The 60,948-nt window shown below is 38.4% G+C and overlaps 3 protein-coding genes across 4 annotated transcripts; 1 reads left to right on the plus strand and 2 right to left on the minus strand.

Annotated features, from left to right (window-relative positions):
• Positions 1-21,064: 21,064 nt before the first annotated feature.
• Positions 21,065-23,123, minus strand: LOC107804724 (uncharacterized). 2 transcript variants are annotated; one of them, XM_075242214.1, is made up of 3 exons: positions 22,806-23,123; positions 22,600-22,706; positions 21,065-21,617 (listed from the first exon to the last, which is right to left on the minus strand). In XM_075242214.1, exons 1-3 carry the CDS (start codon positions 23,110-23,112, stop codon positions 21,387-21,389), a joined length of 645 nt encoding a protein of 214 aa, XP_075098315.1. In that variant the 5' UTR covers positions 23,113-23,123; the 3' UTR covers positions 21,065-21,386. The 2 variants fall into 2 exon arrangements, with proteins under 2 accessions (XP_075098315.1, XP_016484140.1); XM_016628654.2 differs by lacking the exon at positions 22,600-22,706 and having other exon boundaries at positions 21,082-21,617.
• Positions 23,124-32,435: 9,312 nt separating this feature from the next.
• LOC107804726 (uncharacterized) lies at positions 32,436-37,562 on the minus strand. Its single transcript, XM_016628656.2, has 2 exons — positions 37,197-37,562; positions 32,436-32,934 (listed from the first exon to the last, which is right to left on the minus strand). The coding sequence occupies exons 1-2, from the start codon at positions 37,386-37,388 to the stop codon at positions 32,575-32,577; spliced, it is 552 nt and encodes a 183-aa protein (XP_016484142.1). The 5' UTR covers positions 37,389-37,562; the 3' UTR covers positions 32,436-32,574.
• A 546-nt stretch (positions 37,563-38,108) lies between these two features.
• Positions 38,109-50,341, plus strand: LOC107761670 (pyruvate kinase isozyme A, chloroplastic-like). Its single transcript, XM_075241523.1, has 6 exons — positions 38,109-38,808; positions 46,320-46,410; positions 46,946-47,139; positions 48,360-48,481; positions 48,604-49,082; positions 49,770-50,341. The coding sequence occupies exons 1-6, from the start codon at positions 38,272-38,274 to the stop codon at positions 50,069-50,071; spliced, it is 1,725 nt and encodes a 574-aa protein (XP_075097624.1). The 5' UTR covers positions 38,109-38,271; the 3' UTR covers positions 50,072-50,341.
• The last annotated feature ends 10,607 nt before the right edge of the window (positions 50,342-60,948 follow it).

The following is a 60,948-nucleotide window of genomic DNA, read 5'->3' on the forward strand; positions in this document are numbered from 1 at the left end:
AGTGCCAGATACATGGAGATTTGATTCATTCTCCGCCAACAGAGTTACATACGATGTCAGCACCCTGGCCGTTTGTGGCATGGGGCATGGATGTCATTGGGCCCATCGAGCCAGCAGCGTCCAACGGTCATAGGTTCATCCTAGTGACCATTGATTACTTCACCAAATGGGTTGAGGCTAAAACCTTCAAATCAGTAACTAAGAAGGCAGTGGTGGACTTTGTTCACTCCCATATCATCTGCAGATTTGGGATCCCAAAAGTGATCATCACGAATAACGGTGCGAATCTTAATAGCAGCCTGATGAAAGAGGTATGCCAACAATTCAAGATTACACACCGCAATTCCACCCCATATCGTCCCAAGGCGAATGGAGCAGTCGAAGCAGCCAATAAGAATATCAAGAAGATACTGCGAAAAATGGTGGAAGGGTCCAGACAATGGCACGAGAAATTACCCTTTGCCTTGTTGGGGTACCGCACTACCGTCCGGACTTCCATAGGCACAACTCCTTATTTGTTGGTGTATGGAACTGAGGCCGTGATACCAGTGGAGGTCGAAATTCCGTCCCTCCGAATTGTCGCTGAAGCCGGGATTGATGATGATGAATGGGTCAAAGCTCGATTGGAACAGTTGAGCCTGATAGATGAGAAAAGATTGGCAGCAGTGTGCCATGGTCAGCTGTACCAGAAGAGAATGGCAAGAGCGTATAATAAGAAGGTGCGCCCCAGGAAGTTTGAAGTAGGGCAGCTGGTATTGAAGAAGATCCTCCCACATCAGGTCGAGGCAAAAGGCAAATTCGCCCCAAATTGGCAAGGGCCTTATATCGTGACCAGAGTATTGTCCAATGGTGCTTTGTGTTTGACAGATGTCGAAGGTAGATGTGTCGACATGGCTATCAATTCAGATGCAGTCAAGAGATATTATGCGTAACTTCTTTAATTATGGCAATTTTTGGTTTATTTGTTTGTATTTGGCATTTGTTGAATAATGAGATGACGGAGGCAATTCTTTCTTCTATCCAAACACGTTTAACCCTTGCTTCCCCCTTTGAGCCTTAAGTTATTCTTTCATACCCCTCTTTTGGAATCACTAATGGGAAAGATATATAAAAAAAAAAGAAGATAAAGTCACAAGAAATACAAAACCGTGGGAACTACATTTGACCTGATTCCTCAAAGAGGATACGCAGGCGCCTCACGGCTCGGTCATAGTATGCATCATAGCAAATATAGGATGCATAATGTACATAGTTTGCATAATAGGCACAATGTGCGTAACGCACATAGCTCAACATAAGCGTAAAAAAATAAATTCCCCAAGCAAGAAAACTGGGGCAGAGGTTATGTTTTAAGTTCCAACAAAGGTTTAATTCCAAAAGTTGTAGCACATCACCCTTAAAATTGTTTTCATTTTTATAGCCTTTCTTCAATCCCACACCAAAACCAACATCAACGTCCCAAAGACCTCCCGATCAATGTTCAAGAGATGTCGAGTCAGGCAAATAAGACCGAGAATAATACACCGATCCCCAGCAAAGAAGAGGATCGTAAGACTGGAAATGAATTGATAGTAAAAGGAATCTCCAGAGGAGAGGGTCGTATCTACAACGCCACGATTCCTCGAAAGAAATAAAATGAGAGAGTCTCATCGGTGAAAACCTTCGCAGGCACCGAGAGGCGATGTAAGATGAGGGATATGAAATGAGAGAGTCTTATTGGTGAAAACCTTCACAGGCACCATAAGGCGCCGGGAGATGAGAGAAAAGAGAGAGTCTCATTAGTGAAAACCCCTCGAAGGGCACTATGGGGCGACAAGACGAATCAGCAAAAGCTACCACATTTGCAACAGAATGGACAGTCATTTATCATCCCCAGCAAGTCAGACCATCCGGCAAATAGATTGATACAAATAGACTGGGTCGGGAATCTATGGTGCACGTCATGATCACGGGGACCAGTCATGTCCTCCAGATAAGTTCTTTTGAGTTTCTTTTCCCCACCAAATATGGGTTCAGAAAGATTTTCTTCTTCTATCTTTTATCTTTTCTTCCTAAAATTTGTCTTGAAAAGAATTTTTCAAAGCTTACTACCAGAAACCGGAGGGGAATTCACCCAATGCAAGGATCGTGCCCGGCAATTTTGGAAGAAGTGAGCTCCTAAAGGGAGTGGTTTCGGGAGTTAAAAGCAGACTCCCACAGAATATGCTTAAAGAGAAAGCAGAAAAGGGGGATTAATTGAGAGCCAATCCCCAGCAGGCTAGAGGCCCCCAACAGGCAACTTTGCCTACTAATCGAGTGGGACACGGAGCAAGAAAAGAGAAGAAAAGAAAATCATCCGCCAGAAAGGCACCCTCTACCACCACGATAAAAACTAATTAAATCCCTTTGTCTGCTGCAGGAAAACAAAGGATTGATGATGGCAGCGAGAGGCAACGCCAGGGAAGTCACCAAAAACCGGGGCAGAAAATTTTCTGCCGATTGTCGAAAATTTTCTCGGAAGAACGGGGAAGCAATTTTAATACTTTTAAGTTCTAGGTCGCCCACCAGTATAATGCGGGAATACATTTCAGTTCTAGGTCGCCCACCAGTATAATGCGGGAATACATTTAAGTTCTAGGTCGCCCACCAGTATAATGCGGGAATACTTTTAAGTTCTAGGTCGCCCACCAGTATAATGCGGGAATACATTTAAGTTCTAGGTCGCCCACCAGTATAATGCGGGAATACATTTTAAGTTCTAGGTCGCCCACCAGTATAATGCGGGAATACATTTAAGTTCTAGGTCGCCCACCAGTATAATGCGGGAATACATTTAAGTTCTAGGTCGCCCACCAGTATAATGCGGGAATACTTTTAAGTTCTAGGTCGCCCACCAGTATAATGCGGGAATATTTTTAAGTTCTAGGTCGCCCACCAGTATAATGCGGGAATACTTTTAAGTTCTAGGTCGCCCACCAGTATAATGCGGGAATATTTTTAAGTTCTAGGTCGCCCACCAGTATAATGCGGGAATACTTTTAAGTTCTAGGTCGCCCACCAGTATAATGCGGGAATACTTTTAAGTTCTAGGTCGCCCACCAGTATAATGCGGGAATACTTTTAAGTTCTAGGTCGCCCACCAGTATAATGCGGGAATATTTTTAAGTTCTAGGTCGCCCACCAGTATAATGCGGGAATACTTTTAAGTTCTAGGTCGCCCACCAGTATAATGCGGGAATACTTTTAAGTTCTAGGTCGCCCACCAGTATAATGCGGGAATACATTTCAGTTCTAGGTCGCCCACCAGTATAATGCGGGAATACATTTAAGTTCTAGGTCGCCCACCAGTATAATGCGGGAATACTTTTAAGTTCTAGGTCGCCCACCAGTATAATGCGGGAATACTTTTAAGTTCTAGGTCGCCCACCAGTATAATGCGGGAATACTTTTAAGTTCTAGGTCGCCCACCAGTATAATGCGGGAATATTTTTAAGTTCTAGGTCGCCCACCAGTATAATGCGGGAATACTTTTAAGTTCTAGGTCGCCCACCAGTATAATGCGGGAATATTTTTAAGTTCTAGGTCGCCCACCAGTATAATGCGGGAATACTTTTAAGTTCTAGGTCGCCCACCAGTATAATGCGGGAATACTTTTAAGTTCTAGGTCGCCCACCAGTATAATGCGGGAATATTTTTAAGTTCTAGGTCGCCCACCAGTATAATGCGGGAATACTTTTAAGTTCTAGGTCGCCCACCAGTATAATGCGGGAATATTTTTAAGTTCTAGGTCGCCCACCAGTATAATGCGGGAATACATTTCAGTTCTAGGTCGCCCACCAGTATAATGCGGGAATACATTTAAGTTCTAGGTCGCCCACCAGTATAATGCGGGAATACTTTTAAGTTCTAGGTCGCCCACCAGTATAATGCGGGAATACTTTTAAGTTCTAGGTCGTCCACCAGTATAATGCGGGAATACTTTTAAGTTCTAGGTCGCCCACCAGTATAATGCGGGAATATTTTTAAGTTCTAGGTCGCCCACCAGTATAATGCGGGAATACTTTTAAGTTCTAGGTCGCCCACCAGTATAATGCGGGAATACTTTTAAGTTCTAGGTCGCCCACCAGTATAATGCGGGAATACTTTTAAGTTCTAGGTCGCCCACCAGTATAATGCGGGAATACTTTTAAGTTCTAGGTCGCCCACCAGTATAATGCGGGAATACTTTTAAGTTCTAGGTCGCCCACCAGTATAATGCGGGAATACATTTAAGTTCTAGGTCGCCCACCAGTATAATGCGGGAATACCTTTAGCTCTAGAGTTTGGAATCAGTAGCCCCACCTGAAGACGGAAGGTTGCAACAGAGATCCCAAAGCAGGAAATAATAAAATCCCCAGCGCCGAGAAGCAGAAGTCTGCCGAAGCAAGCGCACATTTCAAAAGGAAAGGGAACGCGTCTCAAAAGAAGCAGTTTGGGAACTTTATAGCGTGCCCAACATAACAATTTTGATAAAAGCCATACCACCAAAGAGACAATGGAAAGGCTTGAAGAAGAGGGCATTTTCCCAGCGGATCAAGCAAAGTAATGAAAACTGGAATTCAAATGTCAGCGAAGGACCAGCATCCTCTCCCAAAGTCACAAGATAAAGGCATCGGAGGAAAGCGTTAGCCGACAAGAAAGCAAGGCAACAAGAACAAGTGGAAGATGGATAAGATCTCATGATCCTCAGTCTAGCTTAGCTTCTTGTTTTCCTTTTAGAGCAATGTAACAGGGAGATCGGTTGAGCAGTAGCATCCTACAGCAGCATACAACAGCGCACAACAACAGCAGCAAGCACTACAGTCACATGGTAGTCCCAGCTACCAAAATTTCCCGAACTACATTGACCTGATTCCTGTTCAGCCCAGGATATGTAGGAAACCTCTGAAGCAAAGGTTCGGTCAAATCTTTTTCAAAAATGCTTCACACGGAGTATTCGGACGGGCAAAAATCGCTCGCTTTATCTTTGCGCGAAAACCCTTCGTGTCTTCGTGCAAAGAGGGGCAGCTGTAAGCACGTGATTTTTGCTTCACGGACAATCGCTCCAAAAGAAAATAAAAATAGTGGCAAATGGCTTCGCTGTACAATTTTTCGATCTTTCCGTGACATGTGTTGTTAGTCGTTTGTGAGTCTGTCCATTTTGCATCTAGTCATTATCAAACAAAAATACAAAAAAATATATGTGTCGTTAAAAGAAAATTCAAAAATATAAATATATGTGCGTCGTTCGTTCTAGGTTGTGATTTAACTTACTTAAATATTTTCGTGGTAATTGTGTGGGAATGTTACATTATTGTTGATGTTAATTTCATTATTTTATTTTTGTTTAAAAGAAAAAAAAAGCAAAAGAGTGAGGGATTAAAATCGATTTGGGCCCAGAAATTGAAACAAAAAAAGGCCCAAAAACGGCACTCAGACCCAGTCCAAATCCAGCCTGCCCAAGCAAGGACTCAAACGACGTCGTATCGGCGTCCCCATTTGAAGCCATTGATCTAATTCAAAGGAACGGTCCAGATCAGGCTGTTCAACTCACCTCAACGATGCCGTTTCAAGCGAAATGATCTGAGACGTCTGAGCCTCTTGATCCAACGGTCCACACACGCACCTGTGACCCAACCCCTCACTTAAACCAAATGACCCCGTTTAACTACCAAACGACCCCGTCTCATTTCCCACCCTCAGATCCAAGCCGTTGAGATCATCTGATCTAACGGCTCAGATCCAATCAGCCTCCCCATATATAAACTCGACCCTTACCCCCACGCCCCAAGCCGCACCCCCCCTTCAGCCACTGTTCACCATCTTCCCCAGGACCCCTTTCCTCTCAAACCCTTAGCAGCCTAGGTTTTCCCCCGTGAGCCCGGTAACCACAGTTCCGATGACCACCAAAATAACATCCCCGATTCACCCAACCACCCTGAACACAAATCCGTTAACCGTCCACCTCGAATCAACCCGTAGCTTCTCGAATCTTCGAACGAAGATTCGAGCAAAAACTAGATCTACACCGATTGACCCCAAACTCACACCACAACCCCTCCTGACCTCCCTCACCCCCTGAGTGGCTTTGGTTCCGTTCGAATCTGACTGGAATTAAATGGTTCCCAAATCGAACCCCAAGAGCCCTAGGATTCAGATCTATGGGTTTGTCGGAATCAGTGGCAGGATCAGGGCCTAGCAGACTTTTACCGAAGTGTTCTCAGTTGAGAACGCTCCGGTTAAAGTCCATTAGACCCCAAAATCACCTGGCCCGAGTTCGAGCTTGAATCAATCTTAGTTTCATTTTCCTGAGGTATTATTCCTTTTTCTTTTGTCCTCCTAAAATCTATCTGTCGTTCATATTCTGGTTTGTTTTGTTTCGTGACTCGTCTGTCCATGTGTGTACGTTTTAAGTTAATAATGAGTTTGTTGTTGGTTTTATTGGTTGTTTGATGTATATTATAGCTTGTGTAGTCATCTAAATAAGTGTCGTCAACTGAATTCACTTGAAAGATATTATAGCTTGTGTAGTCATCTAAATGAGTCCACATTTCAGTATTGATTACTATGCCTGTTTCTTGTTGGTATTACTTGTATCGGCATGACCAACTTGTACCCTTTAATTGGCACCCTTGTTGCTTAGAGTTTGAATCATTGCCTGAACTTAGGCAGAAAATTGGCAATTAGCTCTAGAAATCTAACAAATCAGCCTGAAAGCAGTTTGAGTTTAATTAGCTAGTAGTCAGGTATTGGCTGAAATTAGAGAGGTTTATATACTAACTATTAAGAGTTAGGGTAATACAGTAATATGCAAGGTATAAGGGTGATCTTGGCATAAGACAGGGTCTGATTAGGGGATAATTTCAGAATATGTCAAGTGGTAATTAAAATGGGATTAAACTAATACCAATGGGGAACAAGACACAAGAGTATGGGACTTTAAAATGAATAATAAAATGAGCCCATAACTCTTGATTAAACAAAACCAGGCATGGGGAACAAATGGCTGGCATCAAGAGATGCTCAAGCATGGGTTTAACAGAGTATGGGCAGGCTGCAAGTTGCAGCATGAGGGCAGCTTAGCTGCACTTGGACATTTGGCTTATAAATAGGCCATTCGAGAACTAAAACAGGGCTGGACTTTTAGTCTTCAGAAAAAGAGAAAACAAAGTGGAAATTTTTTAGTCTTAAGGCTGGAGTTTTAATCTGAAGAGAGGTCTAGTGAGTCCAAAGAAAAACTGAAAAACATAAGGTAGCTTCCAGTAAACATTGCAATCAAACACTGTCTGAAAATCGTATAAGTGTGCATTTTGGTCAAGCTGTCTTGGCCAAGTTCTGTTGCTTGCATTGACTGAGCTGTTTATGGTTGTTGAATTGTTGGTGTTGCTGCATTGAACACTCTGTTAGGGCTGTGGTTTCTCTACTCTTTCCTGGGATTACTCGACTATCTGTTAGTTCTCCCGTTCTGGGAAATATTGCTGGTTGTCTGTGGGCTGTGGAAAACACTTGGATTTTTGATTTGTTGCTGTGTTGTTGCTGTGTATCTGCTGTTGCTGTATTCGTTGCATACTACTCAACTGATCACTCTCCTTCTTCCTTTCCTTTCCTTACCAGGTACACAACTGATACCACCAATGTAACTGAGAGTTTGAGCATGAATGCAAAAGAGAGGACCTGCAAATTGTTTTTATATATACATGGACTGTTGTATTAAATGTCATGTAGTATATAATAGTTACATTTTCGTTTGGATAATAGAAGTAGCCTACATGCTTAGTATATCAATGTAGGTAAGTGAATGCTAGTCATATATGTATGCTGTTAGGTGAAAATATTCCCATTGCAATAAGTTGTATTTTAAACTTAGTCTGATGATGTAGTATATTCTCTAACGTAGGTCAAATAGGAAAACTATCCACTTTAGTTAAAGTTCTTTCCCTTTTTGCCAGATTGTCACATATAAATTGATAAACTCATTTCACATAACAAAGAATCAGTTCTAGGCCTCAACCTCATGAAGGCCGAGCCCAAATCGAAACAAATTAGTTAGGCTCGTACCGGAAAATAGGGGCCCAAGTCTGGCCATCTCGCATGAGCTAGGTTTGGGCCCATAATTTTCGACTAGTTGTCCATAAGTGTAGTCACGTTTTATTATTCTGCAAAAGCATTTTGAATCCTGTTATAATTAAGCTCGCAAGCATGTAATCGACTAGGGCTATTTACTGTTTTCAATTAGTAGAGACAAACGCGATAAGAAACGTAATTGTTATAGGATATCCTTTCAAAATAAAAGACAAGATGAGCCTCGACAAACAAAAACGCATAAGATGCGGGGCCCTTGTTAGATGTATATTTTCGAAGCATTCAGTTTCCAGGACGGGTTGTTTAGCAAATCTCACAACCCTCCTAAAATAACAATACGTTAGACTCTTTAGGATGCGCCTTAATAAATCTTACCTTCTTAAACTCGGGTGCACATTTATGTGACCCAAATCCAATTCTCAACGGAGTCGAAATGTGTTTCTAATCACGGGTACATTGATTGTGACGTGGTTCGAGATGCGGGTCCATGACGTTGCAAATTCATTTTAAAAAAAAAATAAGAATGAGACGAGCCTCGCCAAATAAAATACAAATTGCGGGGCCCTCAGTAAATATTTGTTTTAAAAATTATTTGGACTTCGGGATGGACCGTTTAGTAAAATTTCACGGTCTTACCCAAAATAAATACGTTAGTCATTTTAGGCGCGCCTTTAATAATTTAATTTCCTTAAACTCGGGTGCACATTGATGTGACCCAAATCCAAATCTCAACGGAGTCAAAGTGTGTCGACGACCACGGGTACATTGATTGTAACGCGGTTCGAGATACATTTTCACAACGTTGCAATTCTTGATAAAAACAGTAAATGATAAAAGCGGTTAAAAGTTAAATTTTGCACATAAGTTCACACTTGTATAAAATCAGATAATCAAGCCGAATATAATAGTTGAGCGACCGTGCTAGAACCACGGAACTCGGGAATGCCTAACACCTTCTCCCGGGTTAACAGAATTCCTTATCCGGATTTCTGGTACGCGGACTGTAATATAGAGTCATTATTTTCCTCGATTCGGGATTAAAATTGGTGACTTGGGACACCCTAAATCTCCCAAGTGGCGACTCTGAATTAAATAAACAAATCCCGTTTCGATCGTCCTTTAATTGGAAAAACTCCCCTGTTCCCTCTCTGGGCGCGGAAAAAGGAGGTGTGACAATATTCACCCCTTTGGAGATGCTCCATGAGCCAGAGCTGGAGTAGCAAGTTGCAGCCTTCGAAGTGTGGGGCTCCTTGTTGACACTTTTCCAAGGCTCAGTACATTTCTGCAATGATCATGGGCACTATGATAAAGGGTTGCCCACCAATTCCCTCCATTAAGGTTTTAGTGACCATAGCTAGCCTGGTGTGAATCCTTGCTTTCTTCATAGGAAACACTATCATCCCCAAGAAGCAGAACATAAAGACAAAGACCCTTTTATGGATATGCCCCAATGAGGTCAGGGCAAATTCATCTGGGTAAGTGCGGTAGGACTTACTATGGTCGTACCTTTCGTATAGATAGTCGAAAGGAATGTAGGAATCCTTCAAACAGGTCAAGTTTGTGTTTTTCTTTAGTCCCATCATTTTGAGAAAACCCCTACCCTTGCAATTTTCTGGCATAAGTAAACCCGGAGTCTCCCACGGAATACCAGCTAATCCTCCTATTTCCTCGAGTAGGGGTGTCATCTCAATCTCCCCGAAGCGAAACACAGACCTATCACAGTCCCAGAACAGAGTAGCAGCTTCTGTGATTTTGTTGTTGGGTTGGACCTCCAGGAGAGAAGGCAAATTTCCTAGGTATTTCCGGACAAGAGCCTGATCACTGGAGTGAAGATCCTCCCATCAACTTAGCAATCTTGGGTGGATGTTGGTGACCATGCCAAATCTGGAGACTTCGTGCCTCATTTCTGCAAAACAAAGTGTGAGACCCTTACCCCGCCGGACTTGACTATTTAAACCAATAATTATCATAAGCAGCATTTAGTTCTCCAAATAAATGCACAAAATATGGTAACGTCCGTTTGGGTTCCTAGGGAACCCAGTGGACTTTGGACAAGGCTATCTTAAAGAGTCATTATGTGGACAACATAACTGACTCAGCTAGGATTTGACAGTGATGCATGCACAATTGAACAGAGTAGGGTTTCTATAAGGTATTAGACTAGTACCCTTGAGCGGACAACTCAAGAGGAAAAGGCACGGAACCATCGACTACACCGTTGATCGACTAGTTTTACCGCAAATACGCCTTTCCCAAATTTAGGGGGTAATGATATCGGAAGGGCGCAACCACTCATTATAAGCAATGATATGGTATTTTGTTTGGAACGAGTGGAATATGATGTTAAATATGTAGTTACAAGTTGTCATGTATTCACACGTTCATAAAGTAATGATTACAATAATTGCTCATAATTACAACAATATTGAAAGAAAGCGGTAAAAGAAAGCATTAGAGAAAAGAAACAAAGAGCCAAGTCAGTTTTGTAATAGAAGAGAAACAAAGACATTAAATAGGCAATAAAGAAGCAGCAAAGTCACAAATAACATGAGATGGTAAAAGCCTAAAAGAAGTATCCCCAGCAGAGTCGCCACGCTGTCGCGCCCCCTTTTTCTCGCGAAATCGGGCTTGTGACATTTGGGAGGACAACTCGTTCCCTTTTGGGAGTTGTGTTTTGGAATTGAAGAGTCGCCACCTAATGATTAAGTGCATTAGGACACTAATAAGAGTTTGAGTTTGAGAAACTAGAGTTTGGGTAAGGGCTAGAAATTATCTCGAGGGGAAGGTGTTAGGCACCCCTCAAGATCCACTAGTGTGGTTCCCGGCCATGTTACAATTATGACTTCACATAATCAAGTAAGCAATTAAGGGCTCAAATAGAGGGGCTTGCATATAATATGGCAAATAAATTGAAGACTTTTGAGGAACAGTAAAGAGGGCAGAAATTTATGAAAGATTTAAGCAATTCTAAAGAAAACAGATAAGGACAGGCAAAGGGAAGGAGGTCCTAGGTTTATGATTAATATGGATCACGTCAATGCAATACCCGGTAATCACTCCTCAAAAGAGGGGTTACGCGTGGTATTAGCGCACTGGTCATCATATCCATATCTACCCTTCCCATTCCGTTAAGGTATTAAAGCGCAGAATGGTATCGGTACTTATTGCATGCTAGTACCCGCCCCAATCCTATCAGCCTCGGAGGCATTGAGACTACTAGTCCTAAAGGGAAGGGAGATTTGGCTTTTATGGTTTAAAGGACAAAATCTAGTGCGACAAATAAAACACATAGAGCAGATATGGGAAAACACATAACATTTAAAGGCTCAAACAGGCCTCCTTATTTAAAGAAACAAATTGTTTAGCATGACTTGCATGTACTGGTTATGGTCTGAATTAAATTAAAGCGTAGGATAGGCTGATTCATCACATATTTCTCATATGAGGAGTCCGAATTAGCCTTCCCTGGTTGTAATTTATCAAAGACTGATGCAGTTAATTAATTATCTAATGGTTTGCCTAAGTGAGACCTATAGGCATTATATCTAATAGTGCTTACTCCGATTTTAAAGAAGACTTACTGATTGTAGAAAACACATAAGTTCTGCAGATGTTAAACGACATTACCACTGATTTTAGACTTGTAGATGAAATAAACGAATCAGATTCAATTGGTTACTCCTATAGGCTTGATTTCTAGGCATTGTTTATTTTAAGACGATTATGAAAGTGCAGGAGTCCTATAGACATGGTATCTAGAATGAAACTTATTATTACTTAACCTATAACTGTTTGCCTAATGATAGATGTAAAATGCAGAAGTACCGAAGACCTATAGTCATGATTTCTATATGCAGAAGTGAAGAAACTTATAGGCAGGATTTCTACATGATGTCCATAAGTGAAAAATAGACATGATCTCTACATATGCAGAGGTGCAGAAAAACCTACAGACAGAATTTCTATATAATATGCTGAAGTGCAGAAACTTATGGGCAGGATTTTTATATGACATGCATGAGTGCAGAAAACTTATAGGCAGGATTTCTATATGACATGCGAAAGTGCATATAACCTATGGACATGATCTCTATATATGCAGAGGTGCAGAAAAACCTACAGACAGGATTTCTATATGATATGTAGAAGTGCAGAACTTGTGAATAATAACGCCTATGAGTATGATATCTACCCTTTGCATACATAAGTGACCCTTCCCTTTTCACTAGAACCCCATAAGTTATTACAACATATTACAGACCAGAATGAATTAAGAAAAGTAAAATTACATCAGAAATTAAGCTACAACCAATGAGCCTAATTCAGACTCAAGGTCCAACAATATGAGGTGAACCAACTTCCAGGATCAGGTTTGCAAAGCCTTTCTCATATTTGGGATGTATCACAGTTCCCAAAAGTCTCAAAGGGCTCCGGGCAATGCTTACAACCCAAATATATTGCAGAATTAAGATAGTGCAGTGTGGAAGAGCCAGCCCTCAAATGTCCAAGTTCAGAGGGAACTCAAGGTCCCAAAGCAAGGCTCATAAGAGAGGGGCAGGACTTAGAATCTACGAGTAAGTGTAAGTGCACACGGGGGGAATCAGGGAAAGTCATGGCAGGCTAGTGGTCATGCCCAGCAATCAGGAGTGTTGGCACACACCTGACTAGCCTATTAGCCACATTTTGAGAGTTGGGATCCATTGAGGATCAGGTTCAGACCTAAGCAGCAATTTGGATGTTGTCAGGCCATGAACCTTAACTCAAACACATAGAAGGGAGTGGGGGTATAGGGAGTTCATAACAAACAGCAGATGCAAAAAGAGAGTAGCATATTCAATACAGAACATGAATAGCAAAGTAGACAGGAGTGTAGAAACTATAAAATAAACACATAGGGATGGTGCTAAAATCGAAATTAAGGCATACCAGTTTCAGGGAAACAAATAAGTGAAAGCTGAAGTCTCGTAAACCAAGTTGCAAGCAAACAGTTCAGAAGAGAGTTGAGTATTGAAATTGAGAGGTGTGTATGTAAAGTATTGAATTCGAAGTGTTGAACTGAAGGTTCAAGGTGTCTAAGTGCAGAAGGGTTGTGCCCCTTTTATAGTGCAGAAGACAAGTAAGAAAAGGTAAGGGAATAGTTTGCAATCAATCACACAGAATCTCCCTTAAGTTAAGGGATTCTGATTTCAAATGGGTAGAAGATAATTAAGAAAAGAATTGGATTAAAATCTTTTTCAAAGTAGTATAAGAAGGGTAAATACATAGAAACTATTTAAGGAAAGAGTTTGATAGCAACACGATTTGTGCAAATAAGGAAAGACAATCAATCATCAGCCAGTAAAAATCAGAAATTGAGTGTGAATCTAACCAGAAAAGGTGAAGAAAGGTTTAACTAAAGAAAATCAGTAACAATCAATCGAACCTTATTAAAAGGAATTCTGAATCAATCACAAATTGGCAAAATCTCTTTTGAAGGAAGAATTCCTCATATATAAAGCATACAGACATGTCAAACAAGAAAGAACTGTCATGCTAATTAGAAAGAATCAAGCATAGAAAAGTTCAGAGTCACAAGCAAAGAGGCTCAAATTCAGTACATAGACTCAGACTTACTTCGAGAGAATCCAGGGTTCCACAATAGAACCCTAGTCCAAACATAAGATCAAACTCGCCAAAAACCCCAAATCCTATGGTTTTCAACTCGAATCAGATGCAGAGACGAGAAGACAAATAACTGAAACATGCTTAGAGGTCTCTTTCAGAGGCTCATAAGAAAACAAACAGGTAAAATAGCAGGTTTGAAACAAACATAGTGAAAAAGCTGATTTGAAGCATAAAGAACATGTTTTAAGAAAAGCTTGGAACTTAAACAAGTTCAGAAGACAAAGAGGTAGCATAAACTTAAGAAAACAGTAGATGAAACATGTTTAGAAAGAACTCAAAAAAGTCCAGAAGAAGGCAAATAAGAACTAAGAGCTTAGTAGAAATTACAATAAAGGAACACAGGGTTAAACGAACACATAAGATAAATGTGTGAAAGCATGATATAGAAACCCGTTGAAGAAAGAACAGAGCACAGTAGAAGAATATGCATAATAAGGCAAACCTAAGAACACAGGAGAAGGACATGCGAGGTAGAAAAGAGAACATAAAACATAACATAGACAGATTCACACAAAGAAAAGAAGAAGAGGAGTCAGAAACATTTTAAAACTTTTTCAGAAACCCTAAATCGAAAATCGAAGAGAAACAAATTTTGAAAGAGAAGATTGGGGAAAATGTTTTAAAATTCCAGTAGAACACAGATATATCATAGATCTAAGAAAACAACCAGAGAAAACCTCGAATAGCTTAGGGTTTCAGTGAAACCCTAGAAACGAGAAAGGCTTGGAAGAAAATCCAATCCTGAGTCGAAAAGACTCATATTGCTTGAACACGCCAGAATAATGACCGGGGAAGCCATAAATCTACAGATCTGAGAAGGATCCGAAGAGAGACATCGGAGTCGGGCCTCGAAGCTTCGAACAACCATGGTTTGATGGTGGAGGGGGGTGAGTACCAACCATCCATGGCCTGAGAAGCCACGGATTCCGGTGGAAACATGGTAGAATAAGGTGGGAGATGGCTAGGGTTTCAGGGAGCTTGAGAGTGTTTTGAGAGATGAAGGGTTTCAAGGCGGTGGGTCAGGTGAGAATGAGGGAGATTAGGTAGTTGTTTAGGTTTAACTATGGAAGGGCGAGTCTTGGTCGTTGATCTTGAGTGATCAACGGTCCAGATTTAAGTGGTAGGTAGGGAACAGGTTGGGTCATTTGAAACTGGGTCGTGGGTTGGATCCAAATTGAAACTGGGTTGGTTTTAATTTGGGCAAAATTGGGGTCAAATTGAGGTTAAAATTGAAAAGAATGAGGCTGTAATTGAAATAGAAATAGGTTAAAAGTTAAATAGCCAATTTTCCTCTTTTATTTTATGAAAATAGTGAAAAAGACTTTAAAAACAAATTAAAATTACTGACCCAACTAATAACGCATAAATATTGAATTAAAAATATTAAAGCCAATTTTACAATTATAGAAATGCTATTAATCTTAAAATAGGCTATAATTGCAATAATATGCAATTTAGTCTTTTAAATACCAAATGAATTTGTAACAATATACAAAAATTATCTTAACTATATTTTGGTATAAATATGGGAATAAAATAAATTATTCACCAAAATTGACAATTTTGGGAATAATTACGGATTTTGTACTGCTAAAATGGATAGTAAATTAATTTAAAAACTCTTCAAAAGATTGGAAAAATACTAAAACACTTGGGTATGCTTATGTATGCATATATAGGCTATTTTGAAAGTATTTTGTATATAAAAATACATAGGAAAAAATTGGGTATCAACACAGGTCTGAAGGGCGGGTAGAATGACCAGTAGTCCCTCTACACTCTAAACGAGGCATACCCGGTAAAGCTAAAGTCACAGTATTGGCATGACTGTCCAAGATAGCATGGTAAGGTGATAACCAGTCCATCCCTAATATGACATCAAAATCAACCATGTCTAAAAGTAACAAATCTACACGAGTCTCAAGACCCCCAATCACCATAACACAGGAACGATGGACTCGATCTACCACAATAGAATCACCCACCAGGGTAGACACATAAACAGGAACACTCAATGAATCACTAGGCATGACCAGATACGGTGCAAAATAAGATGACACATACGAGTACGTAGACCTTGGATCAAATAACATTGAAGCATCTCTATCACAAACCAGAAACGTACCTGTAATAACTGCATCTGAAGCCTCAGCCTCGGGCCTGACTGGGAGAGCGTAACATCAGGGCTGGGCCCCACCACCCTGAACTACATCTCTGGGATGGCCTACAGTTGACTGGCCTCCACCTCTAGCACCTCTACCTCCACCTCTAACACCTCTTCCCCCACCTCTAGCTGGCTGGGCGGTCTGTGGGACACCTGGTGCTTGAACCATAGCACGGGAACCTTGATGCGGAGAACTGCTCGAAGCTCGAGGGCAATACCTAGCAATGTACCTCGTGTCACCACAAGTAAAACAAGCCCTCGGCTACTGGGGCTGACGACCTTGGAAGCTCTAAAGCAGTGGTGCACTGATAGGTGCTGGTGGTGCACTGTAGGACTGCTGATCAGAATATTGCATCTGAGGAACACGGCTACCTGACGCACCGTGAGAAACCTGGAGTGCTGACTGGAAAGTCCTAGGGGGATAGCCTCTACCATATGAATCTCTACCTCCAGATGAGGTACCACTGAATCTGCCTGAATGACGGGACCTCTTATCCGACCCATGACCACCTCCCTGTGACAGAACCATCTCCACTCTCCTGGCCACATTGGCCGCCTCCTGGAAAGATATCTCACTCCCAGTATCTCTAGCCATCTGAAGATGAATCGGCTGAATAAGACCATCGATAAACCTCCTCACCCTCTCTCTCTCTCAGTAGGAAGTATGACAAGAGCATGGCGAGCTAAGTCGATGAACCTTGTCTCATACTGGGTAACAGTCATGGAACCCTGCTGAAGGTGCTCAAACTGCCTCCGATAGGCCTCTTTCTGAGTAATGGGGAGAAACTTCTCCAGAAATAGCTGTGTGAAATGCTCCAAGGTAAAAGCTGGCGATTTGGCTGACCTAGCTAAGCAATAATCCCTCCACCAAGTCTTGGCAGATCCAGACAAGCGAAATGTAGCAAAATCGACCCCATTGGTCTCAACAATACCCATATTCCTGAGAACCTCGTGGTCAACTGTCTAGATAATCCTGGGGATCCTTAGTAGATGCACCGCTGAAAGTAGATGTGAAGAGCTTGGTGAACCTATCCAGCCTCCACAAAGCATCGGCAGACATAACTGCTCCATCGCCGGTCTGAGCTACCACACCCGGCTAAACTGCTCCAACTGGCTGAACCGCTGGAGTTTGAATCTAGGGAGCTACCTGCTCCGGAGTGCGAGTAGTAGGAGTCTGAGCCCCTCCTCTAGCCTAAGAGATGGCTGGTGCTACATGAAGCAAGCCTACTCGGGTGACGTCCTGAAGACCACTAATCGGACCAGAGCGTCTTGAAGAACTGGGGTAGCAATAAACCCCTCTGGTACCTGAGCTGGGCCCACCGAAACTCCTGGGGATGGAACCTCCTCATCAAAATCAACCTGAGGCTCCGTCACTGGTGTTGCTGCTCGGGGTTGAGCTCTGCCCCTACCTCGGCCTCTAGCACGGCCTCGCCCTCGCCCTCTGCCCCTCGTGGGAGCTGCTGTTGGGGGCTTGGGCTGGTGAGCGGTGGATGAGGAAGCACGTGCTCTCGCCATCTGCGGATGAATAGAGTAGGAGTTCAATTATCATTGAGAAACAGAATCGCACGATAAGAAGGAACAAATGTGAAGTTTTTACCAACTCTGTAGCCTCTGGGGATAAATAAAGACGTCTTTGTACCGATCCCTCAGACTCTACTGAGCTTGTCCACGAATTGTGAGACCTATGCAACCTAGAGCTCTGATACCAACTTATCACGACCCAGATTTCCCCACCCTCGGGAGTCGTGATGGCGCCTACTCGTAGAAGCTAGGCAAGTCACGAAATTAGAAATTCTTAACTCTTTTGTTCTCATCCTTTTTATAACATACATTAATAAGCGATAAACATTTAAATAATAGTGAAATATGAGACTAAGCGGAAGACTTAGATAAAATGAACCAAAATAATAAGAAACTCCACATATGCCTCTACCCAGAAACTGGTGTCACAACATTCACGGACTACTAAGATTACTACACACAACTGTTTGAAAGAAAGTAATATTGTCTGTCTCGAATACAAGAGATATCAGAATATAATAAGGAATAGAGGAGACGTCGGGCCTGCGGACGACTGCAAGGCTACCTCGGTGTCTCGGTAGACTGAAGGCTTAACCGACCCCATATGCTAGTAAGTGTCTGGCCTAACCCCGGCGAGGTAGCGACGAGGCTAGGACCATACCCCACATAAACCTGTGCAGTTACATACATATATGCAACGGAGAAATAATTTGAAACAAACAGTTAAAACTGGGAAGGGGAAACATGCTTCGGGGGAATAACAGATAAGGCAGAATCTCAAAAGAATTATAAGGAAACCAAAATTCAACTTCTAACAAGGATAAGGAAAACAAAGGTAGATTTCACTTTCGGTTCACATCTTGTTGCAGGCGTGCAACTCGATCCTATTTCATCATATGTGGTAGGCATACCAACCAGCTCCCATTTCATTATATCTCGTGGTAGGCGTACCACCCGCTCCCATTTCATTATATCTCCCAGTTACATTCCAACAATAATCACAAGAAATTCCGGCAAGGGAACAAGAGCAATATAACAACTTCCCGGCAAGGGAAACAATGGTATCAAACAAACATCTTGTCAAGGGAACAAGTACTATCAAAACAAACATCCCGGCAAGGGATTATTAATATCAAACAAACATCCTGGCAAGGGAATAATGATGATAATTACATATGAAGCGCAGTAAACCACAAAGGAGTCATAACAGTTACAATACAAGAGTCACGGGCATGGTTGACACCAACGTATAGATACTCGTCACCATGCCTATACGTCGTACTCCACAATTAGCACGTAGCAAATAAGACACAACTCCTAATCCCTCAAGCTAAAGTTAGACCAGACACTTACCTCGATGCCTCGAACACAACTTAAGTTTCAATTATAGCTTTACCCCTTGATTCCTCCGCCAATTCACTCGTATCTAGCCACAAGTTACTTAATTACATCAATAAACGCTAAATGAATCAATTTGAATGCATGAAAATGAGTTTTCCAAAGTTTTACCCAAAAAGTCAAAATCGCCCTCGGTCCCACATGGTCAAAACCCGAGGTTCGGACCAAAACCCGATCACCCATTCTCCCACGAGCTTAAATATGTAATTTGTTTTTGAAATCGGACCTCAAATCGAGGTCCAAATCCCAATTTTTGAAAAACCTAGGTTCTACCCAAAACACCCAATTTTCCCCATGAAAATCATTGATTTGAAGTTGAAATCATGTTAAAAGATGTTAATAATTGAACAAAACTAGTTAAAAATGACTTACAATTGATTTGGAGAAGAAAAGTTGTTCGAAAAATCGCCTCTTATGTTTTTTTGGGGGGTTTTGAAAAATGAAAAATAACTGAAAATCTCGTCTATTTATACCCCTCTCAGACTCCCTGTGCGGACCGCACGAAATGGACTGCGGCCGCACAGTCCTTCCTGGGATACTGCAGATAAGCGCAGGGCTCCTAAGCCGATCCCTCGAGGCTCCTAACCAAACATACGTACTAACTTAGTGACATCATACGAATTTATCCGTGCGATCAAATCGCCAAAATAATCTCAATAACAACGAATTAAAGCTCAAAATCCAAGAATTTTTCTCAAACTTCGTAAAACATCAACTTTTGCAAATTTAAGTCCGAATCACATCAATGACATCCGTTTTTCACCAAATTTTACCGAAATGTCTTAATTCATATACAAGACCTGTACCAGACGCCGGAACTAAAATATGGGCCCGATACCATCGTGTTCTAATCAAATTTCATTTCAAATTTCTTTAAACAATTCTAGAAATAATTTTCTTTAAAAAATCGTTTCTCGAGCTTGGGACCTCGGAATCCGATTCCGGGCATACGCCCAAGTCCCATATTTTCCTACGGACCCTCCAGGACCGTCAAATCACGGGTTCGGATCCGTTTACCCAAAACGTTGACCGAAGTCAAATTTATTCATTTTACAGTCAAAACTTATCATTTTTCACAGATTTTCACATTTAAGCTTTCCGGTTATGCGTCGGGACTGCGCAGGCAAATCGAGGTGACGCTAAATGAGACTTTCAAGGCCTCATGATACAAAATTTCATTTTTAAACAAGTAATGACCTCCTTTCAGGTCATCACAATATGTCCTTTATAATAATATCAGAGTAAAGAAGCCAAAAAATATTTCAACAAAAAGACTGTTCTTGCGAAATTTGACCGTCTTTCCGCATTAGAAAATTTGTGTTATTCATTTGTAAGAAAGTCGACACATTAGTTTGTCTCCCTTAAATATTAAAACGTATATGATGTGAAAATGCATGTGTTATCCTCAAAATTCCAGATGAAAGAAGATTTCTGGTTCGTATTAGAAAGCACTTAACGGGTGCTTTAAAATAAGGATTAAGCTATTTTCGTCTCATCTATGAGTTACGGGTTTCAATTAAAAAATTTAAAGTTTACTTTATTCAATTAAGAAATTTAAAATTTACTTTACAATATGTTTAAAGGGTTGTTACATGTTATATTGTATCATATTATTATTTTAAATACAAAATTTATTTTAAAATTTTATTGTTTTGTATCGCTAAATCTATCGTTATATAACAACAACAAAAAAGTCACTTTAATCACGTCGTTACCTTATCTTTTTCTCCCATCTCGCCCTTCACTATTATTAAATAATTTTATTTTATCATTTACCTTATCTTTTTATATAATAATTTTACCCCATATCATTATAAATTTTATAATAATTTCTGTTTATTCATTTAAATCGAATTATTCACGCGGCCTTTCTATATTTTTATATATACAAAATAGTTCTCATTATTTCTCTTTTTATATGAGATTAAAAAGAGAAGTATGAATATATAAGGCAATTGACCAAATTTCAACAAATATTAAAAATTAACGCAAAAATAAACATAAGTTTAGCAATTTAGTATTTTAATAGTAGAATTATCGAATTAATTCTAATTCCCCCATGTTTCATTAAGATCACAGTGAGGGACCATAAATAAATAGAATTAAAAGATAACTGTTCTAAAGCGGAAACATGCAAATAACCATTTTTAACAAAATAAATCAACAAATTACGGGAACCTGCATTTCCATTTATCCTTTAAACATTACTACTCAGATCTGATATTAGATGATCTAGAGCCCGTTTGGCTTAACTGATTTAGAGTACCTGATAAACATTATGTGCTGAAAAACACTTTTAAGTGCTGAAGCTGATTTAAAAAATAAGCAGTTACGTGTTTGGATAAAAGTGCTGAAATTAATAATAAGCAGCTGAAGAATTAAGCGTACGGAGAGTTTTGTTTTAAAAAGAAGTATTTTAGGGATAGAATAGTAAATATTTTGGTCAAACCTAAAGTGCTTATGAGACCAACTTATGACTTTTGACTTATTTTGACATATAAGCACTTTTAATTTTAACAAACGCGTAGATAAACAAAAAAGTGTTTATAAACCAGTTTGACTAGCTTATAGGCTTAGCCAAACACCCTCCTAATTTGCTCTCCAGGTTCGGGAGGTTTCGGAGGTCTGACATCCGGAGCGTGTGGTGGAAACGCTTCCGGCTGTCCAGGCGGTGATGTCGGTGGCCGTGGTGCTTCATGGCTAGGCGGCGAAGTGTTCGGCGGTTCAGAAAATTCTGGACTGTCAATTCGTGGTGCAGTTGGCGACGGCGACGGCGTTGGAGGGTCTTCACCTGCAGAGACAGACGTAGTGTTAATGTTATTGGTTCATAAATTAACTCATACTTATTTAGACAGACGTAGTCTTGATTTAATTTTTATACATATATTCAATATAATTCTTAATATAAATCAGATGTGGAATCCTTTTTATTTACTGGGTTCTATTTAAATAGATTATTATCGATGGCGGAAAAATTCTGAACCGCTGATATATGTACCCCTCAATTAATTTTTCCAAAGCTATTGAATTCTACGTAACCCGCCACTATAAAATTGGGTCGGGCCCAAATACAAATATGGAGGTCAAATATGGAGGTTAAAGTAGAGTTACTTAATTCAACGAATTCGTAGCTAACCTTTCTAGTTGTTACTCCCTCCGGTTCAGGTTCACAATAAGTGAACAATTTACTTTTTATTTTGATTCAAAATAAGCGTCCAATTATGTAATTAAGAAAGAATTCAATTTATTTTTACAAAATAACCCTTATGTACATACCCTAAAAAGTTTTTTTACTCCTCACATAAATGTTTAATTAGGGGTAGTTTAGTCATAGTAGGTATTTTTTTTATAAAATTTAGTATTTTCTTAATGGGCGTGCTAAAAGCAAATTTATCACTTATTGTGAACCAGAGGGAGTAACCTTCTAGCTGCCTTGCTAGACGTAGAGCAAGCATTTCAACTTTATGGGTTCTAGATTTTAGAAGAACGGTTTTAAAAGCTACTCCCTCCGGTCCAAAATAAGTAATTTTTTGGTTGTTTTCAAACATATTAAGAAATTCACCTTTTAACATTAACTAGCAGTGAAATTGACCATATTAACCTTTATTGTCTCTTCACATAAATACTCCTTACACATACTCAAACATTAATTACTCCAAGGGCAATGTAGGAAAAAAATAATTAATTCATTCTTGAAATCTGGAAAAATTACTTATTTTCGACCACAATAAAAGAGCCAAAAAATCACTTATTTGGACAGGAGGGAGTACTACCTGGGTTCTAAATTTTAACTCAAGTATACTATTTGAGTAAAAATTAGTGGGTTCAGCCGAACCCGCACTTAGGCTTCTGAGTCCTCCCCTTGTGTCTTGCTCATATACTATATATACATGTTAAAACATCCACTACAAAAAAATTAGCCATAAAAAAGTCCGAACTTAATTAAAACTTAAATTCTGAATCAACATCTAATTATCACCTTGTCTTATGGGTGGAATAGCATCAAAATCAGGTACAAAAGGTGAATCCTCCACCGCCGGCGGCGCGTCGGTAGGCGTGGTGATATTTGGTGGCGTTGTGGTAGTAGGAAAATCAGATGGAAGTTTTTCATGTTGGCCTGGCATATTTAGTGTCTTTGGCTCTGCCTCATGGCTCATTTTTCTTAGCCAAAATAGTGAATTATTCAAAGTTTGAACAAGGGATAATGAGGATTTTGCGTTTTTGGCCACTGGAATGGTTCTTTTCATTAACGAGTACTTGGGCCAAATTGTTGAAACTCTCAGCATTCTTAGTTATTCTAACCTGTTTGAGGAGATTGAGACTCAATATAAGTTTTATATATAAGAAAGTGTATTGAATAGTCAGTTTAGGAGACACGTGGAGGTCATGCAACTTCGACATCTGTCCTTCTCCTCGATTGTTTGGATGGTTGTTACCTGTTGTATCGTATCGTATTGTTATTTTAAATATAATGTTTGTTTTGATTGTTACTTAAATTTTATTGTATCGTATCGTTAAATTCGTCATTACATAGCGATAAAATGTGCCATTTTATGTAATGATCGATTTGGTATGATCGTGTTGTTTTCTTGGATTTTTCTCTCAATTTCACCCTTCATTAGTATTAAATAATTTTATTTTATCATTTACCCTACCTTTTTATATACTGTATCATAATTTTTCTTTATAATACTGCAAGTTTATTCATCATATTACTGGTGCATGATACCATGAAACGACGATAAAATGACACAATCTATCCAAACATTATATTCATCAAACGATACAATACAATACAATACGATACATGAAACGATACGTAGCAACCATCCAAACAAGCTGTAAAGGGGGTGTACTCTCTGTAAGTGGAAATTTATAGGTGGAAATTTATAGGTGGAAATTTTGATTAAATATTAGATGAATCAATTATATAAAAAATATAACAAGTTAAATGTTTTCAAATTTACTTTTATTATGTCTCGGTTTGCTTTTGCCGCGTCAATTGGCTTTTTGGCTCTTTACAAACCTATTTTTAATTTTATGATCATACCTCTTTTTTTTACACATGAGATATTTACTTTTACACGTAAGAAATCTATCTTTTACACATAAAAAATAAAAAAAAAATTATTTTTTTAAATTTACAATTATAAAAGGGCATGATGTACAAATAGTACGCTGTCTCGGTTTGCTTTTGCCGGGTCAATTAATTTTTTGGCTCTTTATAAATTTGTTTTGAATTTTATGACCCTATCTCTTTTTTTTACACATGAAATATTTATTTTTACATGTAAAAAATCTATCTTTTACACATAAAAAATTTAAAAAAATTATTTTTTTAAATTCACAATTATAAAAGAACATAATGTACAAATAGCATGCTTTTACAACTGGTCCAGTCCATTATCTAAAAACGCAAGAGTCTTCTAAAACCTTAGGTATAAGTTAAAATAACATAGTTATGGTATAGGTTCAAAACCTATTGATTATTGAATGCAATTTGTTTTCATATATTTTTGTATATCATTTTTAACTATGACGTGTTTTAAAATCATAACCTCCCAAAATTTTCTTTCTTGCTTATCCGTGGATTTAATTGTACTTGATCATTTTACTTTTTTTAATTTCTTTACTACAGTCATTAATCTTTTTGGTGTTCCAGCATGAACTCTCCCGTACGTTAATTGTAACCCATTTTCGAATGATTTATTATTAATACAAAATAAAAAATAAAATAAAAAAGTAATCAAGAACCTATACAAAGTCTGAAGGATCTTGAAGTTAAAATGTGTAGAAATTCCCAGTGAAACAAACACTATACTTGCCAAAAGAACATAAAAACGTCTTCATAAACGGAAAATTTTATTTTGTGTCTCGTACAATTGAGACTAGTTGTATGAGTCAACTTTTTTGTCTTACAATTTTGTGGACCCAGATTTCTGTGGACCCAGAAATATAAGATTGAGGTCTACAAATTTGTGAGACAAACAGAGATTAGTTGTATGAGGCAACTTTTTTATCTCATAATTTTGTGGACCCAGATTTCTATGGACCCAGAATGATAAGATTGGACCAAACATACACAAAATAAAACTTGTCAACCTACACTAACATCAAAATCTTTCACCTGCCCTAAAAGCAACCGGCCCAAAAGTGATAATGGGCGGCAGAATATCCGGCAGCGACGGGTGTGGCGGCCCAGGTTCCGGCAGCTTTGGAGGTATAACATCCGGTCCACCAGGCGGAACAATCTCCGGCGGTCCCGGCGGTATAACATCCGGCCCACCCGGAGGAACAATTTCCGGGATAGCCGGAGGTATAACGACCGGGCCACCAGGCGGAGAAATCTCCGGCGGTGGCTCAGGCATATCTGGTCCTGATGGGTCATGACCAGGTGGTAAGGGATTTGGTAGGCCGGGAAAACCAGGGCCCGGGCTCGGAGGCGACAACGGTGGCTTTTCAGCTGGCTTTTCCGGTGGGATTGGATCAAATTCTGGAACATTAGGCGTTTGGGGCATCTCAGGAGGCACAGAAGGTTGCTGTCTGGCTCTCATCTGAGCTGAAACTGATGTGAGATTTGGGCCATTTATTTTGAAGGTTTCAACCATTAATGGAGCTGTAAATAAGGTTGAGTGGTTTAATGGAATTGTCTTCTTGAGAAAACTCTGTGAAATGGCCAATACATAAGACATTTGTTCTCGTTCGTTCCTACTGTAATTTTCGTAATTGCAAAAAACTTTTTCAGATAAAGATTATTGTTTAGTTTATCGCTTGTCTAACTTATAACTCATCTTGTCCAAAATAATAAAGAGTGAGGGAAAAGATCAACTAGAAAATAAAAAAAATAAAAAAAATTATTTTTGCATGAGGGATTATCATGAGGATATGACACTTGTGCATGGACAAGACACTCAAAGCCATGCAGCAACTAGCAACCACGTTGGAGCGCCATCAAACTCCGGACCTCTTCTTTCTTTCTTTATTTTATGGTATTTTATGTTATTTTATTATGAGTCTATTAATAGTACTAATATAATGTCTCTTATTGCTTTTTTAAGCCGAGGGTCTCCTGGTAACAGTTTCTCTGCCCCTCGGGGTAGAGATAAGCAGAGGCAGATTTAGGGGGGTGTAAGGGGGTTCACCCGAACTCCGTTCGCCGAAAAAATACACTGTATATATAAGGCAAAATCTGTTTTTTACCTCTATATATTAAGTTTTGAACCCCCTTAACACAATTCAAAAGTGTAGTTTAGGGGTCAAGGGGGGTTCAAAATCTACATAAGGTCATGAGTTCAATTCCCACTAGATACAAAATTTTTTTTGAACCCCCTTCGTGGAGATCCTGCCTCCGCCACTGGAGGTAAGGTCTGCATACATATTACCCTCCCCAGACCCCACTTGTGAGATTATACTGGGTTGTTGTTGTATTTTTCAAACAATACTCCGTATTTATTAATTACAGTATTTCACTAGTTTTAATTTATATGATATAGTTTAGCTCGATATAAATTTAATAAATAAAAAATATTTTGACATTGGTGATTTTAGAAGTTTAAAGGATAAAATTTATTATATGAATATAATATTTATGTGGTTATAAAAGCTTTACATGAATAATAAAATAAAGAATAATTTTAAATTAAATTATTTTCATATATTAAAATTTATCTTTTTTTTAACGAATTTATCTATCTATACTATATTAAAAGCACGAATGTCTTTGGAGAAATGTCGTTTGCCTTTTTTACCCTTTTAAAATAGAATTCATATTGGACAAAATAGTCATTTAATTATTCTTCTAATATTTTGGAATAGTCATTTATTTAATTTTCTAATATTTAGGAATAGTTATTTAATTTTTTCCCTAAAATTTAGGACTTTAAATCAACTCGAATTCTCCTATTAGATTTTTCCTTATTTGAATTAGAATTATTTTTTTTAAATTATGTTTGAACTCCTTTTGTGTATGGACTACATGCAACATCAGCATTAACTATTAAGACTAGCATCAACTAAAATTTTATAGTACTATTTATACATGTGCACAAAGAATAATTTGAGGTAGCTTATAATTTTTTTTATTTATGTCTGTAAATAGTTTGATCATTAACAAGGGATAGAGAAATTAAAGGGAAAAAGAATTAGGGAATTTCAGATAAATCTTCTAAGCCTAGCCTATGAGATAAATTTGTATAAATCTTCTATTTTACATGCACAATAGTTGATTTTAAAATACTAAATATAAAAAAACTAACATGAAAATTGTTATAATTATGTTATATAATTCAAATAAATAAATAATTTATATAAGTAAAATTTTATATGAAATGTGAGTCCTTTTTTAAACTGTGTACGTAAACTAAAATTTCAACTAGAATGATTTTTAAATCATTTAGATGGTCAACTAAAATTCTAGAATGGTATTTATTTGAGGTGTGCATTTAGTTAATCATGATATTTAGAACTTTAAAGTCAATTAAAGGATCGGACATGGAGGATATTAATCCAAAATCTTAGTGCTTGAACTTTTAACTCGTGAATCTTCGCAGTAGGTCAACAACAACAACAACCCAGTATAATCTCACAAGTGGGGTCTGGGGAGGGTAATATGTACGCAGACCTTACCCCTACCCCGAAGGGTAGAGAGGCTGTTTCCAGGAGACCCTCGGCTCAAAAAAGTTCATTTTGATTCAGTATGTTCAAGAAGTGAAATCTAAAATGTAGTAAAAAGTTTCAAAATTCTCTCATGTTCTTTACTTTTGTCTGCTAAATAACTCTTTTTGATCATAAAATTTAATGTTTCTTTTAATTTAGTAGAACTAAGTTGTAATTTAATTTATAGGGTAATACGTTACTCTCATGGCTCATATGTCATTCTTTTTCTTCAAAATCTGAAGTGCAAGACAACATTAACTGTTATACTTATCATTCTTCTTGCTGAAAATTTAAAGGTGTGAGATATATATATATATAGATATAATTTTATTCATGGTCATTGAACTTTGTGTTTGTTACCTAAAAGTCATTTTTCTTTTTTTTGTTATGTAAAAGTCATTCAACTTTGTGTTCATTACACAAAAGTCACTTTTCTTTCTTTTGTTACACAAAAATCATTTTACTTTGCTCTAGTTATCACAAAAGTTACATTTTTACTTGAAAAGTCTATTATGCCCTTGATATTATATAAATCTCCATATTTATGTAATACCTTCTATATTATATACTATATAATATATTTTTAACTATGTATTTTATTTAAAAATAAAATAACTTAATATTATTTTATTTATTATTTTTATAATATATTCGTTAATTTAATTTTTTTCTTAACGTTAATTTTCAAAACATATTAGTAGCGTTATTAAGTTTGTCAGTAACTTTAATATATATTAGTAGAGAAATAAATTGGCAAGTACATTTCCATGAGAAAATTCGCAGGTAAACAAACAAAGAAAATGAAGAAAAATCATATGTTAATCTGAAGAAAAATCCCTAGGTACTATATGCGAATTTAGCTAGCGATTTTTTTTGGGGATTTACCTGGGCAATTGTTATTTGGGAAATTACATTACTAGAAATTCGGGAAAAATTGTCCAAAAAAATCGACCAAAGTTGGTCGGTAATGGCCGATAATCATCCAAAATGCGTCCATTAACGTGTGGTCGGTGTTTTGAAGGTCGTAAGGGAATACCGACCAACTTTGGTTGGTCAATTAAATTTTAAAAAAAAAAGTTATACTAATATATCTTGAAAATTAAAGTTAAGAAAAAAATTAAATATACGAATATATTATAAAAATAATAAATAAAATAATATTAAGTTATTTTATTTATAAATAAAATACATAGTTAAAAATATATTATATAGTATATAATATAGAAGGTATTACATAAATATGAAGGTTTATATAATATCAAGGGCATAATAGACTTTTCAAGTAAAAATGTGACTTTTGTGATAACTAGAGCAAAGTAAAATGATTTTTGTGTAACAAAAGAAAAAAAAATGACTTTTGTGTAATGAACATAAAATTTATATATATATATATATATATATATATATATATATATATATATATATATATATATATATATATATATATATATATATATATATATATATATATATATATATATATATATATATATATATATATATATATATATATATATATATATATATATATATATATATATATATATATATATATATATATATATATATATCATGTATGGAGTATTATATATTGCTATTACAATCAGTTTCTAACCACGTAAATCACCCACAAAACAAAGTTAAAAAGTTTTAAAATATATATTATTCATTAGTTTTATCATTATGATAGGATACAGAAATACATATAAAAATTAAAATAAAATTGACTGATGTCAAATTAAAGATTAAGAACATAGGAATAGTATTTTCAAAGCCATAAGATGCTTGGTTGCAACAATACAACGTACATAAAAATTAATCTCAATAGTTATGTCATCTTTTCATCAAATTTTTACAACACAGTAAACAAGGGCGGATTTAGAGTAAAGGATACGGGTTCCCGTAAATCCAGTAACTTTTGCATATATCCTGTATTTGTACTAAAAAATTCATTAAAAGTATAAGAATATTTAGCTTGGAACTCAGTTTGTTGGTCCAGTTATCATGTAGATTAATTTGAGATTGTTATAGGAACTCATAAGCTTAAAATTCTGGATCCGCCTCTGACAGTAAATATATAATTCTTACTTTTAGCTAATAGATTATTTTCAATTTAGAAAGAAGAATATGCTATTTATCATTAATTGGTATTTAGTGTGGTATTTGGTCGTCTATTGATGCAGGGCTTTACCTGCTAGTTTTACTATACCGGCCATCTATTTCATATTTCGTATTTCGTATTCTGTATTTCATATCTCTTATATTGCTGTTATTTTATTATGCATTTTTATGGTACTAATATATCGGCTCCTGTTGCTTTTTTTGAGCCGAGGGTCTCCTGGAAACAGCCTCTCTACCCTTCGGGGTAGGGGTAAGGTCTGCGTACATATTACCCTCCCCAGACCCCACTTGTGGGATTATACTGGGTCGTTGTTGTTGTTGTTGTTGGCGGAAGACTTGATTTTGGTGTTCATATATTCATGAGATGCATACAAATTTGAGTTCTTTTAATTGCAAAGGAGTTATACGGAGTTGTAAAAGTTAATGAAATGAAAATTAAACATGAAGTTATAGAAGCGAACAACAATAACAATGAAGACCCATAAATTATTTTTAAAAAAATATTAAAATAGAAACGAACTAATGGAATAACATTCTCTAATTAGTATAAGCTTTAATTATTCTTGTCCAAGTGCAATTTTTTTTTTTAAAATAAAGAGCAACTTATGATGACACATCATTTAATATTTATTTTATAATTTTCACTTGATCTATGTTTTTACCTCAAATACTATTTTAATTTCTTTTAAACAAATATTAACCGATAATAATTATCTACTAGCCATATTTTTATTCTATAATAATGTTGTAGCATAGGATTTCAGGAATTTATTTATATGATAAAAAAATATAATTTATTCATAAATTTCTATTATTAACGTTATAAACATGTGTAACACACGTACATTAAAGCTAGTTAATAATAAAAATATGTCAAAGGAAGGAGTATATGGTAAATGATTATGTCGGCGTCGTAAATATGTGCCAGAATTACAAAAGACTTTAAGCCAAATAAATCAAAATTATTGTGTCGGCATCGATATTAATCGGTGCGATTATTGAAAATAAAAAATATCGAAGCGAAATCAAAAGGAACACTATATTATAAACTGTAAATTGATGTGTGAAAATTACTCCCCTTTTTATATGATGGCTTTTGATTAACTACAACATTTAAAGAAAAAAAAAACTACGCATACAAAAAATATTATTAGAACTTATGATGTTTAAATTCATCATAGTATTTTTATGTTTATAAAAGTATATTAGACCGAAGGGATTCTTGGAGCAACGGTAAAATTGTCTATGTGATATTTATAGGTTACGGGTTCGAGTCGTGAAAGCAACCACTAATGCTTGCATTATTAGCAAAATAATTGGATGAAATAATCTGGCTTTGATAGTGTAATTACTATTCTTAAGAAATTTAAGCTTTCCACTTTATTGCTGCAAGGATAATAGCAAAATTCCTCCAGGATTTTATAAAGCCTTTGCAATTCGAGTTTCAGCAGCTAACTCGAATTTTCCACAAGAACAGAATCTTTGTGAGTTGTAGAAAATAAGTAGAAGAGAAAGATATGGAAAATTTCAGATGATTTCGTTTTGGAGATGATATGGGTATTTATAATATCTCTAGTAGTCTGTTGGAATTAACAGACTCGTCTTTTCATAATAGACACTTTTTTAAACTAATAATCACCTTTTTGAATACAAAAGAAAACTATTAAAAACGTTTTCTGAAATTTAATTTTAAAAACGTTTTAAATTAATTACTAGGTGACTAAAAATTAATTCCGGACTACTTAATAGGCCCAAAAGCCCAATTGGGCCCAAGTGCCCAATCTTGACTATTAATAATTTTCAATTTTCCTCCAAAATATCCTTTTAAATACTCAAACTATACAAGACAAAGAAGTGCTTTTAAACACTTCTTCCTTTCTTTCTTTTTCCAATGAGGGACAAAACAACCTCTTCTCAAATACTTCCATCAAACACTAACTAATCTAACATGCATAACGTAGGTTGTTTACATCACACCCCTGGGAGTGCGGCCCTTCCTCAGACCCCGCATGAACGCTAATACTTTGTGCACTAGACTGCCCTTTTATTCTGATAATAGATTGATACTGCTCATAAGTTACGCAAACTCACTTACAAGCTCACATTATGATAATACTGATACTGCTTATGTAAAATCCTGCGTATGTCACTGCCGAAAACACATTTAATTCATACATACTCAATGAGCTAAGCAGCAGCAATGTAGAGCTGTAACAGAAATCCCTATACTCCCTCTTCTCCTCTATGCTATTCCATCTTCTAAACTCTGTTTTCTCTTCTATTTCTGACCATCAATATTCATGGCTGACAAAATGTGAAGAGGTTTAAGCTCAGTCCAGTGATGGTCTTTACTCTTTACTTTAATGTTGATAATAGTCAGGGGCGGAGCTAGAGTGTAGCTACTGGGTTCGGCCGAACCCAGTAGCTTTGGTTCGAATTCTGTATTTGTCTTAAAAAATCCATTGAATATGTATAAATTATAAATTTAGAACCCAATAGATTAAAAAGATTAGAATTACGAACCCATAAGCTTGAAATACTGGCTCCGCCTATGATAATAGTGGAGATTAATAGTCCAATGTGTTAATCTGAGCTAAATCACCTACTTATTCATTTTGCCAGCTCTATTTCCAGTTGATATAAACGTTGCTGTAGTTCTCACTGCCCAAATAAAGGCCAGAATTTTAAAGTAAGAATCTTCAAATATTGTATTCCTTCATCCTTGAAGGAGTAAGTAATTCATCACCGCTATAAGAAAGGCTCAGATGTACCGCTCGAAGAGACTCGGACACCCGGTGCAAATCAAAAAAAAAAAAAAAAAAAGGCTCAGATGTACCAAAACCAGTAGGTCTTCAAGGAAATGCAATATGACAGTATCAAATACATGACATAAAAACTTACATCATGGGCATGGAGTTTGATATTAATCTCGTGAAAACATAAAAAAGACATATTCCTTCGTCTAACGACGTCTAGGTTGGTGATTTACCAGGAACTCGCTGTGCAATCCACCCTAAACCATCGTATAAACCGTCACCAGTCAAGGCACTGCAGGCTTGAATATGCCAATCATGGTTCTTGATGCTATGAAGGGAAAGCGCATCGGTTATCTCTGCAGGGGTCATGGCATCTTTAAGGTCCTGTTTGTTCGCAAAGACTAGTAGAACCGCACTTTGCAGATCCTCGTGTGGGAGCAACCTGAACAACTCGTCCTTCATAATGGAAATCCGGGCTCTGTCAGTACTATCGATAACTACGATAACAGCATGAGTTCCGCGATAGTAAGTTGCCCATGATGTCCTCAGTCTTTCTTGCCCACCTAGATCCCAGACCTGAAAAAATAGCAGAAAATAGAAAGAAAGGAGTAAGATAAACAGTACACCAAAATAAACAGAATTGTTCTCATCCATTTCCCCAGATATAAAAGAAGGCAAAAAACAGCATGGAAATTAACTTGCTGTCTTTCGTCAATACACTCAGCCAATGGAGAAAACACAAGGAAAAAGTAGGAGGATAATAGTAACTTTTATTATGAGTACATATCAGAGCACAAATAAGCAGATAATGCCAACGATGGTTTAAAACATTCTTGTGCTAGTTGAAAGGGAAAAGAAACACGATCAAGGGACGAACTCGGATGGTATCACAAATTTTCTCATTCCACCACCAAGATTCTTGAGGACAAGGTCCTACACCTTTAGACATACCTAACACTTTGCTACTCTTTTAATGCAACCTGACATTTCATTCCATAGGATGTTTCCGTCCCCTTCTATGTCCCACACTCCCTCCTCCCCTAGTTTTTCTTGAAAATTTTTCTCTTCAAATGAGTGTGTTTTCACAACGTCAGCTAGATACTTCAATTTGTTCATAAAAGAATTCCCTGCCTTCAAGAGGATGAAAGTGTTTTTTTTTTTAAAACTCACCCTCAGAACAATTATTTCTCATCATTGTCCACTGATAGCCAAGATACAATCGATCATAAGAATTCCTAGCCAAGTGCACAACAAAGGAAAATACTCCTTATTGTCTGGTCGGAGTATAGCGCACAATTGGAGCTGACTAGAGCAAGACTTCAAATTACTCAATGCAACAAATTACTCAATGCAACAAACCCATGTGCACTAGATATAAACCTATCTCAAGCGTCAGGTAGAAGCAAAAGCGTGTCATGCATCCTAAAATCAATCAGAGATTTCTCGCTTCAAGCAAACAAATATCCTCTGTTATTCTGGTTATTCAGAGGTTCAACAGAAGTATTTTCTTGGCTCTAGCATTACTAGTTCTGAGCAAAAAAAAACAGTTTTATTCAATGATGGGGCTGCAACACGGTATATCATGTTGAAGTACAATGGTACTGGTCCAATATGATACCTATTTTGTGACCTTCAAAGGTTGCCAGAGATGCTCAAGTTAATAGCTGATAAGGTTGAGAGATACACATGTACCTAGAACATCTTCGCAACTCCTCCTTTGATTATAGTTGTCAAGTCAACATAAGATATTCAATTAGGCAAAAGAAGTAATTTGGTCAGAAAATAAGTTAGTAGGTTTTGGGCTGTTGGGGTTTTATTTTCACAATTATTAAAAGTCAACATAATTATTTCATAGAGAGTTACAAATTCCAGTACTCCATGCCCAAAAGCTACCCTTACCTACTCTTAGAAAGAGAACTTTTTTTTTATTACGTGCCCTTCTTTGACAATAAGTTCCTTTAATTGTTTAAGCAAAAGAGTGATTCCACAATTAGAGGTTATGGATCAACAAATCTAACCCTTTTGACTAAAAGATACAAGAGTGACAACAAGTACGATGGGATGAACTTCCACAAAGAGTTGGGGAAAGGAAATAAAGCACTGTGCACAAAGCTGGAAAAAATGGGAGCTATAATTGGTACCACATTAATAATCCAAACTGCAATTGAGAATCTTATCACGTAAAACCACACTGTCGAGGTGTCAATTGGTTTAAGGAGAACATCATTGTGAGGAAAAAGAATAACTAAGATGATTCCACGCGTTTTCATCATGAATATGAAATTGCACATTAGAAGCCTACTCCATCTGTTTATTTCATATACTGTGTCGGACAGCAAAATGATTACATAGCAAGACAGGGGAGCAGGAGGACCACAAGTCACAGAAGATTGAATTACCCAATCTAAGATTTTTAATACAGACAGTTCCTTAGACTCATCCAATCACCGAAATAACTGATGTCAAAGGATGGTGACAATATTATACTCTATGCAGATTGACGCGGGTCCCTTTTCGATTTTAACTGTTGCTCCATTACACGATTACGTAAAGGTATAATATATAGTGTGGAACATGTTTGGAACTGAATGGGTGATGCCACAAGTCATCACACAGATGGCCGCTAGAATGGAAGTTGAGAAGGAGGAGGTAGAACTTAGAAGGAGAGCATGAGAATTTACGGGATGAAGAGAAATAGAGGAGTATTTATGGTGTGTTTGGTATGACCAAAATCATTTTTTAGAATAATGTTTTCCACATGAGGAAGTCATTTTTGGTATTTGGACCATCACGAGAGGGAAATAACTACCCTCAATTATGCAGAATTTCATTCTGCTTACGAATATCTTAACTTTAAACTACTTATTACTTGCTCCAAGTAGCACGTATCTACCATTATTAATCTTTAATACTCAAAAATTCATCAAAACACTCTCTGATTTACAAATATTTTTTATTTTTATTTTTATTTTCACCGGGTGTCCGAGTCTCTTCGAGCCCCGACTAATCTCGGGGGTGCACAAGCCCTCGGCAAGGAGTTTCCCGCAAGTCTGATGGCCCTCGGAAATTGTTTGCACCCAGTGGGTTTCGAACTTGAGACCTTGAAAGGGAGCCTCTCTGATTTACTAATATTATTATTAACGTGCCTTGGTGCTGATGATATATGTACCAATTATATACATATATTTGCCAAAAAAATATTTCCTACTCACCATCCAAGACTAGAAAAAACATTTTTCTACGGACAACATTTTCCATGGAAAGCTACTTCCGGCATATCAAACACTTTAAAGGAATTGAAAACACTCATGTACATAAAGATGGAACTTTTCAATTTTTTGGAGCACTCACAATTTTCCAGTCAGCATAGATTATCAGACTCTTCGTAATCATGTATTTCTTGTGGTGTTCCCTATTTTCTTATACATATCATATGTGGCTTTATCCCCCATCGCATCAATGAATCCTCTTCAGTTAAGATTAACCCTTTTGAGTTTGACCATATAATCTACTTCCGTCCTCACCCTTCTTCTATTCCTGCTTCTTCTCCCTCCTCCACCTAGATTCTACTAAATTTTAACCCACAACTTTCTCCATCATTTCATCAATCAGTTAGACTTTGACATGTAATACTTTTCCTCACGATTTCAGCCGGAACCTGCCTCAAATTTCTAATCTACACGTACTAAATTTTGAGTTGGTTAACCTCTATATTACCTACATCTTTCCTCTCCTCCACCATTTAATGAGGTTAAGTAATATCTCAATTTATAGGGGGGATAAAAGGAAGAATAGGTGCCTCTTGACTTCCCCTCTCATAACCCCCCCCCCCCCAAACCCAAAAAAATCGCCCCCACTCCATTTTTAAAGAAAAAAATCTCAGTGGAGCTCACCCGTCCCACAATAGCCTCCTCAAAAATACAAACTTCAATTGTTATTCTCTGTATACCGACTTGTACAGAATCATATCCTCACTCAAAGTATAATTTCAAATATAAGAACAACATCAACCAATGTTAGACAGATGGAAAACATCAAACCAATCATTAGGTACCAGATCAAATTGCGCCCAGGCTGGACACCACTGTCATAAAAATGATTCCTTATCTTTTTAACATATGTTAGGATTAGAACCCTAGTTTTCCATGGGCTTCAATCCAACTATATTGAACCACGAGATCACACCAGCACATCAAAACAATTATCCAATGAAATAATCAAGGCTCGTGCAAGCTAACCGGGACACCACCCTTAAACAAAAATAATGATTCTCCACAAATACTCTCCCTTCCCATTTTATGTGATAGTTTTGATTGCGCACGTTGTTTAAGAAAAAAGATAGAATTTTGAAACTTTCCATCTAAAACACGTCATAAACATTAGTATGGCCATAAATTATCTAGACTAAAATGAGAAGTTTAAAGTAAATTATTTCAAATTTTTTAAGACATACACACACAGAGAGAGATTAGAACAATTTCAAACTATAACTTCACGCCTAATCTTAATTCAAAAATATTAAATAATCCAATTCACGGTATAAATCTATCTCAGTTAAGGGTGAAATAAGAAGAACATATAGAAAGGTATCTCTTTTATGGACAGACTAAAGGGCAGCCTGGTGCACTAAGCTCCGGCAGTCGGGGAAGGCCCGGACCACAAGGGTCTATTCTGGACAGACTAAAAAGGAAAATATGTCATATAAATTAGGATAGAGGGATTAGAACAATTTCATACTAAACTTTCACGCCTAAGCTTGATACAAAATGGTTCAAACAATCCAACTACAACCAAGAAAAAATCAAGTAAATTAAGTGTTTCAGATGTAGAATTTGTACCTCAAATCGTATGTTCTTATAAACAAGCTCCTCAACATTACTACCAACAGTAGGATTTGTAGTAACCACCTCTCCTAAATGCAACTTGTAAAGCGTCGTCGTTTTACCAGCGTTATCCAATCCAACTACAACGATCTTATACTCTTTTGCTGGAAACATCATGAACCAGAATCTCGATATGAAACCTCCCATAATTTATAGATCTGATCCAAAAAATGGATTAAAAATCCAGATCCTGATTATCAGAATTAGAGTCGAAGATCAGTAATTTGATCGGTGAGGAAATAAAGTTGAATAATTGATTTTTGATCCGAGAACTGCCTTTTTGACGAAGGAATGGGAATTTTAGAGATAAAAATATATTCAAAGGAAAGAAAGGAGAAGGAGATGAGACTGGACGATTATTTTATATCTAAATATATTTCTTTTAAATATATTTAACTAGCCAATATAATAATTATTGGTAAATAATGAAGCTCTATCAATGTATTAGATCTAATCTTTAAGGGGTTGTTTGGCATGGTGTATAAAAATAGTACCGAATAAAGTATATTAATAATGATGAAATTAGTTACGGTGAGATTATTTCTTGTCGGCTTAGTTTGATATATAAAGGTGTATTAATTAATACATATATTGGTTATACATATGTTAAAAAATATTACCAAATAATAAATTAATAATAATACCAAAACTAAGTAATACATATCTTATTATTCCTAATTACATCCTACAAACGACCCCTAAGTGTTCTGATTGGTGCCGTAGTAAATGGACCAAAAGTGCTTGATTTTAGTAAACTTAATGACAGTTTTTGTCCAGTGTGATAGAAAAAGGACAAAGATAGAGTAACCCTCAAACTTAAGGGACTATTCAAGTTTCATTTCTTAGCAGCTGCATCGCTATCTCCGCCATCGTCCTCTTCAAATTATTCGTACACTCTGTTTCTCTCATTTTCGCTCTTTCCCTTTGGCACGAATTCTATCAAATACACCGCCGTTAATAACCGCCGGCCGCCGGCGAATCAAAGCTATTCCTACTCGCTATAATTTTCTGAAAATTTTCCGGTAGAAAAATGTCGCACGTTTTGAACTTTTTGGTTTCTTCCTCGTCCTGCTCGCCTACGACCTTCGCAACCTCAAAACGACCTGCATTTCCTCTCTCCACCGTCCGTTCACGGTTACCGGTTAAAACATTTCTACGTACAAAAATCATAGCAGCTTCAGCTTCAGAGAACGCTTCGGGAGTGGTACGATCAAGTGCGACGCAGGTGCATGATACTTACAATGCGGTCGCGGATTTTGAGGTGGATGCGGTGACTGAGGCTGAGTTGAAGCAGAACGGTTTCAGGAGTACGCGAAGGACGAAGCTGATATGTACGATCGGTCCAGCGACGTGCGCGATTGAGCAGTTGGAGGCGTTGGCTGTGGGAGGAATGAACGTTGCGCGGATCAATATGTGTCATGGAACTCGGGAGTGGCATCGTATGGTGATCGAGAGAGTTAGGAGGTTGAATGAAGAGAAAGGCTTCGCGGTCGCCATCATGATGGATACTGAAGGTAGCGAGATTCATATGGGAGATCTCGGTGGCGCTTCATCGGCTAAAGCTGAGGTAATGTTCACTTTGAATTCACCGTTGTTAGATGTATACATCTGCTGCTGCTTCATCAATAGCGTTAATGTTTACTTTGTTTATGGGTTAAATACTTTTACCTCTTTCATTGGTTACAAGTTAAGGAGCCTGAATGTAAAACTAATAGTATAATTATTTTCTTAGAGCCCATTTGGCTTAGCTAAGTAAAAATAACTGAAGAACCATGCTCCGCATTTCTCTTTGTCGCGCTACTTTTGCTAGCAACCAGCTTCGGATTCTCCTTAAGGCACCGTGTTGAGTAGGATTTGAATAGTAACTCTATTTTGGGGCTCAATGTTGCTGGATTTACTCCTCTCCTCGGGCTCGCCCGCTCTATGCCCAATGCTTTAACTCAATCACATGAGGTCTTTCGTCAAATCACAGCGGAGACAAAAAATGGTGATTTCATTCCATCGGCCTAAGCCTTGGTGATTATAGGTACTCGATAGCACCTCTCGATACCTGTGCTGGTGGGAGGTAGCATACTTGGTAGAATAGTCAACGTGTTCGCAAGCTGGCCTGCCATCATAAAAAATAGTTATTAAAATAACTAATGCCCTAAAATGGTCAAGTTTCTTATTAGAGAAAACTACTGATATTTTCTCTCTCTATTTTCTTGAGCTCTCAGGCACACTCCCCGAGGAGTCTGAGAACAAGGAATCTTGAGGATCCATAAACACCATGAGCATGCTTATTCAATTCCGACCAACCCTCTGAAAACAGTTCCGACAAACAGTCTCTCACGCGCCGCCACGCGCGGCACTTTCCGGCGAGCCAAACACCACGCGCCGGCGCGTGAGCTCAATCCCGGCCACTTTTCAAAATTTTTGTTTTGGACAGCTTGCTCGCTGGGAAATTCCGAGCACATCCATACAACTTTTTCTGAATTCCGACAACTTTTATTTTTTCCGGTGGCGGGGAATCTCTCTCTGTCCAGAATTCTGGTTTTTCTGTTCTTTTTTTCAAGCTTTATAGCTCACGGTGATAACTTCCAAACAACCCCTAAAATTCCATAACCTGAGCAGCTGATTAGTACAATATGGGAGACAACAGGATATACTTCAACGCAGGATTCAAATCTTTTGACATCACCAGATGGAACTCCAACAAAGATACTTGGTTTGAATGGGTGGAGAGAAGCCGCAACATGATGAGAAGATCATCCATGGGTAGAAAGGCAATGGAATGGATATGCTTTGCACTTAAAGAAGCGTCGACAGATCAAAACAATCGAGTGAAGAGATGGAAGTACAAGGAGCAAATGACAGAACATTTCTGTACTAGGAAATTTAACGCCCATGGAAGATATATGAGTATTCTGTCACTGAAGAGAGAAGGGAGGTCAGTGATTATAATCCCAGAGTTAACTTTGAATTCTGGCTGGAAAGACATAGCAGCTAAGATAGAGAGATTTATATCCACCAAGTTGAATCCCATAGTACCACCCAGAAATACTGTGGAAAATTTCCCTTATGCCCAAGCAGTTAAGGAGAGTAAATGGCAATCCAATACTCTTCGAGAGGCAAGGGTCAGCACGAACAATGGCGATATCACTATTTTGGAACCTACTGGAGGAGAGGACACAGGCCTACTAAAAAAATGCATTATCGGGTCTTTAGGGAAAGAAATCAATGAGAGACCCACTTTAGCATATATAAGGCGATGGGCTAGTGCTTCATGGAACAAAGCATACGGAGTAAACATATATGAAATGACAGGAAACATGTTTCTTTTTGAATTTCCAAACAGATTCATGGCAGAGCAGATTGTGCAAGGAGAATGGAGATGGAAAAAATTCAAGCTTCATCTGGATTGGTGAAATCATACAGCCGGTTGCATTCCAAACTCACAAATTGAGGAAACATACTGGATTAGAGCCATGGGGATTCCTTTACATCTATGGTCACAAAAGATCTTCAAAGAAATAGGAGATCTCTGTGGGGGTTGAGCTACAGAAGAAGAAACTGATCTCAAAAACCATCTTAAGTGGGCGATAATCAAAATTGTTGGTGATGGCAGAAAGACTCCCAATGAGGTGGGGATTGAAAAAAACGGTACCAAATTCTTCATCCCAATCTGGGCTGAAAGAAAGACACGGTATGAGCTAAACACTGGTAAAGGAAAAGCAAGTGGACAATTTACACAAGGTTCAACTTCGATGAATCAAAGCAGTAAAGTGTCAAAAGTCAAGCTGAAATCCTATGGCCCCGATATGGCTGCACAAGTCATTTTTAATGACCTCTCGTGTGAGATCTCTGATGATACTGGGCTGAAGCCTTATATCGAGGAAATGGGAGGACCTTCTCAATCGGGGGCAAAAGAGTCACCTCCAGGGATCAAACCCTTAATGTGAATCGTGAAAGTATGCAAAAGGAAACAATTACCAGTTGCAGTCAGCCAGAAGGTGGAGTAGATTTAGCAAGATTGGAACAGAAGGAAGGGGAGCAAAGCATAAACTCAAAGATGGGGAATGATCACGTGGGAAGTACTTTGGAACATCTAAAGCAATTTAGCCCTATTCAAGAGTGGGAAATTGAGGAGGTGAATCCTTTAGCAGTTCAGCAACACAATCCATTATTGGATAAAGACATGGATGCAACAATATGGGTCCATCAAAATATGATCAAATTGGGGAAAATGTTTGGAGTAGATTTCCAAGGACATGAAGAAGAAGCACTGGAATTGTTAATGCAAATTGACAGCTGCAGACAGGTTAGAAGGGTGGAGACAGAGTTGGAGGTGAAGAAACAAAGATTCAAAGGATCACTGGAATTAAAAGGTTTGACTTCTTTCGATGTCAAATTCAAGAGTGACGGGAAAAGGAGTAGGGGAAGAGATCTATCAATTATTTCTATATGAGGATCAAAGTAATTTCCTGGAATGTAAGGGGTCTAAATGATAAGAAGAAAAGGGAGATAATAAAAAGTCAAGTGCAGAATTGGAGGGCAGACATTATTTGCATGCAAGAAACAAAAGTCGAGGGGGATATCGAGGAAATAGTCAGGCAAATATGGGGTGGTAGATGGGTTAGGTATGCAAGTTTAGAAGCTAGCGGCACGAGAGGGGGGATTTTGTTGTTATGGGATTGCAGAGTATGGAAAGGGGAGGTGTTACAGACTGGTGCATACACTTTGACGTGCAAGTTTGACGCTCTTCTACAGAATTTTCAATGTCACATAACATGAGTGTATGCTCCAAATTGTAGAATAGAAAGGAAAAAAGTATGGAGTGAAATTGGTGCAGTGAGGGGATTGATGGAAGGTCCTTGGGCGGTTTGTGGCGATTTTAACGTTACAAGGTACCCTTCTGAAAAACGGGAATGCTCAAGGAGGTCCAGAGCGATGGTGGAGTTTTCGGATTTTATAGAAGATATGGAGCTGATAGATCTTCGACTTGAAGGAGGAAACTATACTTGGTTCAAAGGGGACAATCATACGGCGGCTTCAAGAATTGATAGATTTCTCATTTCAGAAGAATGAGATGTAAGGCTCAGAAACATCAAGCAAACTATCCAACAAAGGCTGATTTCGGACCATTCACCTGTGGCTCTAGACTGTGGTGCGTGGGAACAAGCTAAATCATACTTTAAGTTTGAAAATTGGTGGCTGAATGTGGAAGGTTTTGAGGACAGAATTAGAGAGTGGTGGGGATCTTTTGAATTCTCAGGAAGACCTGATTACATTTTAGCTTGCAAGTTAAAAGCTCTCAAGGGCAAGCTAAAAGGATGGAGCAGAAGTTACGAAGGCAATTTGGGACTGCAGAAATCAAAATTGCTAAGTCAACTAGCAGATTTTGAGACAATGCAACAACTAAGAGCGTTGACAGAGGAGGAATCAGTCAGGAAAGCAACCACTCTAATGGAGATTGAGGTGCAACTCAAGAATGAAGAATTTGCATGGAGACAAAAATCAAGAGCTTTGTGGCTCAAAGAAGGGGATAGGAATACAAAATTTTTCCATCGGACTGCAAATGCACGCAAGAGAAACAACAACATTGCCCAAATAATGATTCGACATGAAGTAATCGAGGATCCAGAAAGAATAAAGAACGAGATTATTGAATTCTACAAGGAGCTATACACAGAACCTGAACAGTGGAGACCAACAGTCAATTTCGAAAATAGTCCAAGCATTTCTGAATCGGAAAGGGAGTCTTTACAGCGTAACTTTGAGGAACAAGAAGTGCTGAGCAGTCTGAAGATGTGTGCAAGTGACAAGGCTCCAGGTCCAGATGGATACACAATGGGTTTTTTCAGAAAATGTTGGGACATTTTGAAGGAAGATATCATGGCGGCTTTTAACAACTTCCATTCACAGGAGATGTTTGAGAAAAGCTTCAATGCAACATATATAGCATTGATTCCAAAGAAGACAGGTGCGAAAGAATTGAGAGATTTCAGACCGATCAGTCTGATAGGGAGCTTCTACAAACTGCTCTCAAAAGTCTTAACTGAAAGACTTAAGAGGGTGGTTGGGAAACTTGTTGATGCTCAACAAATGGCGTTCATCAAAGGAAGACAAATAATTGATGCAGTGATGATTGCCAATGAAGCTGTGGATTCAAGAATAAAAAAGAAAGAACCTGGAATCTTATGCAAATTGGATATCGAGAAGGCCTATGATCATGTGAACTGGAGCTTCCTACTAAGAATGTTAGAACAAATGGGTTTTGGGCAAAAATGGATTAGATGGATGAAATTTTGCATATCTACTGTGAAATTCTCCATTCTTATAAATGGAAGTCCTAAAGGTTATTTTCACTCACACAGAGGTCTCAGACAAGGTGATCCTTTATCTCCACTTTCTATTCATCATAGCCATGGAAGGATTGAACAACATGATCAAAACGGCTAAAGTCAGTGGATGGGTTAAAGGCTTTGAGGTAAACAGGAGTGGGGCTAACAATCTAGAGATCACACATCTCCAATATGCTGATGATACTCTAGTCTTCTGTGATGCTGAAAAAGACCAACTTAGATTCTTAAGGATCATTTTGGTTTTATTTGAAGGAGTATCAGGATTACACATTAACTGGAGAAAGAGCAATATTTTTCCCATTAATGAAGTTAACAACATGGGGCAACTGACTCAGATATTGGGAGGAGAAGTTGGGTCCCTACCAACTGTTTACCTTGGGATGCCTCTTGGTGCAAGATCCAAATCAAAAGAAATCTGGAATTCAGTCATAGAAAAGTGTGAGAAGAAGTTGTCAAGATGGAAATCGCAGTACCTATCATTGGGGGGTAGGCTAGTTCTAATCAACTCAGTATTAGACTCTCTACCTACTTACATGATGTCTTTGTTCCCAATTCCAGCAGGCATTTTACAGAGATTGGACAAACTCCGAAGAACATTCCTCTGGCAAGGCAATAAGGAGAAAAAGGTCTTCCATTTAGTCAATTGGAAGACACTAACAATGGATAAAAAACAAGGTGGATTAGGGATAAGGAATTTGAAGAACCAAAGCAAGGCTCTTAGAATTAAATGGTTATGGAAGTACTCTAAAGAACCCCAATCTTTATGGGCCAAAGTGATCAAAGCAAAGTATGGTGAAGAAAACAACTGGGTGTCAAAAAAAGTCAGTACATCATATGGAGTAAGTGTGTGGAAATCCATCAGAGAACTTTGGCCAATAATAAAGAATCGCTCCTCCATAAGAGTGAACAACGGAAGGAACACATCATTTTGGAATGATAACTGGCTAGGAATGGGAAGCTTAAAGGAGAGATACCCAGATATGTTCGGTTTAGCACAAAACCAGCATAAGACAGTCGCTGATATGAGGAGTTGTCAAGGATGGGAAATAGCTCTAAGAAGACAGCTGAATGACTGGGAGATAACAAGATTAACTGACCTCTACAAAGAGCTGGAAGCATTTACAGGACTACAGGAAGGTTTGGATTCAATATGGTGGAAGAGGCACAACAAAGGGATTTACCGAGTGAAGGATGCATATAAGATTTTGAATCATGATAATCAACAGGTATATATGGAAAACAAAGATTCCATACAAGGTAGCTTGCTTCACTTGGCTACTAGCAAAGGAGGCGGTTTTAACCCAGGATAATCTCATAAAAAGGGGAATTTCTCTGTGTTCAAGATGTTTTCTGTGTGGGGAAAATGCAGAAACTGTCAACCATTTGTTTCTACACTGCAAGATTACAGACCAACTATGGAAAATCTTTATTAGTCTTAGGGGTATTTCATGGTCAATGCCATACAGGATTAAAGATGTCATTTATAGCTGGGAAGAAGCTGGAGCTGAAGCAACTAGCAGAGATAGATGGAGGACTGTTCCGGCATGTATTTGGTGGACAGTCTGGAGGGAAAGGAATACTAGATGTTTTGAAGACAGAAGCAATTCACTGCAGAAGATCAAACTCAATTGTATTCTTCTATTTTGTTTTTGGTGCAAACAGATGTACACAGAAGATACATTGACAATCATAGACATACTAGGATCCTGCTAGGTCTCAAATTAGAATATCTATAAATTCTCTCTATGTAAATTTGGTTTTCAGTGCAACCTATGTACTGATTTTTATAATATATACAATAGTTACCAATTCAAAAAAAAATAACTAATGCCCTTAAACAAATTTACAAAAAATACAAATTGAAAATTATATTTACAAGGAGAAGGAAGAACAACTGAAATAGAAAGGAGAGAAAGTTCAGAATTTTGTTTTGGGAAGGGTATTTCATTTGTTTTGGGAAGGATATTTCAAAAATTACAAAAGTTATTAAGAATAAAATAGTAAACACTTTGGCTTATAAGACTTGGTTACAAGCACTTTTAGTGTTTACCAAATGTTTAGATAAGTCAAAAACTGCTTACCCAAACTCACTCTTAGTCAGTAAAGTTAGAGCTAGATTCTGGTTTATCACATTATATTCAGGTACATCATAAGAGGTGTTGGTTCTATTATGGTATAGTGGGATTTCGAGATCTTTTCTTTGATTTCTTTTTTTCTCCCAAATTGTAGCACAAGAATGACTGGAATTGTTCTCGGGAAGTGCAAGCTTTCCAATTGTATTAGTAGCTCAATTAGGCGTTCCTCTTTTTGTAGTATCAGCAAAAATGAGTTGAGATTTGCTCTTATTGTTACGGCGTGGACAAAATTCCGGTGGATTAGGAAGCAAGAATTAGGGGGATGAACAAATGTCAGAAGTGGGTGGCATAGCCTGTTGGTTCCTTGCTGCAGTTTTGGACAAACCAAACCCTTTAGTATGTTGTTTTCCCATGTTGGGGGGTAGAATCTCAGAGTCTTCTGATTGCAGTTCTTTTTAGTTTTATTGTTTCAGTGGTAATGGCAGTCATATTTTCATGAACTTTTCATCTTAGGAAAAAAAAAGAAAAGAAACTATGTTGATACCAAGTATAATTTGTGAAAACTGTTGAAGCTATTGAGAACAATGGATTACTTATCTTTATGCTTTTGAGCCGTCTTTATGTGCAACAGGCAGTAGATAATGACTCTACCTGTGCAGGATGGGGAAATTTGGACTTTCACTGTTCGAGCATTCGATTCACCAATCCCGGGACACACCATTAATGTTAACTATGATGGATTTGCTGAAGGTTTGCTGTATAAACTGAAAGAGATAGTAAAACTATTTTTTCCCGAAGAACTGTAGTCTGTTTGGTATAATATAATATGTCCAATTTTCCATAAGGGAAACTACTTTTCAAATTATCTTTTGGTGTTTGGTTTAGACGCAAAGGTCGGTGGCATGTGATAATAGTAGAAAGTGGTAGGTTGGAACATGAGGGTGATGCTTTAATTGCTGCGATTAGTATACTTAATAAGAAATATATACATGATGTTAAGCACAAGTGGTATGAAGTAAGTATTGACATAATTATTACTCAAACTGTTATATATGTGGTATGACACAAAATGTTTTCACAAAAAATATTTTGCTTCATAAAATCATTTTCTGGAGGTTTCTTGTCTCCAATTGCTAAAGTTTTTTACACAAGAAACTTTTTTTACACCAAATGGGGGAAAAAATTTACATAAGGCAGAACTTATGTTTTCATTTCCAGTGCTTATTGGTAGATCAATCTTTTGAAGTTTCACTTTTTTGTTTTTGGCTTAATTGCATTGCTACAGATGTGAAAGTGGGTGATGAGCTACTAATAGATGGTGGAATGGTGAGGTTTGAAGTGATTCAGAAAATTGGTCCAGATGTCAAGTGTCTATGTACAGATCCTGGACTTTTATTGCCTCGGGCCAATTTGACATTTTGGCGGGATGGTAAATTAGTAAGCGAACGGAATGCAATGCTTCCAACTATTTCTTCAAAGGTTTGCATCTATGTTCCTTGTGCAGATCCTTTTTTATATGCTCAGCTTACTTAACTGCAATTGAGACATACATCTTTGGCTTAAGTATGAATTCTTGTAGTATGTATGTTTTCCTATAATTGCAATCTGCAGCTTTCTATCTCCACAAATTTTGTTGGCCTATGATAAATATAATCTAGGAAGTTAAGCTCTCATTAACAGATAAAGTTTATGAAATCTAATTCCTTCATGTCTCATAGTTAATGCTTCAGATTTCTGATATTGACTTGTAATACTCTCTACTCTCTTAAAACAACAACAACAAACCCAGTAGTTTCCCACAAGTGGGGCTGAGGAGGGTAAAATGTACGCAGCCTTATCCCTACCCCTGGAAGAGCAGAGAGGCTGTTTCCGATAGACCCTTGGCTCTCTACTCTCTTAAAAGCTGGTATTTTCCTTTTTGGGTATTCGAAAAATGTAAAAAGAAATCCCAATGGAGAAACCCTTTTCTATATTACAGTTTAATACTATTTCTGTCTCCTTTGTGTACTTCACTATCATTATTTTGGGACTCAAACATTCTTTAACTACGATTTTAAACATTTGGTAAAATATTTAGAGTTTGGAATTCTACCACAACTCATTTGATATACTGGGTTCGAAATCAATTATTTGTATTTATTTAGTGAATTTTTAACACACATACTGAGTGATATCTACCCCTGTCTCTCACCCCTCGCAATCCTATTATAGATATACAGTCATATTTTTGATGATTTCTTATCTTAGTGATTATTGAATGAAATGTCTAATCAAATAGCTGCTAAACCTAAGTTACACTATTTTACATTGGTCTTTCACTAACTAAGCAGTTGCACTTTCAAATCTTATCATACGGATTTCATTTTCCAATTATATACATATGAACTTCCTTTTACACTAAAAGATGTGTTAGTATTCCAACAATTAACGGCTCATTTATGCACTCATTTGTATTCTGTTGCATAAAGAGTAAAATGAGTTTTTGATTTTGCTTGAAGTAGAACGACCTTGAACTCTTACCTGGTGGTTAATATGATGTTGATGTACTTCTTAGCTCATCTTCATTCACTTTATTTGGTACTTTCTCCTCTACTCAAATTTATGCAGGTCCTGTGCATAAAGGATCTCTCGCATTTCTCTTTATGCTTGACTTTAAAAAATTGGAATTTTAGTCTATCTCAATTATTTTGTTGCTACAGGATTGGTTAGACATCGACTTTGGGATTGCTGAGGGCGTTGATTTCATTGCTGTATCATTTGTCAAATCTGCTGAAGTCATTAAGCATCTTAAGAGTTACATTAAAGCCCACTCTCCTAATTCGTAAGAATACAGTCGCTTCTAAGCACCAAAAGCTGCTTCTGCCATGATGCCTCTTTCCTTCCAAATGAAGCATCTTTGTAGGGGTGGGATGATTCATTAATATGATCTAATGTACTGTGCAGTGATATTGCCGTAATTGCAAAGATAGAGAGCATTGACTCATTGAAGAACTTGGAAGAGATAATTCAGGCATCAGATGGAGCTATGGTGGCAAGAGGAGATCTTGGTGCTCAAATTCCGCTTGAACAGGTCCCATCAGAACAGCAAAGGATTGTTCAGCTATGCAGGCAGCTTAATAAGCCTGTTATAGTAGCCTCCCAGCTGCTTGAATCTATGATTGAATACCCTATTCCAACTAGAGCCGAAGTGGCTGATATTTCCGAAGCAGTTAGGCAAAGGGGGGATGCTTTGATGCTCTCTGGTGAGTCAGCCATGGGCCAGTATCCTGAGAAGGCATTGAGTGTTCTAAAAAGTGCTAGTTTAAGAATTGAAAGAAGCTGGAGAGAACAAAAACACCATGAAGTTATTGAACTACCATCCATAGCGTCTTCTTTTACTGGCAGTATCTCAGAGGAGATTTGCAACTCTGCTGCCCAGATGGGTAAGATTCTTTTCTATTGGATAAATTTATTTTTGAATAGATTTTTCTTTACAAAAATTGATTCTGACTTTGTATTGCAATATTGAAAAAAATGACAAAAATAAATAAATAATGAGCAGACCAGCCCACTTTGAAAGGGCTCTTTTCTATAGAGAGAGAGTAAGGGGGGTTTTCTGGGGCTTTGAAGTAGGGCCACTTTATATAGAATTTTATTTCCTCATTATTTTTCTAGCTTGAAGAAGCAACGGTGGTTTGTTGCTAATGTTGACGTAAAGACTATATTTGATTCATGAAATTTGAAATAATTACTCTAGAGGGAACGGGCTTAAACCCAATTAGCATTTTTGCAGTGTCTGTTAAATTTTGCAAAGACCAAAAGTTTGCCTTCAATGGATGGATATGTTTATTGGATGGGCACTTTGGTTTTATAACGCCCTCAGGGCAGAAAGAAGCAGTTGTCATTTTAGAATGTAGGTTCTTCTCTGAGACTGGGAGCTAAAATAGTTTCAGCCGGAATTATTCAAGTACTACTGTGCAAAGGCAGTAACAATTTGTTACACTGTAAATCCAAGTATTGGTTCAACGAGCCATTCCTTGAAGAAAGCATATCCTAATGTTACCTGTTAATACATTTTCTAATCTTTTTTCTGTATGGTTGAGTACTAATATCTGTTTGTGATTCTGCAGCTAACAATTTGGAAGTTGATGCTCTTTTTGTTTACACCAAGAACGGACACATGGCTTCTCTCTTGTCACGATGTCGTCCTGACTGCCCAATTTTTGCATTTACAACCACAACATCTGTACGTAGACGCCTGAACCTGCAATGGGGTCTGACACCTTTCCGCTTGAGTTTCTCCAATGATATGGAAAACAACCTCAACAAAACATTCTCCTTGTTAAAAGCTCGGGGCATGGTTAGATCAGGTGACCTTATCATTGCTGTCTCTGATATACTGCAGTCCATTCAAGTTATGAATGTTCCATGACCACATGATTAAGTTTTTTCACAAGTTCTGATCTGGGAAACCTTGATAATCTATTCCCCAATCATATTAATATACATTTATCAGGGTTTTTCTTTGCTAGAGAGTTAAATATCACATCTTTATTGAATATATCCAATTCTTGGGAGCTGGATTACTGAGATATGATGGAACTCAACTGTGTTAGTAAAGATATATATGTTGCAAAACCTGGTTCCCATTATTTGGAAAATGTAGCCTCTTCTTGATTTATTAATTGGTACATTGGGAAAATGTTCAAAGTTGTCCCTTCTCCCTAAACTTTGCCTTCCATTAGAAGTTGGCGACAAAAATGTTATTACTCTTTTGTCTCATATTTGCCTTTTTACTTACGGCCCTTTATCTGGACTATTTACTACATGTTGGTGTCATTCTTACATCTTTTAGAATTTTGATATTACTATAAAAATATTGAAACAAACATGAGAATATGGTTGACATAAGTGGAATATAGTCCTAGGATAACTTATTGACACTTGACAAGACATGACCAACGAGTTAAGAAGGCAAAAAGAAGCACAAAAAAGAAGAGAATATTGACAGTTTTTAGAAGACATTCATGAGATTAAGATATATTTATGCGGTGACCAAGATTAACATCCAATGTGATATGCGCACGTCTGAGTATCTTTGATCCATTGAACGGGAGCTCTTGCACACCGGACTCCCGGATCTTGACCGACTTTTGTCTCTGTTGGATCAGTTGATCTTACACTCAGGCAAGCTTATATAGTTATGCTCAGGAGCAGAATCTTAACTTAGACTGCCACTCTTTTTGTCAGGAGGTGTTATGTCGAGGAAGAGGCAACAAGAAAATAAAGAAAATAAAGAACACCAAATTTTAACGTGGAAAACCTTTCAAATCGAAGGTAAAAACCACGGGATCACAAAGATCCAAAAAGCTCCACTATAACAATAAGAGGGTTACAAAAGTTCTCCAAATTGACTACACAACAAGTGCCAAACACGGAGCAACAATAGTAACAAGAGCAACAACTAATCAATTGAAGAAAGAGGGGAATCCACAAAAACGAAGCTGTTGTTCGAGGCTCGAAATCAGATGCTACGAGCCGCCAAATTCGATCTACACCGTTCAAATCAAAGACCAAGATGTTACGAATACTCAGTCAACATTTCAGCTTGATCCAACAGTTAACGAATCGGAAAACGCGATTTGAAATTGGCTGGTCGAAATAAAAATCTGTAGCAAAAATATATTTTTCTTCTCTCTTCTCTCTTGATGAAAGCTCTCTCAGAAGCCACTCTTATGTTATTAAGTCTTTCAAAGACTTCTACCAATGAGCATAGAATAATTCTCCAAGGTTGTCCTATTTATAGATCATGAGTGGTGTTTTCTCTTAAAACCAAAACCCACTCAAAATAGGAATAAAAATTGAATCCAATTCCGAATAGGAATGGAAACCAAAAGAGAATAGGATTAGGCCATTGGGCCTTTGACTGGACAACGTGGGCATGTGCCCAACAAACTCCCCCTCCAGCCAAGGGGCCAAATGTGTCTTCAAGTAGAGGAAATATTGACAGGCTTCATGCCTGCCAATTTTCTACAAAACGCATGCTTATCTGCAAGGTTAACTACGAAGTCCTCAGGCTGCTCCATATAAATCTCCTCATCTAAATCACCATGAAGAAAAGCAGTCTTGACATCCATCTGTTCAACCTCTAAATCTAGACTTGCGGCTAAGCCTAGAACCACACGAATAGAAGACATCTTCACAACAGGGGAGAAAATTTCATCAAAGTCAACTCCCTTCTTCTGGCCAAAACCTTTAACAACTAACCTCGCCTTGTATCTAGGCGCAGAGGTATGGTTATCTTGCTTTATTCTAAATATCCATTTGTTAGATAAATCTCTCTTACCTTTCGGTAATTTCACTAACTCATATGTGCCATTCTCATGGAGTGACTTCATCTCATCTTCCATGGCTTCTATCCACTGATCTTTGTGAGTATCTTGCATGACTTCATCATAATTCTCAGGTTCTCCCATGTCAGTCAAAAGTACATACTCATCAGGAGGATAGCGCATGGATTTTTGCTTCTCCCTTGTAGATCTTTTAAGAGAGGTTTCAGGAGCATTCAAAATAGTTACCTGTGCAGGAATTAGTTGTTGATCAACCACAACTTCATCAACTGGAGCATCCATAACATCTACACCATGATGATCATTTTGATCTTGATCACTATCTCCATCATTGTCTTGGGTTCCTTCATGTGAAATAGGTGCCTTAGCAATTGAAACTGGATCAATATCAACTAAGCTCTCATTACTCTGAGAATCTATCTTCTTAGCTTTGTCAATATCTTCAATAGTTTGGTTTTCAAAGAATATTGCATCACGACTTCTAATAAGTTTATTGTCAACTGGATCATAAAAACGATACCCAAACTCATCTTGACCATAACCGATAAAGATGCACTGCTTAGTTTTGACATTCAGTTTCGATCTCTCATCTTTAGGAACATGCACACAAGCTTTACACCCAAAAACTCTCAGGTGATCATAAGAAACATCTTTGGCAAACCAAACTCTATCTGGGATATCACCATCCAAAGCAACAGTATGAGACAAATTGATAACATAGGCAACAGTGTTTAGTGTTTCCGCCCAAAATGTATTTGGAAGTTTAGCCTCTGAAAGTAAGCATCTAACTCTCTCAACTAGAGTTTTATTCATCCTCTCTGCCAAACCATTCAATTGAGGCATCTTGGGCAGAGTTTTATGATGACGAATTCCTTGTTCTTTGCAATAGTTATCAAAGGGACCACAATATTCACCACCATTGTAAGTGTGAATACATTTTAATTTCTTCCCCCTCTGTCTCTCAGCTAAGGCCTGAAATTCCTTAAACACGCCAAGTTCTTGATCTCTAGATTTCAAAGGATACACCCAGAGCTTACGAGAATGATCATCAATGAAGGTCACAAATTAAAGTGCACCACCTTTTGACTTTACTTTTAAAGGACCACACAAATCCGAGTGTACTAGCTTCAATAAATCGGGCTTTCTTGAAGGAGGATGACTATGAAAGGAAACCCTTTTCTGTTTGCCAGCTAAACATTAGATATATCTTTTCAACTTTGCTTGTTTCAATCCAGAAAGCAAACTTTTCTTAGCCAAACACGTAATCCCCCTATCGCTCATATGACTCAATCTTCTGTGCCACAATTCTGATAAAGTATCACTTTCCACCAGATTTATTGAGTCATTAAGAATAGAGCCCCGTGTCACATATAAATAACCAGACTTGACTCTGCGAGCCACTACTAACGAGCCCTTAGTGAGCTTCCATTGGCCATTAAAGAGCGCATTATGGTAACCATTATCATCTAATATTCATGCTGAGATCAAATTGAAAGGAAAGTCTGGAGTATGCTTGACATCTTGAAGAACAAACGTTGAACCATTATTAGTTTTCAAACAAACTGTGCCAACACCGAGCACCTTAACTTCACTGGCATTGCCATCTTTAACTCTCCAGAATCAACAGGAGTATAAGATGAGAAAAAATCTTTTCTTGGTGTGACATGTGAGGTAGCTCCAGAATCTACTATCCAGCTAGTCTCATGGGATACCAAATCGATGACGCTTTCATCATAAGCAAAAAGAAGGTCATCTCGAACAATAGCAGCAACATTGTTCTCGTTATTTTCGGCTTTCTTTCCTTCTCTAGTGTCTTGATTCAACTTGCGGCAAAACCTTTTGATGTGTCCTTTCTTGCCACAGTGGTTGCAAATAATATTATAGTATTTAGACCTTGACTTACTTTTACCTTTACCTCTATTCCTTGAGCCTCTTGTTCTATCTCTCCCCCGGTCTTCTGTAACCAAGATATCTGCTTGTGAGGACGAACCCTGAGATTTTCTCCTTACTTTCTCATTCAACACACCACTCTTGGCATATTCCATGGTCACCTTACCTCCAGGAGCTGAATTTGTCAAAGAAACACAAAGAGTTTCCTGAGAGTCTGGGAGAGTATTAAGAAGCCAAAGTCCTTGTATCTCATCATCAAAATTAACTCCCATTCCAGATAGTTGATCAAGGACGCCCTGAAAATCATTTATGTGATCAAGGATAGGATGTCTTCCTTGTATTTAAAGGTCATCAATTGCTTTAGCAGGAACAACTTGTTGTTCCCAATTTTTGAAGCATAAAGAGCCTCCAGCTTTTCCCACAATGATCTCGCATATGTCTCGTTCATAATATGGTTGCGAACATTATCCTCAACCCATTGACGTATATATCCACATACTTGATGGTTCTCGAAATCCCAATCTTCATCAGATACACTCTCGGGTTTATGAGCTGAAAAAACGGGTAGATGCATCTTCTTCACGAACAACAAATCTTTCATCTTGCTTCTCCAAACATTATAATTTCTCACATTTAAACATACCATCTTGCTCATATTCGCCTCCATTCCGTTATAATCTGGATAAATAACCAAGGCTCTGATACCACTGTTATGTCGAGAAAGAGACAAACCCGAAAATAAAGAAGGTAAAGAACACCAAATTTTAACGTGGAAAACTCTTCAAATCGAAGGTAAAAATTACGGGATCACAAAGATCCAAAAAAGCTCCACTGTAACAATAAGAGGGTTACAAAAGTTCTCCAAATTGGCTACACAACAAGTGCCAAACACGGAGCAACAATAGTAACAAGAACAACAACTAATCAATTGAAGAAAGAGGAGAATCCACAAAAATGAAGTTACATTTTGAGGCTCGAAATCAGATGTTACGAGCCCCAAATCCGATCTCCACTGTTCAAATCTAAGACCAAAATGTTACGAACACTCAGTCAAAATATCAGCTCGATCCAATATTTAACGAATCGGAAAATGTGATTTGAAATTGACTGGTCGGAATAAAAATCTGCAGCAAAAATAAATACTTTTCTTCTCTCTTCTCTCTTCATGAAAGCTCTCTCAAAAACCACTCTTATATTATTAAGTCTTTCAAAGACTTCTACCAATGAACATAGAATAATTTTCCAAGGTTGTCCTATTTATAGATTATGAGTGGTGTTTTCTCTTAAAGTCAAAATCCACTCAAAATAGGAATAAAAACCGAATTCAATTCCGAATGGGTATGGAAACCAAAAGAGAATAGAATTAAATTATTGGGTCTTTGGTTGGACAACATGGGTATGTGCCCAGCGGGAGGAAGAAACAATGAAGAGTTCAAATATTAATCTTAAATAGTGGCGCTATTCAACTGTCTAGAGATATTGTTAAGTTCAAAATGAAATCAAAAAGATAAATGTTGATCTAGTTTACTACCACGCATGGACAGGTGGAGATCAATCTAGATCGAAATGACTGGTTTTGTGGTACTAAACTTTATGCTAAAACCTTAATGTGGAGCGGTTTTCGAGACAAAAATAGGTCACTATGTGGATCCGAGATAGAACTCCGGTTTGCAACTCATAAGTTATGGAAATACATGTATTATTTATAGATTAAATGTGGAATAAGAATACATACACTTAAACTTGCCGTGCAAGTAGGCAATCGTTGTACAATAATACTTGTATTATTACTCATCATATAAAAATATTCATATTGTTATTCATTGTATAACAATTCTTATATTATAATCACTACGTAATTAATCGTGAACCAAATGACCCCTAAGTACTAATGTAGTCCCAATTTATTTCACATTATCTTTTTGTTAGTTTCGAAAATATTGACGCATTTCTATACTTTAAAAATATAGTTAGTAATAATTTTTACTTTCATACTTTACAACTGCATGCCTTGTTATAGGCGCACTACCAAATAAATTGCTTGTCACAAGGATAGGATAGGATAGAGAGATAAATAATTTTGTCGTCTCTGAAAAATATTACTATAGTTTATTTCAATTTATACGACATAATTTGATTCTCATGGAGTTGTAATAAGAAAACGGTCAGTTATTAATGGAATTCCTTGTCGGCTCTCTGTAAAATACTCGTATGGCCGAGGGCTTCCAAACACATCGTAAGCTAAACCGATGCTGACAAATAACCAACCCGCAATGAATGGGGAAGGCATATAGTGCGTTCTCGCTTTCAGGGGGAATTCAAGTCAAAATCTAGTACAAGGAGGAAGCGAAAGGCTAGCTACCAGGTACGAAACAGAGTATGACTATAATAAATCATAGAGCAGTGGGGAGCATGCCCATCCCATTAGATATCATTTGAGCTTCCCCTTTCCTAAGATCCTGGACGTGGTACTGACGCATGAACTTGGTTACTGGTTTGACCGCTTTGTTGGCAAGTCAAGTAAGGAAAGGTCTCCTTGAAGGCTCTGTTTGACTCAAAAGATATTGAAACCTTTTTGAACAAATCAATCAAAGAAAATAAAGGGGTAAATCTTAGTCAGACATAATAAATTCCAGATCAAAGAGCTAGCAGTATGGATCATATGTAGGATGAAAGAAATATAAATGATCTTATTGAGATTCAATATTGCGTCTCCCATCAATCTATGAGGAGACAACTTTACATATTTTCCTCCAGGTTAGTTCTTGCCTCTCAAGAATATAAGACGAGAGCTTTTTTAGCTTTAGAAAGAGATAGGAGGGACAGCCCCCTACATTGAAAGCTTTTCCTTGCTATATATAGTCGTGGCACCCTTGCCCTTTGCTTAGCCCGACGTCCTCTTGCCTCCAATGTGACTTAGTCGTGCTTTTAGGCACCGCTCTTTCCGACTCGTCGGATGTCGGGAAAGGGATATGGAGCGGGCTATACTATCTTTCGCTACCCGGTCACTTAGGCGGGACGTTGGTCAGCTAGGTCATGACGGTCAGATTTTGACCAATACAGTTAGTCCCTCCGTCTGTCGGGGTCATCCTCTGTCGGGTTCAGCAAACGGATCATGATTGTTATGAATTCGAGCGAAATCTGACTTCTGACTCTTTGTTCCTTAGTTATATTTCTTGGGTTTTTGGCAGAGTGACGGCGTTCTTTCGATTCCCATGGACTGGTGTGGTGGTTTTGGAACCGAAACGTCATTTGATATCAAAGAGTTGTTTCGTGGTTACCGCCATTATTACACACGTTCCTGGGGGACTAAACGTTTCGTGCCCTATCAGATTCGATTGGCGACTCTTGGGTTTCCTACTCGGGGGATTTATGTCTCTTATAAATAGAGGGAGTTTTTCATTCGATTGACACACTTCTTCACCTTTTACTTGAGAGAATTCTGCAGATATAATTTCTTTCTGATAGCCCAAATTTCTGCTTGCCCTCTTGTTCACTGAAAATTTTCATCCCTTCTTTTCGCTATTTCTTTGCCATGTCTTCTGATCAAAATAGCTGGTGATTCTTCTCGCGCCGATCTCCCTGTCATTAGTCTGGTACCGGAAAGTGTTGCTCAGGCCGCAGGAGGGGTAGATGTAGTGGAAGATGAGGAGATCCTATCAGTGATTGAGATCTGACCTCGCCCTGGGAGAGAGTCGACCGACTTCAGTACTCCCATTGGGGTTGAACCGGAACCTGTCCACTCCATTATGAGAGAAAGGGACATTGCAGAGTTGAAAGAAAGGTGGGGAATCCCCAATTATGTTGATATGTGGCCGACAGTGGGGAAAGACATAGTTTATTTCCATCACCTCGGGTACTGCGTGTTCTACGCCTACCCCTTCCTTGTAAGGTACACACTTACTCTTCCTTTGTTGGTGGTGGATTTTTGCCGTTTTTATGAGGTATGCCCGCTCAACTTTCACCGTATGTGTACAAGTTATTCCTTATGCTGCTTAAGTACGCGGAACTCGTCGGTCGCGAGGTCACTTTGGACCATATGCTTAACATCTTCTCCCCTCAACTTATTCACGGTATGATGATTCACATACATCATCGAGGGTCGAGGAGTCTGGTGCTGAAGATGGACGACAGGACCAACCGTCGTTTCCACGAGAATTATTTTTACGTGCGGACTAAGCACATTGTGGCAGACCCAACGAGATTCCCTGAGAAGTGGAACTTTGCGTGTAAGTTTTTGTATCTTTAGTCGGTGAGATACTCGATCGTTTTCTGTTATGGTACTAAACTTTATCATGTCTTTGCAGCTGAGAGATTTCCCCCTCCGCCTGTCGAAGATATTCATGACTGGGTGGGTGCCATCTTTCCTCATACAGTGGGGATTCGCACATGGTCGACCTTTCATGACAGGTTCGAACACAGGTCTTTTACAGGTGAGATAACGTTTCTGTTTGCTATTCTTCCTCTCTTTTTACTTGGCTTCTTATATGTCGTTTGTCGATGTCAGGGATAGTTCGGAGAGAAAGGGATCCTCCATTAGCTTTTCGTCAACCGGCCTCATTTGATTGCCCTGTCGTGGTACCCATCGCCCGACCTTTATCGAGGGTTGCTTCAGTTGAGTCTGCGGCCTTGGTTACCCCTGCGAGGGCCACTTCTCAAGATGAGGTCTCGACCTGTATTGTTCGCACGACGGGTGAATCACCATCTACTAGGGAATAGGAGGGGTCGTCGAAGAGGCGGAGAGTGGAGTTTGAAACAGCGCCCCCAACAGTGATTCATCTTGACGACTCTCCCACGACGGGCTCAGGAGAGGGTGTTGACGTGGCTCCCCCCGTAGGGACGGAACCGGCCGTTGCCTCGGCTCAATTAGAAATTCCTACCATTGTCAGTGATCAGCAACCTGTCGTGGCGAAGAATGAGATCTCCAGGGCCGCCATTATAGTTTCGGACTTAACCTCGTCTTCTGCAGTTGGTCGTGCTCCCCCTTCAGCTGCCAAAAGAGGGAAAGGTATGGGGGTTGATGATTATAAATCCGAGTCGGACCTCGACCCTGATAATGTTAGAATGTTTGAGGAGGTCCTTACTCACTCGGTGGTTCATGCGAGAGGCTCGGCTCGTATTCTTGAGATCCCTTCGGGTACTAATCTCTTGGGGGACACAAAGGATCTGGTGCCGCAATTCAGCATGTTGTGCTCCGAAGACGAGAACGCGGCCCTTTGGTCCGTTCCTGATGTGAATCTAATGGATGAGGTGGCTGTTATGGGCTTGAGGGTACGTTATGCTCACTTTCACTTTCCCCTCGTCTTTCTTGATGATGCGATTTTAACATGTCTTTACATTTTTCAGACATATATGGTGGAAGTGGAAAGCATTCGCAGGGCCAACATTCGGGCCAATATTTTCTTGAAGATGTTGGATAAATATCGTCACTACCGCAACAAGTGCCGCGAGATGCATGAGCGGTTGAAGGCAAACCCCGGTAATCGGGCTCTTGGTGAGGAGTTGGAGAAAAGGGACCAAGAGTTGATGCAATCTATCCGTAGAAAGAGTGTGCTCGAGAAGCAGCTTCGAATTAAGGACGAAGAGCTCGAGTTGGGCAAGGGGGTCGCTGCAGAATGTGAGCATCTGCAAGAGAGATTGAGGTCTATGTAGTCGGAGATGGATCAGAACTTGACCAAGGTTGAGGCGATAAGCGTGGAATGGATGGGGAAATTGACCGCGCTGGAGAACAAGGTTGTTGGGTTGGAGAGCATCGAGAGTGATTGGTCAGAGACTTCGGCGAGGGACGTGGCTCTAGAGAACACTATCCGCGTCCTCCAATCCGAATAGGAGTCGGAAAGAGCGACGACTACCCTCATGGAGGCAAGGCTCGAGGAGCGCATCAGCGAGATTGATCAAGAGGCATCGGTTCTGGGAGATCGAGTCACAGCACTAGAGGCAGAAAATGGGCGACTGTTGGCTCAGATTGAGTCTTCCTCCACCGCCGTTCCCCTCCACATGCACGAGCTTTGGGTTTATGCTGAAGCCCAGCGGGATATATATAAGAGTTTGTGGGAGGTGGGTACTGTGACTGAGGTTGCCTATGAAGAAGCGCGAGTGAAAGTACGGGAGGCCCGCATCAATTGTGGGTATGATGCGGTGACTCCTGAAGCTAATGGGGGTGCGGATGATGATAATGGAGGGCCTCTTGGAGATGGTGATGGTGACGGTGGTGATGACGCCGAATGGAGAATGTTGTCCTTGCCTGTACTTACTTCCAGTTGTTTGTTTGTTTGTCGTGTTTTTTTTTATAGTTGTTCGTCGGCTGTTGTCATTGTCTCTTTCCCCTTTCCTTTTCATTATTTCTTTTTATCGTTGGCTTGGACCACATGTAAGCGGCGATAGTCTGCACAATGACTTTGTATAAAGGAGAGTTTTTTCTTCGTTATTTGCCTTGTTCTTCACATTTATTTTAACTGTTTATGGCCTTGGTGTGAGATAAACGCATGTATGGCGAGTCCTGGTTTTTCTTTCCTTTTATTTATCCTGATGGCTTTTGGCCTTAGAAATGTTTCAAACTAATCGAAATAGTGACCCATCATTATTCGATCGAGGTCGAAATCTTCTCTTTTTGGTGATGTCCCTTGACATTAAAGGGTGTTATTTCAAACTTATCGAGATAACAACACGTCGTCATTCAATCGAGGTCGAACTCTTCTCTTCTTGGCGAAGGCCCTTGGCCTTAAAGGGTGATATTTTGAACTTATCGGAATAACAGCCCGTCGTCATTCGTCGAACTCTTCTCTTGGTGAAGGCCCTTGGCCTTAAAGAGTGTTATTTCGAACTTATCAAAATAGTAACCCATCGTTGTTCGATCGAGGTTGAACTCTTCTCTTGGCGAAGGCCCTTGGCCTTAAAGGGTGCTATTTCAAACTTATCGAAATAACAGCCCGTCGCCATTCGATCGAGGTCGAACTCTTCTCTTGGCGAAGGCCCTTGGCCTTAAAGGGTGTTATTTCGAACTTATCGAAATAACAGCCCGTCATCGTTCGATCGAGGTCGAACTCTTCTCTTGGCAAAGGCCATTAGC

Source organism: Nicotiana tabacum, chromosome 21 (genome assembly GCF_000715075.1).
Source record: "Nicotiana tabacum cultivar K326 chromosome 21, ASM71507v2, whole genome shotgun sequence".
Taxonomy (NCBI): Eukaryota; Viridiplantae; Streptophyta; class Magnoliopsida; order Solanales; family Solanaceae; genus Nicotiana; species Nicotiana tabacum.

What these genes read in the sequence shown, in the direction of transcription:
- LOC107761670 (XM_075241523.1), top strand. Translation starts at nt 38,272, where the DNA reads ATGTCGCACGTTTTGAACTTTTTGGTTTCTTCCTCGTCCTGCTCGCCT. An exon ending in TTCCAACTATTTCTTCAAAG is followed by an intron (nt 47,140 to 48,359) that starts GTTTGCATCTAT and finishes TTGTTGCTACAG; the next exon opens with GATTGGTTAGACATCGACTT. An exon ending in CAACTCTGCTGCCCAGATGG is followed by an intron (nt 49,083 to 49,769) that starts GTAAGATTCTTT and finishes GTGATTCTGCAG; the next exon opens with CTAACAATTTGGAAGTTGAT.
- LOC107804726 (XM_016628656.2), bottom strand. Translation starts at nt 37,388, where the DNA reads ATGGGAGGTTTCATATCGAGATTCTGGTTCATGATGTTTCCAGCAAAA. An exon ending in ATAAGAACATACGATTTGAG is followed by an intron (nt 32,935 to 37,196) that starts GTACAAATTCTA and finishes CTATTTTTTCAG; the next exon opens with GTCTGGGATCTAGGTGGGCA.
- LOC107804724 (XM_075242214.1), bottom strand. Translation starts at nt 23,112, where the DNA reads ATGCTGAGAGTTTCAACAATTTGGCCCAAGTACTCGTTAATGAAAAGA. An exon ending in TATTCCACCCATAAGACAAG is followed by an intron (nt 22,707 to 22,805) that starts GTGATAATTAGA and finishes ATGTATATATAG; the next exon opens with TATATGAGCAAGACACAAGG. An exon ending in AGTTAAAATTTAGAACCCAG is followed by an intron (nt 21,618 to 22,599) that starts GTAGTACTCCCT and finishes CTGTCTCTGCAG; the next exon opens with GTGAAGACCCTCCAACGCCG.